This window comes from Silene latifolia, chromosome 6 (genome assembly GCF_048544455.1).
Source record: "Silene latifolia isolate original U9 population chromosome 6, ASM4854445v1, whole genome shotgun sequence".
In the NCBI taxonomy this organism is placed as follows: Eukaryota; Viridiplantae; Streptophyta; class Magnoliopsida; order Caryophyllales; family Caryophyllaceae; genus Silene; species Silene latifolia.
Genome location: NC_133531.1, coordinates 52,807,257 through 52,879,345, shown reverse-complemented (window position 1 = coordinate 52,879,345; position 72,089 = coordinate 52,807,257). Strand labels below are relative to the sequence as shown.

At 35.3% G+C, this 72,089-nt stretch overlaps 2 protein-coding genes across 2 annotated transcripts; one reads left to right on the top strand and one right to left on the bottom strand.

The window, feature by feature from the left end:
- Positions 1-31,037: 31,037 nt before the first annotated feature.
- Positions 31,038-41,292, bottom strand: LOC141588083 (protein FAR1-RELATED SEQUENCE 5-like). Its single transcript, XM_074409538.1, has 9 exons — positions 41,212-41,292; positions 41,110-41,127; positions 40,389-40,580; positions 40,230-40,295; positions 32,759-33,877; positions 32,272-32,597; positions 31,985-32,156; positions 31,586-31,876; positions 31,038-31,064 (listed from the first exon to the last, which is right to left on the bottom strand). Exons 1-9 carry the CDS (start codon positions 41,290-41,292, stop codon positions 31,038-31,040), a joined length of 2,292 nt encoding a protein of 763 aa, XP_074265639.1.
- A 7,997-nt stretch (positions 41,293-49,289) lies between these two features.
- LOC141588082 (protein NTM1-like 9) lies at positions 49,290-51,375 on the top strand. Its single transcript, XM_074409537.1, has 4 exons — positions 49,290-49,421; positions 49,911-50,183; positions 50,273-50,686; positions 51,019-51,375. Exons 1-4 carry the CDS (start codon positions 49,290-49,292, stop codon positions 51,373-51,375), a joined length of 1,176 nt encoding a protein of 391 aa, XP_074265638.1.
- The last annotated feature ends 20,714 nt before the right edge of the window (positions 51,376-72,089 follow it).

The following is a 72,089-nucleotide window of genomic DNA, read 5'->3' as shown; positions in this document are numbered from 1 at the left end:
GGAGCTAATGCAAAGACTTGGGAGACGTCCTAAAGTCGCGAACTCGCCCTACAATTTTGAACCGGTCACTATGGGATATGAGTCGGGATCGCTATGTGTTTACCTTGTGTATTGTGTACCTATGTAGTGATGTGTGGCATGAATCAGTGGATGTATGTATGTTGAGAATGGGGAATGTGTAGAAAAGATGGTGATGATGTGATTTCGTAAGTTATTGATTGAAAGTATGATAGTTGTTTTACGATATGGCATTATAGAAATACGGAAAGAAAATTTGTTTGATTGGAGTTATACATAGAGTTATGTATACATATATGTTGTTGGTAGTGTTGTACGAGTTTATATAGCTGAAAGTTTGAGTTAGAGCATGAATAATTGGTGGAAAAAGATGATAATTGTTGCATGATAATATGATATTTTTTTTTATAACGCATATTGTATGATGGAAGAGATTTTATAAGGTTGTTATGCTAGTAACATGTGAATATGATACTTGATGTCATATAATTGTGATTTTGTTTACGTAAAGTTATATAATAAAAACATGTGGGTAATATGTGATTGGTAAGTTGAATGATATATGTGCATCGAGTTATTTGTTGCTTGGCTTTTGAAGTTAGTAACATGTGGTTAGGGATACTGGTTTTATGAGCATCGAGTTGTTTTTGTTTACCATGTTGTCGTTTAAGTTGTTGGGAAGTAAAATCAAGTAGTTGTGTTTTCGATTATAGGGAGGTTGTCTTTAAACTATTATAACTTGGGATTCATAAATGATTTTAATGTGATTCCAATTGGAGGTGATAGCTTGTCCTTTTACGATTCTAACGATAGGTCACACGCCCAAAACGACCAAGAAATGAGTGAATTATGACTGTTTTACGAAAACTGGACAGTGCTGAGAAATGCGTAGGTACTCGATCGAGTAGCCTTGGTACTCGATCGAGTAGGGGGGACTCGATCGAGTACGTTACTTACTCGATCGAGTAGTCCTGGTAATTTGTTTTACGTGCTTCTGATCTTCACCTACTCGATCGAGTAAGTCACTTACTCGATCGAGTGTCCTGTACTCGATCTAGTGACCCCTGTTTTAGGTCATATGCTTATCTTTTGAATTCGTTGCATATTATGTTTAATTCAAAGTTGTTATTTTGCTTCTTTATGCATTGTTTTACATGTACGTTGGTCTTGACGCGTAAGTTACCCAGTCTTGTGGTGTAGTGAGTGGCACCTGTGGTGAGTATGAGTTCGGTGGGAGGACATGAGTTATACGTGGTTGTGATAGATAGTGGAAAAAGAAAAGGAAGATCGTTATGGTTTATTGAGACATAAAGCATGTTTTGTGAGATGAGATGAGCGATATGTTTGTACGTTGAGTAATGCAAAAGTAATTAAATGTGGGCAAGGGATGATGTGAGTTTATGGAACGTGAGAATGAAAAGATTGAAATGAGGGACGCAAATGGTGGCATCTTGAGATGTGTAAAGAATCATGGAGGGGGATGGTTAGGAGTCGTGTGGGTTAAGAATATACATAGTGAAAGTTCGTTTTAAAAGGGTTGAGAAGAGTAGTATATAGTGAACTTTGTGGAGACATGTCGCTAGGTGGATTTGTAGACAGTGAATGAGTTTGAGAGATTTGGTTTATTAAGAGATGAAACTACTGTGTGATTTCCTTGGGCAATTAGCGGTATGAAAGGAATTTTGATTTCTAGAGATGTAATTGTTGAACAGTAAACGTTGATTCTGTGGATGGATTAGTGGCAAGGGTGATTGATGACATAATAAGAGAATATTTGTGGTAAGAAAGAGTGAGATGATATCGATATGAAATAATTAGATGTGAGTTTTGGAGCAGTGAGAAAGTAACCGGAACACTAAAGAGTTAGGTAGAAGTGATAAGGAGTTGAATGGTTAATTGATTTTGTAGAGTCTAAAAGAAAAGAATGAGGGGAATAAAACTAAGAAAATGTTGACCGGAGTTATGTGATATAGAGGTAAGGAGTCGTCGAGATGTATGCTACCAATCATGAGGATGTTAGTTAATGGTTATAGAGGAGTTTCGGGACAACATGATTGGTCTTGAGTTTTGAGGAATTCAGGAAAGTAAGAAGTTGGTAGAATATCTGCATGATATGAGATTTTGGTGGAGATTTAGATGATGATACAGTTAAAAATGGTATTGGGAAGAATGTTGCAGTAATTTTGTTGATGGATTTGATGTTCGTTATTTGGGATGTTAACCAAAAATAGGAAAGAAATCGTGATATTTAAAGATGAGTGTAAGGATTTGATGTCCGGACAGTGGTAGTGTTATGGTTTGTGACTAGTGGTTAAGGGTGATGGTATATTAGAAAGGCAACAATTCTGGAGCGGTTGATTTCGCAGAGACCAGGTTGATATGTATGGTTGTGAGAGAGTGTAAGATGTGGTTATATGAGGCGGTTGTTAGTAGTTGAGTATTAATAGTATGGTTACATTTGGCAGGGGGTGATGGATATGTGAATGGGAGAATATGTTATGAGGGGCATATGAGTTAAGCTCGGGCGACAGGTAACCTTTGTTGAGTGGTAACTTACGTAATCAGGATTGACTAGGTGGATGTGATTACGGGTCTATGATACGTGTAAATGTTTGTGTGAGGTCCTGACCTCACAAGAAGTGGTATGGTGTGATAATTATAAAGTTGTTATATGATTGTTTTGTAATTTATGTTGGGTATGGTATACTAATGGAATGAGGTTCAAAAGGTAATAATGTGATTGATCTGGCATGGATAGTTAAAATTGTATGTGTATGGATAATACTTGTTTATTCCGTGAAATGGTAAGGATGATGTTCATGAGATTATTAATTGTTTAATTCATATAACATGTTGCATTGTGATTTAGTAAAGTGGATTTGAGTAAGTTTTTCTTGTCCGAGAAGTTATGTTGGGTCAGTGTTTATGGGGTTGTGTCTGTTGTGATGTCTATTGGTGTAGTTGTGGTGCCTCGGGTGATGATCCGGGCACGGTACCTAGTGTGGTGATGCGGGTATTTGCGCACTGCGGTGTGGCTGTTGGTGGTGGTGTTGCGATGTCGTCACCGGTTGTGGTGGAGTTGGCGGGATGATTATGATTTGAGTTTCGAAAGTACATACCAGTTACACATAAATTGTTGTTTTGTTTGATGTTGCTTCCTGTGAGTTTCAGTTTGTACAGATAGACAGTTGTTTTGTATATTGATGTTTCTTACCAGTTAAGTTTTGGTATGAGGGTAGAGTATGATATGAAAGAGAGTTGTATATGTTTTCGTTGTTGTCACGGTATAGTGACATTCTGTTGATGGGACACAGTTGTCAGAAGTTGTTACAGTACTTTTGATCTTGTTTTAAGATGAGGCTTTAGACATAGTCATGGTAAGTGATTGGTGGAACATGTGTTGTATTGATCTTGACGCTGCAGTGGTTCATAATCGATTTTGGGACAAAGTGAGTGTAGGGTGTTGGGAATTAGTGTCATGTTAAGTTTTGTATGAGTTTTGCGGTAATAAAGAAAAGAACTTGAGGATCTAGTGTGAGTGTACGTAACGAGTGTAGATCGTGAGTTATGCTTTTGGGAGATATGTGCCTTACATAGAGAGGTATGTTGTTTTGCAGTAAGAAGGGAGAGTTCGTATGGTGATTTTGCTACGAGTTTTACGGTATAGGTGAGGTGGTGTGCCGTATGAGTTGAGGTATGAAAACTGTTTAAGTAAGAGAGCCTTGGATATATGCATGGCGAGTGTTTAGGTTATAGGTGGTTATCTTTGACATGCGGTGGTGATGAGGATAATGAAAAGATATATCAAGGATTTAGTATTAGTGAGTTACGAGGACGTAACATTTATCTTAAGAGGAGAAGGATGCGATAAAAGAGATTTTGATGGTTGTTCATATGGTAGTATATTTGGAAGTAGAGTGTTGGTGTAGCATAAGATATGGATTTGTATATGTTGTGGTTGATAGTGTTAAAAGGTCATGGACGTGCTTGTAGTAGTTCGATGTTAGGAATGCGAGAATATTTCGATAGTGTTGACAGTTGGATGATGAGGTTATGAGTGTGAGTAAACTTCGAGGACGAAGTTCCTTTTAAGGGTGGTAGAATGTAACATTCCGTTTGATGTTTATGTAGTTGGTTATGTATGGAGTTAGTGTCGGGAGAGTTTATGATGTAGTTGATACGACATCGTGAGCGAGGTGTGGAGGTAGGAATAGTTGGTAGAGTTGGTGTTAAGAGTTCATGGTTTCATGTTTTGTAAGTTGGGGTTTTGTTTTGAGTTCTTAGTAGCTTGGTTGCGTCTTGACCGAGTTAGTATGTTGTTTTTATGTATAGGTTGAATTTCGGGGACGAAGTTCTTTTTAAAGAGGGAAGACTGTAATACTACGGTTTTATGAGTCTCTGGGTACTCTATCGAGTAGGCCTTACTCTGTCGAGTAAGGGTGTGTTGCGTTTTAAAATAGTTTCTGACCTGTTGGGTACTCGATCGAGTAACGTAGATACTCGATCGAGTAAGGGGGGCACTCGATCGAGTACCTTAGCTACTCGATCGAGTAGCCGGTTTACGGGGAATGATTTGACGGGTTTTGCTAATAACGCGAGTTTGATATAAAAGGTTTCCGTTAGTTTATTTAATCACTTTTAACCTTTCTAAACCCTTCAAAAGAAAAAGGAGTTACGTAGTTCTCTCTCGTCGCGTTGTTGGCAAATCCCCAAGGCTAGGAGTGTCGGATCATCTTGTTCTTTGCACCACAATGTTCCTTGTGTCAAGGGTAAGATCTACACACCAATTTTATTCTGTTTCTTTGAGTTTGTTTAAATCCCTAATTGGGTAGATTTGGGGGTTTTGGGAGGGTTATGTTGATTAGGTGATAATTGTATGATTATGTGTATAGGAGAAGGGTTCGTAGAGGAAAGGTTTTGAGACAATTTTGCTAGATCGTCGATGTTTGTGTTGCATTCCGGGTAGGGTTTCCCTACTCGCATTAATTACATAATGTGTGGTGATTGTCTTTGTAGTTAGTGATTGTTGATTGATTCAGACGGTTGTGATTGTATTTTGTTGATTGATTCAGACGGTTGTGATTGTATATTGTTGATTGATTCAGACGGTTGTTGATGTTATATTGTGATTGCTGATTGTTTGTCTCTGGTTCTCGAGATGCGTTCTCGGCTGAGTGGAGTCACTTGCGGGAGTGGCTTCACGCCCTAGTTTCGCCCTCCGTGGAACCCGCCACGGAAGGGGATGTGCACATTAATGGGACAGGGTTATCGCTCGGTATGATGAGCGGGGCTTAGGTGGGAACGGCTGCGGTCCCCCACTGGCAGGGCTGGTCCAGTGGACAATCGGTGACGGAGATTGATTGGAGTGGGTGTGATTATGTGTGTGACTGTTTGAGCTATGTTGTTTGTTGTGTTGTTGGATCATATAAATTGTGTGATTAGTACTGACCCCGTTTAAATGTTTTAAAAACTGTGGTGATCCATTCGGGGGTGGTGAGCAGTTATTGAGCAGGTATGAGACGATGCGTATGGGATAGCTGGGATGAGTCACCACGTTGCAGTTTAGAAGTCTTCCGCTGTGTCTGACGCTTGATAGTATTTTGATAGTAGATAGTTTTGAGAACTTGTATTTCCTTTTATCAGTTTTGGTTTTGAACATGTAATCACTTAAACTATAATTACTTTTAAAGTACGTTTCTTTATTGTCTTATGATTTTCATTGCCTCGGGCAACCGAGATGGTAGTATCCTTATACCTGAGTGGTCCTGGTAAGGCACTTGGACTATGGGGGTGTTACATAACATCTTGTGGACAATTATTGTGCAACTCAGATATATTTTCGTAATCCGAATAATATCTTCCTTTTAGTAAGCACTTGTGATCCCTCCATTTATGTCCTATTGACTTCAATATCCAATACTCAAGTATTTTCGGATAAAGAAACCTAGTCTGCATCATATTAAATTTATAAAATTAATTATCCAAAACAAGGTACGTACAAAATAGTGGTAGAAGAAGTAATAAACCCCTTCTATTTACCTGAACTTCTTTTAGTATCATAGTTTGATTGGTGCCCTTATTACCCTTCTTCAAGTAGTCCCATCTTGTATAACTTAATGAACAAAGACCTCCATTTCTAGCAACTGTCCCGCCAAAATGTCCTAGCACCCCACCTTCATCTCCAATAGGTTGGTTTGATTTATTAATCTCCACTATAATACGATGCCCTGCTGGTAAGTTCCATATATCTGCCAAAACAGTTTTCCCACGAGTTCTTTGTCCATTGGGATCTGTATTGTTGCGTTCACCTTAATATAAAATTGTAATAGAATCCACAACATCAAAATGTGTATTTCTGACATACCTTGTACAGCGCACTCATATACTCATACTAGTATGCGTCATATGTATACATCCTCTGTCATATATTATTACGTATTATTTAATTATTATTTCCCGTCTCATAATTACATGTATCAATAATTATTAATTAATTAATATAAAATATCAATTTTTATAAATCACATTTTAACAAAATGATGTTGACCATCCTCTAAAATACGGGGTATTACAGTCTTCGCTCCTTAAAAGAAACTTCGTCCCGAAGTTCACTCAACATATTGCAACAACTCCAACTCCCAACAAAACATCTAACATAAACCAACAAACTTAATAGATATCAAAATGTACTTAAAACACGTATCCAAATGTATTATTAATATACTCAAAATGTATCACCAAATTGTATCATAAATAACAAGAAATAACCATTAATAACAAGAAATAACGAAGTATTACATCCTACCATCCTAAAAGAAAGGGTTACGTCCCCGTAACCTACATACTTAATCAAACAACATCATTATTCTTAGCTCCTTCCTACCCTATCCCATTGGATCCAGCTATGCTCTTGCCTGCACTCTGGTGATTCCGACCATTTCTTTACCTCTGGTAAGACCCATTCCTAGAGCTCTGATTGGTATAGTTGTTGTAACGGTTTTGGTTAGTGTAGTTGTTGTAACTTCTCTGGTTACTCCAACCTTCGGACTGCTGGTTACTCCCTCGAATGGGTGCAGGTGTATGGAAACCTCCTCCCTACTCGGATCATCCATAACCACTCTACAAGTAAAGGATTTATGACCCAGTTTCCCACATTTAAAGCATTGAATGCCACTAGGCTCACTAAAGGCACCTCGACTCTCACTGCCCCCAAATGCTGCGCCACTACTAGTGTAAGCTCTAAACTAGTTAATATTTGCCTTTCTTACTTCCCCCAGCCCCCTTACTCACAGCCTAAGACTTTCTCTTCTTTTCTCCTTTTCTTTTTCTCCTCCATTACCATCTTCTTAATCCTCTCAGCACGACCTGCTCTCTGGTATACCTCCTCAACAGTTGTAGGTACACAAGCAGTAAGTCTCTTCTTAATAGCCAAAGTCAGCCCCTTCTCGAATCTCATTGCCAACACTTCATCATCATCTTATATATATATATATAAATAAATAGGATCATATGAGTTTGGTCATTATTGGTGAGTTACCCCTCTGAATCTGGACCATTGATCTCATCTAAGATGGATGGCTAAGATTAAATCTTACCCAACCTATAAAAACCCACTTTTCTCTCAATCTCCCTCATTATTAGAAAAAAATCACTCTCTCTCCTTCCACATCTAAAAATTCAGAACAAAAAAAAAAGAATACTTATAAATTATTAAATTCAATCTTCATGAAATTATCTCAAGCTGCAGGCTATAAATTGTTCAAATTCATCATCAATTAACGAGATTTCGTCGTCTCTTTCGCTTCATCCTTGTATTTCTCTTCAGTTTCACTATAGGTATGTACTAATTTTGTGTTTCTAAATCTGATTTGTGTGTTTTCATTATCGCTCTTATCTAATATCCGTTTCAGTTTCGTTAATTCGTGTATATCCGTTTGTACTTATGTCTTTGTTGTTAAATTACTTGTTCTCTCATTTTTTTTCAAATAATTTATAGAATTTTGAGTTTGATATGAGAATTCTAAATGATTTTGTACATATTCTGGTTGGTTGTAAGGTGTTTGAGTAGTTTTTTTAGTTCAATTGTGTTTTTGTATCTTTGATAATTTTTAGGGTTTTGTGGTTAATCTGTTAATAACAATTATTGTATTACTTTAACCGAGTTATTGTATTATTCAAACTCAGTTATTGTATTTTGTAGTTACTTCTTGTTTGCTATGTTAGAATATATTCTGTTAATAATAGTTATTGTATTGCTTTAACCGAGTTATTGTATTATTCAAACTTAGTTATTGTATTATTTTACTTAGTTGTTTCAAATAAGAATTGTTGTAAGATGGTGTCTTCTTATATAATCTGTTTCAGTTGATTATAATAATATTAAATCTCAATTATTATATTGTTTAACTTAGTTATTTCAATTTGGAGTTATTATTGTGGTCTTATATAATATGCTTGTAGTCGGTTATAATACTATGCTTTATTTCGGGATTTACTGCGTTTGTTCGTGCGTGCTCCTTCTTCATGCTCAGTAATTCTAATTCATCTTCAATTTCGTTTAATCCTTCATCTTCTTGTTCTTTTTTTCCAGTTTTTTCGTGCTTAGTAATCCTCTTTCATCATCATCTTTTTTTCCATTTTTTTCGTTGAATGTCTTTAATTTCGCTGACATCTTCTTGTTCTTTGTTTGAATTTAATGATTTGTGTGTGTGTAATCTTCAATTAGTCTGTTATGTTCATTATGTTGTTCAATTTTCTTGTGTTTGTGTTGTTAAATGACATTTTCTATCATTTTCTCATAATTTTAGGGTTTCGTAATTGTATTTTGCGCTTTTGCACCTGATTTTTGATTTTGATGTTGTTCTTTTCTGGTTTCTTGGGTGATGTCGTTGTGCGTCACTAGTGAAGATGATGTGTTTTTTGTGTTTGTGGTATCTATGTTGCTAACAATGCTGCGTCTTAATGTAGTAGCGTTTTTTTGGTACATTATTATTTCTCTGAAATAACCAGTTATTGTATTGTGTTGTTTCAGTTATTTAAATGAATTAGTTGGATTATTGTATTTCATTTTGCTTAGTTGCTTCATTCTGACAAAAATGCTTTTATTTCTCTAAACTATCTAATTATTTTATAGTGCTTTTATGGTTATTTTAATACTTATAAGTGGTTATTGTATTCAGTTGAATAGTTATTTTCAACTTACGCCCTTCTTTGTTTTCATTTCTTTCAGGGAGCTTTCACTTTTTGCTGGTTCAACCCTCATCAATAGTTTAGACAAGGTTCTCATTGGGAAGAATGGTGAAAACACCAGCAAGACAAACTTTTTGTTAATGTTTAACCTCAAAGATAAAGTATTAGACAAAGTACACAATAGTTCAATCCTGGTTATTGTAAAGTTCAATCACGGTTATTGTAAAGTTCAATCACGATTATTGTAATAATTATTATAGCTATACAATAGTTCACTCATGTTTATTGTTCAATCACTATTATTGTAATAATTTAAGGCAATTATTATACGACTCTGATTTAATTACTCTATTTTTATGTTGTAAATAAGTGTTGCTTCTGTCAAATTCAGATTCCAATTCATCTTCATCCTCTCTTTTACCATCTCTCATCAATAGGCAAGACATGGTTCTTGCCGGGAAGAAATACTGGTGGAAGAAACGCGAAAACAACAACAAGAGTTTCTACATTACAATAACTACAAATATCAAAATTTTACATTACAATAACTGAGTTTCTACATTGTAATAACTACAAATACTAGAGTTTCTACATTAAAATAACTGAGTTTTCTACATTAAAATAACGGAGTTTCTACATTACAATAAATGAGTTATTCAATAACACAAGATAAAAATTAACAACAAATGACCAAGTATATACATCAATTTTTCCATTAATTGTCAATTATCCGCGTCTATCGTGATTCAACCTACAAATCACCAAAAACTAGAACATAACTTAACAGAACACCCAAGAAGCTAAGTAAATGGATTGCAAAATAAATGGACTGTAAAATAACTAAACTGACTTTAAACAACTAACGACTGAATAACTGAATAACATATAGAATAACTGACTTTATTCATTACAATAACCGAGTTTCTACATTACAATAACAACAAATACCATAGTTTCTACATTACAATAACTGAGTTTATACATTACAATAATTGAGTTCCTACATCACAATAATTTGGTTTCCAAATTACAATAACTTAGTTTTTGCATTTGAATAACTATTAAATAATCACGTTTCTTCATTACAATAACTGAGTTTCTGTAATACATCAACTACAAATACTAGAGTTTTTACATTACAATAACTGAGTTCCTACATTACAATAACCGAGTTTTTAAATTAAAATAACTATACATAACAGAGAACATTATTCTCAATAAACAAGTTATTTTATTATAGTACCGTAATTATTCTATCATACAACATCAATTATTCTATTACACGACATCAATTATTCCATGGAGCATCAATTATCCCTGTTCAACGTCATCATTCAACCTGCAAATTACCAAAAATAATGAAAACTTATGAGAATTTGTTGTAATCAACAAATTTTCTGTTGAATTTGTTCTTTACTAATATTATTAATCATGAAATCGCAAAAAGACATAAATATGACGAGTGTTTGTTATTCTCATCCTACTTTTACTGCAATTCACGGAAAATTAAACACAAAAATCAGATTTGATTTGATATATTAGGGTTTTTTCGAAATTTCATCATTAATTGGAGGAAAAATTGATCGTATCAATTAAAATAATTATATTTGTGAATGAATTTGGTGTAGACGATTGAAATTACAAAAAAAATTGGGAAGAATTGATGAATTTGGAAGATTTTGATTGAATTTTTTTGATGTTTTTTTGTTTGTAAAGAGAGAGAAAGGAGAAAAAAGTAGAGAGGAAGTGCGACAGATTGTTTTGTGTGAGCATGTATATTTGTTACATCAATTGTTTATACATGCGGGTGTAACTCACGAAAAGTGGCAAACTCACCGGATCTTGCCTATATATATATATATATATATATATATATATATATATATATATATATATATATATATATATATATATATATATATATACTCCTCGAATTTTCTTTTATCTTCCCCTTTCTTTTGGACACAAAAATTAAGAAAGGGGAAGAAAGAAGGAATAAAGTAGAATAAAGTATTATAAGTTATGATTTATAGGGGAGAGAAAATAATAAAGAATGAATAATGAATAAAGAATAGATAAAGTAATGAGAGTTGTTGATTTTTTAGGAGAGAGAAATTAATAAAAAATGAATGAAACTTACCAAAAAAGGAAAGAGGGAAGATAATCAAACTTGTGTGAAAAAGGAAAGAGGGAAGATAATAGGAAATTGGAGGGGGTATATATATATATATATATATATATATATATATATATATATATATATATATATATATATATATATATATATATATATATATATATATATATAGAGTCAAGATCCGGTGAGAACGAACACTCGGTGAGAACGGTGAGAACGACTTTCCTCCCTTGGATAAGAGGGAATGAACGGCTGATATTGTGTTTTTAAATAAAACTTCGTAATTAAATAAATCAAGCATTGAAGCCCCTTCTCGACTGATGCAACTCCTATTTTTAATTAAATAAGACAAATTCAATTTAACTTCTTATTTGTCCTCGTCCAGTGATGAATCTGACACCTGCAAACCTGATTGCAAATTCATCCAATTCTCCCCTCCTATGTTTATCTCTTAATTATCGATGACACATTAATTTGTCTCATTAACAACTTTTTTTTCCCAATTTTCATCACAATAACATTCCAAAAAAACTTCAATTTCAATACCTAGAAGAAAATTCTAGCTACCCGTTTCAGATTTCACTAAAATCTAAGAAAGAAGGAAACTTCACCCGAGGCGAAAAAGTTAATGACATCAACATCAACAAAACCAACAAGATCTGTATTATCATACCAAACAAAAGCGGCAACATCGTCGGCCTCTGCTTTCTCCGTCACTCACCATTATCAAATTCATCACTGTAACACTGCTGAAGTTATACGAAATTAGTGTATGTGGTTTATATTTTAATGTATCTCGGGGCAATTTTGATGTACCTAATAAATAATTTTGTGTATCTAAGCTAAGATACATTAAAATAGTGATTAGATACATCAAAGATTAGTGTAGATACTTCAAAAAACTTAGTGTAGATTAATCAGTTCTGTTGCCGTTTAAGCATCACGCCGATGAGGTTCGATTGTTGAATGGTGTTTATGGAGTTGTGCTGAAATCAGAGAGCTCCACGGCGGATTGGTCGGAGATGCTGGTGATTGTCGGCGGTGACAACGCAGTTGACAGGGTGACGAAGGCAGGTGATTTGGGAATTTGAGGGGTTGTTAAGGTTTGAGGTGAGAGATGAATTTGGAGAAGATTATTTGGTTGTGACTTGCCGAAATCAGAGAACTACACTCTCCTGATGCCGGAGATCCGGCAATAACCTCACTGGACGCAATAACATTTCACTAGCACCATCACAGTCGACAATCCAATTGACGACAATTGGCGGCGTCGGACTACGTCATACCCCCAAGAGATCACCTCCCCGTCAACATCTTGGCTTTCTCCTTCACCATGATCAGATTCATCAATGTCGGAGCCAAATGAAATTAGTTTATCTAGTTTATGTATCGATGTATCTCAGATCAATTTTGTTGTACCTAATAACTAATTTTGTGCATCTCTGTCAAGATACATTAATGTAGTGGGTAGATACATCAAAACTTAATGTAGATACATTGCATAGATGTTGATGGTGGTTGTCGGAGGCTCTACATCAGACATCACTAGGTCGCAAATGATGGCTAATGAGCAACGCAACTTCTGGGCTAAATGACGATAGTGGTCGTCATCGATGTGTGGCTGGCTTTATCGTTAATATGTCAAGTTACGTCGGCGATGGGTGATGCTCACTGATTGTTCCGTGAAGTTTCTAGTGAATCACGACGGCGGCGACGACGGGCGATGGGTGGTGGTGGATGGGTATGATGTAAGTTTCTGGGAAAAGCTTAAAGATGACAGATGACTAGATGAGTATTTGGTGTTTGTGCTGAGTGGAAATGACACGAGAGAGAGACTCTGGTTGGGCTTTTTCTATTGAAATCTGGGCAGTCCATCTTGTATTATTCTATTGTTCTCACCGTTCTCACCGAGTGATCGTTCTCACCGGATCTTAGATATATATATATATATATATATATATATATATATATATATATATATATATATATATATATATATATATATATATATATATATATATAGAGAGAGAGAGAGAGAGAGAGAGAGAGGCAAGATCCGGTGAGTCCACCTATATTTTTGAGTCCATGAGTCCACTTATGTATCACACCTTGTACACATGAATATCATGATTTTTTGTCCTCCATCAACACCTTCTTCATGGCTGCCCGTGACACCGTTCATCACCAATCGACAATCACCGGAGACAAAACCTATTCTAATTGGTGCTAGAACAGTCACCGAAATCCAAATCCGATTCATTAAGAACCTTCTGGAGTTACCGGGGGTATTATCGTGTTTGTTAGTGGTAGCTTACAGCTTGGTGGTGAGTAACATCCTCTCGGATTTAGCCAGGTACTTCACTTACCCATATCTTGCTATTATTTCCTAGGATCATGGTCTCATTAACTTAATTAACGATATCTCCTAATATCAAAATGTTGTACAAAATAGTTGATAACTGACTCATGTAGGGCAAATACAACTAGTAGTAGAGTGTTGGACATTATATGACCGACTCATAAACGATAGTCTGTAATAACTCGTGTCATTGTATGTGCCATCTCGAAATTGCATGCTATCATGAATTGCGACTGTTACTTTGTGATTGAAACATTAAATAACTTCGAGCCTGAATCATATAACATCATGATGGTGCTGAAAAAAGCCACTGTAAGTCTGTAACTGAGATACAGAGTATGTCAATAGAAACCCATTAATAACTTTGTATCTGACTTGTGTCTGTCCCTTTGTATTGAGCTCAATTAGCTAGTTGTATGAAATGTTCTTACTAGCGTCAAACACGGGTATGTGATCTTAATTGCAACTAAATCCTGATTTTAAATCAACTAATCAAGCTTATATCGGTTATTGCTCAGTACCAATTACATAGGCCTTGCTTTAGCGAAGATGTTGGAAAGGCGTATCGTGGAGAGCGAAGATGGTGGCAGAAGCGGGCGTGGAGGGGGGAGAATTGAAGAAGAGTTGCCATTTTGGTGAAACCGTTGTTTCAGAGAATGGTTGTCGCGACAGTGAAGATCAGGTTCAGTGGTGTGATATTTTATAGTATAACCCGTGATATTGTTTAGTACAATCAGTGGTATTGTTTATCGTAAGGTGTGATATTGTTTTATATAACTTGTGATACTCCTTTACTAGACTCACAGACTAGATACAATATCACAGGTGATACTAAAAAATATCACAGCTTTGATTTTTTTTTTTTAAAAAAAAAAAAAAAAATTAATATTTTTTTTTTACTCATAAAAAAAATCGTGATATTTTTGTATAGAGTGTGTGATACATAAGTGGACTCACGGACTCAAAAAGATAGGGTGGACTCATGTGATCCTATATATATATATATATATATATATATATATATATATATATATATATATATATATATATATAGGATCACATGAGTCCACCCTATCTTTTTGAGTCTCGTGAGTCCATCGAAACAATATCATAAGTTATACTAAACAATATCACGCGTCATATTAAACAATATCACTCTTGCTGAACCAGATTCGCCCTCTGTTATTAACTTCTTTTCTCATACTTTTTCTTACACCCATCAGTGCTAGGGTCGGAGCTCCAACAAATACCATCATCCTCACGCACTTTCTCGCCGGTGAGTTAATTTTGGCGGCGTGTTCGTCGGAGTTATTACATATTACTTCTTTTATATTTTTTCCTCTCTTGTTCTCTTCTTTATATTCGCCTATTTCCTTCATCGCCGGCGATGAGACCCCTAATTTAACAGCGGCGGCGTTGTTCTTTGATGGATGTTAATGGAAGAAGGATCGTTGATTGTATGTTAGTGAGGGGTGGTAGCGATGGTCGTGAGACGGACTTGTGTGCCGTGGTGGTGGTTGTTGTGGTGGTGAACGTGTGGTGGTGGGTCGTGGGTGGTGGTTGTTGGGGAGGTGAAGGGGTGGTGGTGGGCCTTGGGTGGTTGCCGTCGACGATTAGTGTCACTGACTATAGTTTTAAGCCTTCTTTTTACTGTTTTCGTTGTATATTTTGCGTGATATTGTTCAGTATAAGCAGTGATAATGTTTCGTGTAGTGTTTGATATTCTTGTGTATAGGCTATGATACATAAGTGGACTCACGGGACTCAAATATTTAGGTGGACTCACCGGATCTTGCCTATATATATATATGTATATATATATAGAGCGGGGATCCTGAGTCCACCTAAATATTTGAGTCCATGAGTCCATCCACAATATCACGCGTAAGGCAAAAGAATATCACGCTACATATTGACAGGAAAATGGCGCTTAAACTTCTAAAAGAAAACAAAACCGTTCACTTTTTTTAAAACTGTTTCTCTCTCTAAAAATCACACAAAAACAAATACTCCCTCAAAAATCTCACTGAAAATCCGCAAAAACCTAAAAATTCAAAGACGATATCAACTTAATTTCAATAATATAGATTCAGTCGTTCAATCCTTTGCATAATATCAGTTGAATTTCAAAATTAGGTTGAAAAATCGTCGAGGTACGCTCTAATCAGTTTCTATTACATTTTTGCGATTTTTGTTCATCTTTTGCAGTTTTAATTTGATTGTACATATTGATTTTGTTCTTAATTACTGTAATTGAGTTCAATTATATGATAAAAATAGCATTAAAGCACTAATTTTCGACTTGTTAATGAGTTTAAACGCTTACTTTCAAGTTGTTGTTGTAAATTTATACAGTGTCTTAGTTGTTAATGAGTTTAAACAGTATTTTGTTGATAACATGGATACATTGAACAAAAAACTATGATCGATTGTAGTTGTAGATGATTATTAGTTGTTTTGTTTGTTTCAATCGCGAAAAATAGGGTTAGCTATTGTTCAATGTGAAATTTAGTGTTAACCAGTAAATTTGGACTTGTTAATGAGGAATGTCTCGTTTTCTGTTGATACTATTAAGAGTAGGTAGTGATACTATTTAAATTTGATAGTTGTAGATGATTATTAGTTGTAGATGATTATTAGTTGTTTTGTTTGTTTCAATCGCGAAAAATAGGGTTAGCTATTGTTCAATGTGAAATCTAGTGTTAACCAGTAAATTTGGACTTTTTAATGAGGAATGTCTCGTTTTCTGTTGATACTATTAAGTGTGATACTATTAAGAGTAGGTAGTGATACTATTTAAATTTGATAGTTTAGGTCAATTGAGAAACATTTCTTTAACCAGTGATACTGTTAAGCATAAGGTGTGACACTGTTAAGAATTGGTAGTGATACTATACTGTAACGTGATATTGTTGTTTATATGATCTAATACTATTAAGCACAGAATGTGATACTAATAAAATTTTAAATGCAGATAGTTACTAGCAAGAAAATGGAACTAGCAGTTACAGATGAACCTAACATAACCATTGGCGAAAAGAGGCCAATAGCAGCAATTCATAATGTTGAAGAAACAACATTAAAGAAGTATAAACGTAGGAAAACAAAGAATAACAAAGAAAAAAATACTATGGAGCTGGTAGAACAAAACGCCAACAAAGAAGTCGCAATTCAAGAAGTTGAGCAGCCTAAGGTACACAAAAAGAAGGGAACAGAATTTCAGACTAAGTGCAGGCCAAAAAAGTTGGTTGAGTTGGTTAAGAACTTAAATGAAGAACAACAGAAGGCTATAATGGATATTGGATTTGGAGGTTTGTTAAAGTTAAAGGTAACTCAACTACCACATGGAATCCTGAATCGGGTCTTGAAAGCATATGACTGTTCTAGCAATATGTTTAGAACAAAAAAGTTGGATTTTCTACTATCAAAGCATGATGTCCATGACATGTTTCTACTACCTAGGACAGGTGATAAAGTAACCACCACAAAAAGGGGGAATGCCACTACTCTGATTGACAACAAAATGAAAAATGATTGGAGGCTGAAGTTTGGTGTGAAAGGTACTTCTGCTCCAATTAATGTGAAGGATGTGCATGATAGATTGATGGCGTGTACTGAGGCTGGTGATGAGTTTAAGAGAATGTTTGTTCTGTATAGCATGTCCATTTTCCTAGCGCCCAATACAAATAAAACCCTAGATTTAAAACTTGTTAAGTCTGTTGGGGATGTGACTAAAATTAGAGACTATGATTGGTGTGATTATGTCTTTGAAGAGATGACTGCTAGTATTAAGGGATGGAAAGAAAAAAAGAAGTCGAATATCACCGGTTGCCTACTAGTGATTATGCTAGCCTACTTCCATAGGTTCAATTTTAAGGGCAAGGCTATGAAATACACTCTACCGCTAATCCAACATTGGGATGATCTGACTCTGACATCAAGAGTTGAAGATGAGAAACAAACAGCAATATTGGGGAATGCACCAATTTCGAAAATTGAGTACCCAATCTGTTTATCACTTCAAGGTCAGGAGAAAATACAACATTCCTATGTATATTTATCATTAAGTACTCAAGCTGTTACAGTATGTTTCTTTGAATCTTTGATAAAGATAAATTTTCAGTGGCTAACAAGAGATGATTAATTTTTCAGAAGAACCGGAGATGAGACTTACACAAACCTCTGAGAAAGATGATGATAAAGCTGAACCTGAAGCAAAAGAGGGCTACATCATGATTAAGTTGCCTAAAGGAGTTGAAACTGATAAAGAAATCAAAGCAAGAGCAATGGATGTAAGTACTAATGTCTTTTTGTTGTCCTTACAGTTACATCTATTCCTTTTCTTCTTACTTTGATATTGTTTTGAACACATTGTGATACTTTTGTTTACCCAAGTTGATATTGTTTTACCATTATTTAAAAACTGCCAGGGAGAATAAATTTTGTTAATGATAATGATATTTTATCAAACTGTGATATTGTTCATTACGAACTGTGATATTTATAGTGGCTATTTGTGATATTGTTTCATAATAGCAACCAATTGTAATGCTTATGATATTGATTCACAGTAAGACAAATAGAGTGATATTGTGTCACATGAAGTGTGATATTGTAAAACAATATCACACAAATAGGTAACGTCTACAAGCAAGTGTAATGTTGTGATATTATTAAAGAATAATGGTGATATTTTTTCAATAAATTATGATATTGCTGTGATTAAATATTTAATACTCTTGTTTAATATTTTTATTATGTCATTTGGCATAGTGCTCATGAAGCTTATCTGCATATAAAGAGGGACAATGAGTTGTTCTTTTCAAGATTTGTACATAACATGAAGAAGTTCATCAAGACGAAACCCAGCAATTCAATAGATGAAAGAACTATCTCTACCCAACCTGCTGCCACAAAAGACTGTACTAAAGATGTTGAAACTGAAAAAGAAGTCATGAAGAAAAAAACACCGATAATTGTGATACATCAGAGAAGCAAGAACAAGATACTCCCAATACACAAACTTTGCCTTTCATGAAAGATATTGGATATCATGCCTTTATGGATGGGTTGATAGCAAGGTCTTATGAAAGGGCAAAAGCAAGAGAAGGGCTTCCCTCGTTTGATGTATTGACTGACATGTTAAAAATTCAAGACGCGAATTGAACAAAAAATATGGAGGATGTACTGGATCAAGATCTTCAAATCAAAGCGGTGATCACGAGGAAGAAGGTGAAGAAATTATTGATATTACAAACTTGAATAGTGCTGATGATGAAAAAAAAGATGATGAGGATTATGATATGTATTCAAATTTGAATGATATAGTAGACAATATTGTTTTAGGAGGAGGAAGGGCAAGTGAGGATATGAATCGTGTTACAACTCCTAGAGCCAGCACGGAAACAGATAATGAAACCATTAATGAAGAGACAAATGTGTTGACTCAGTTGAATGAAAACATTAATTTGGAGACAAATGAAGGTTTGGGAGTTATGAAGACTGTCCAAGAGGGACACAATGAGGTGGGTAATAATGGTTCAACAAATCAGGAGGACATTGATAGAGAGGCTGGAAAAAATAACGAGGATGTTGAAGATGAGGTTATCAATAAGGAGGTTGATATTGCTATAGGGAAAAAAGCAGAGAAGGAGAAGGACAATCAGGTTACAAATGTGGTGACTCAATTGGAGGAGGTTCTTCCAAATGTTGATTTTGGAGTAACACAGCCTGTTGAAGACAAAACAAATGAAGACGTTAATCATGATACAACATATCAACATTGTGTTGAAAAAGAGGCAGAGAAAGAGAAGGCCAATGAGGTTCCCGAAGTGGCGACTCAATTGGACGAGGCTGTTAATCAGTTCAATTCAAGGAAGGGAGTTGAAAAAGATGTTGTGGTTGATAAGGAGCCTGTTGAAACAGAACTTGTGGTTGATAAAATGAATGACGATAGTAATGTGGTGACTACATTAAAAGAAATTGTAACAAATGCTTTGGTTTAGATACAAAGAGGAAAGGAAATATCGAGTGAATATTTGTTGCACTCGACAGAGTACCGCTTCAACCGATATGGTACCTCACAATTTGGGGTGTACTTTTCAATGTGGTTTGCCAGTCAAAGATGATATGCTTGTATCGAGAATCAATGTTCGGAGCGACAATTTATTTGAACCTGTCTTGAAGAATCGAAAGGACGTCATGGATTATTGCTTCCTTACAGACCATACATTCAGCAAGTTGTAAGTCACTCTTTAAACAATTTTTTAAATGTAAGACATGACTTAATTTGCACCATATTAGTACTTTTAAAAAATAACTAATATGCTAATATTTTTGCAACATGGATAGAGAAATTGTCTGCAACTTTGGAACTTACCATTGTATACAAAGGGAAGATATTGAGTCTTTGTTGCCTAACACGAAGATAGAAGCAGTGATAATTGAAGCATGGGCAATATTGCTCAATGAGTTCCAAATTGCTCAAAAGGGAAACGACAAATTGACAAGAATTTTCTATGGCATTGCCCACTCGGTATGGAAACACACACACATTTATCATCTTTTAAATTAGGTATTGTAGAATGTGTTTTATGGAGACTAATAAGATGCCCTTATGAAGAACAGGGTGATATAGAAAAAATCTTAAAATTCGATGAAGATAATATTGATGAATTGGCAAAACTTAAGCAAACAGTATATGACACATGGGACACGTGGTCAGCTCTTTTTAAGGAGCCACTGAATTTGAATTCAGATATGGTAAGACATTTCTACTTTTATCAGTGATATTGTTATGTATAATGTATGATATTGTTAGTAGTTACTGTTGATATTGTTCTTAAAAACAATTCTTAAATTCAACTGTGATATTGTGCATAATATTGTGTGATATTGTTACTTCTTAATTGTGATATTGTCTCCCAAAAATGAAAATGAATCACTTTTTTTTTCTAATATTTAACAAATGATATTATTATGTACAATGGTTGACATTGTTTTATAGCTTCTAAAAAATAACAACAGTGGTATATGGATTTAAAAGTCTTTTATCTTTGATATTGTTTTGGTACAGACTCTGATATTATTGAGTACACTGGTTGAGATTATTTTACAACATACCAAAAAAACTTCAGAGGGACAAAAAATATTATTAAGAATGATATTGTCTAGTATGTACTGTGATATTTTTATTCATATTTTTGTAATATTGTTTCCTAATATTATTGTTTCATCTAAAGGTTTTCATACCTTTGGTCTATGAAGAGCACTACGTCTGTATCTGTGTTGACTTGAAGAGGCAGAAAATGTTCTCTTTGGACAACAGAGAGTATGATGAATTCCAAGACGAGGAGCACGTACACATGGCTCATATGGCTGTAAGTACAAATATTGAAAACAAAGAACTAATGGGATAATGGTTTTGTTCGATAAGCTTGAAATTGAAAAGTTGTTTACATTAATCATATACAGGGGACTCTTTATGGTGAATACCTCAACACGAAAGGTACTGAAAGTGGGCTAAAGTTGAAGTACTACGAAATGAATAATGTGAAGTTTCATTGGCAATCAAAAGAGTTGAACCTGGACTGTGGCCTATTCATGATGTTTCACATGATGTTCTTTGTTGGTGAGCCTTTTGATTGTGAACTAAGCGATGCAAAGATGAGGCAGTTATACAGGGGAGAGATTGCAGCAACGCTCGTATTGAGTGATTTGAATAAAAATAGGAGTAAAGTCTGGAAGAGAGTTATAACCTTTAATGCCACAAAAGGTATACTGTTTCCTAAATTGCTGGCAAAAAGACAAAGAGGAAAACAACAAAGCAAGAGAGAAAAAGGTGGGAAAAACAAAGTTCAGACGCCACTGTCAAAAATAAAAGGTTATATTTTAAAACACTGACTTCTACATTGTAAAGTCCTAATTTTTTTTATTATTATAAATACAAAATATATATTAATACTGTAATATAAAATGTTTCTAGCTACTGTAGAAGATGGTTCTGCCAGTGTCGTTGGCAGCGGTAAAAGGGGAAATCAGATGGCCTTGGATGCACGTTGAACTGTGGTGTGGCTAATCCTAAATTGGAGTTCGTCTCAAGATTTATAAAGGCAAACAAGTCGCTGTGTGCAAACATGTTGACTACGAGGAAAGAAGTGATTGACTACTGCCTATTGGACGACCACATTCTCCCATTAGAGTATGGTTCTTTAAAACATATATCTTTGTGCAACTTTTTTATTAATGGTCTGATAATATTTGCAATGATATCTAAGTTTGACAAAAGAACTACAAAAGGTGATATTGTCGCTAGTGTCATGTGATATGGTACGTTAATGGGTTTGATATTGTTTTAGAGTAGAAACTGGTATAAAAGCCTGATATTGTATATAATCAAGTGTCACACAAAGAAAGATATTGTTCTGATTGTTGTTCACTTAATTTTGATATTGTTGTGGTACATAGTGTGATATTGTTACATACACAGGTTGATATTGTTAAATTGATTCTGAAAAATAAGTAGGGCTTTTAAATTTATAAATGTTCCCAGTGATATGTGATATTTTTTTTAAATGATTGTGATATTGTTTCAAATTAGACAACTTTTAAATAAGTGATATTTTTTAGTATTGGGATGATTTTGTCTACGATCAAGTATGATGTTCTGATAGTGGTTCAGAAAGGTACTGATATTATTTAGCATGGACTGTGATATTTTTTAGCATGGACTGTGATATTGTTTATCAGGATCACCTTTTAAATATGTGATATTGTTTAATTTTGATATTGGTTATCACTGTCACAGTTAATGTGACAATTTTTGAACATTAGTGTTAATGTTTTGAGCAGTGAGGTTGTTGCCAAGTTCAGTGATGATCAATACCTTGCAAGACAGGATATATTGTCCTTGCTTCCAAGTGTACATGTCAACAACAATGTGATTGAATGTTGATCACTAATTCTGAATCACATTGAGCACACAGAACCCTGTGAAACAAGTTTATTGTTTTTTGGAATTCGACACATGGTAAGCTGACATTCTGTTTTGATTTATACATATTCACGCTTTGATTAAAAATATCACTTATTTAAAATGTGATGTTGTTGGGGTACATAGTGTGATATTATTGCATACACAAATTGATATTGTTTAATTGATTCTGAAATTAGAGGGATTTAAAATTTATAAATGTTGCCACTGACAAGTGATATTGTTTTTAAATGATTGTGATATTGTTTCAAAGTAGACACCTTTAAATAAGTGATATTTTTTAGTACCGGGATGATATTGTCTACAATCAAGTATAATGTTCTGATATTGGTTCACACGGATACTGATATTATTTACTACGGATTGTGATATTTTTTGGCATGGACTGTGATATTGTTTATCAGGGTCACATTTCAGGAACTGTGATATAGCACACATAAAAGTGATATTGTTTACACATATTCACGTTTTGATTAAAATGTAGTAACTCTTAAATGTAAAGGATTTGTTAACTTATATATATACATATATATATATATACACTACAAGAATCGATAGTAGAAGTTACTGAAGGCAAAGAAGCGAACAGGGAAAAGATATTCGAAGAATGGGACAAATTCATAAGAAGTAACACAGTTCCATGTAACATGGAAGCAGATTTGGTTTTTATTCCGATGGTGTTGCAAGAACACTATTTATGTGTTTGTGTAAATTTCATAACCGAGACGATTGAACTGTTAGACAATACAGAGTACGACAACTGGGAGCAGACTGAAATATACAAGGTTGCAGATTCGATGGTATGATTTAATGATATTCTTCCTAGTGACATGTCATATGATTGTCTGATATTTTGGCTAGGATAGATTGAGTGTATACAGTAAATGCATATGATTGTTTGACAAAATAATGCCTAATAGTGTGACTAATTATTGTAGGCCTATCACATGAGTGATTTCCTAGCAGGGAAAAATGTTGATAGAGCGCATGAAATAATAGAATTTGATGTTGTCAACACGAGTTTCAATTGGCAAAAGAAGGAAGCAAACAATACTGAATCGGGAAACTTCTTAATGATGCACATGATTCGGTATGAGGGGCGATTGTTTGAAGTCGAGTTGCGATCGAAAGTGCATAGGCGCTACTATCGGTTAGAAATAGCAATGGCATTACTTTTAGTGACATAAATGACATGAGGACAACTGATTGGAAGAGTTGAAGAATTTACAATGGAAAAGGGAGAGCTTTTAAATAGATTGAAGGAAAAGAGGAAGAATAACGAAGATGCAAAAGACAAGGGCAATAAGATAAAAGCCAAGGATAATGTTGTTGAGAAGGACAAAACGTGGAACAGAAATAACAAAGGCAGAAGGTCCCCCAAAAGAGAAGCCCAATGTTCAAACAAAAGCCAAGGAGGATGCTACTAGAATGCCAACAATTAACACGAAATACCCATTCTTCGCAAATCTCCAATCGAAGGTAAAACCAAAAACCCGACTTTTACATTTCTGATATAGAATCATAGCATTACGTTTCTGCTTTTATTTGCAACAGACACAAAGGTAAAAATTTCACATAGAACCATAACATGCCATTTCTGTTTTACAAAGGCTACCCGAATCCAAACAAGATGGTGAAGATGATGCGAAACACCCACAATCCAAGACAAACGATCAAGACGATCGCAAATCCTAATAATAGAGGTAGGGGGAGAGGTAGAGGAAGAGGACAAAAGTAGGACTAGGAATGTAATGCTGGTAGGACAGACATGTGATATTGTTTCAGGAGTTGTATGATATTGTTTTAGGTACAATGGTAGGAAATATAACTTTTTTTTTATCAACTCTTAGTAAATTGTGATATTGTTTCCGGAGTTGGGTGATACTTTGCTTAAGTTGTTGTGATATTAGTTCTCAGTAATAATAATAACAATGACAAAAAGTTGTTAAAATCTTTTTCTTTGATATTGTTTTGGTACCCAGTGTGATATTGTTCCGTAAACATGATGATATTGTTGTATTTATTCTCTAAAATAAATCAACGGATAGGGATTTAAAATTCCCTTTTAAGTTGGATAACTTTTTTTGTACACATTGTGGTGACTCAATTGGAGGAGGTTCTTCCAAATGTTGATTTTGGAGTAACACAGCCTGTTGAAGACAAAACAAATGAAGACGTTAATCATGATACAACATATCAAAGATTGTGTTGAAAAAGAGGCGAGAAAAGAGAAGGCCAATGAGGTTCTCAAGTGGCGACTCAATTGGACGAGGCATTAATCGGTTCAATTCGGGGAAGGGAGTTGAAAAAGATGTTGTGGTTGATAAGGAGCCTGTTGAAACAGAACTTGTGGTTGATAAAATGAATGACGATAGTAATGTGGTGACTAAATTAAAAGAAATTGTAACAAATGCTGGTTTAGATACAGCAGGGAAGGGAAATATCAGTGAATATTTGTTGCACTCAGACAGAGTACCTGCTTCAACCGATAAGGTACCTCACAATTTGCGGTGTACTTTTCAATGTGGTTTGCCAGTCAAAGATGATATGCTTGTATCAGAATCAATGTTCAGGAGCAGCAATTTATTTGAATCTGTCTTGAAGAATCGAAAGGACGTCATGGATTATTGCTTCCTTACAGACCATACATTCAGCAAGTTGTAAGTCACTCTTTAAACAATTTTTTAAATGTAAGACATGACTTAATTTGCACCATATTAGTACTTTTAAAAAATAACTAATATGCTAATATTTTTGCAACATGGAATAGAGAAATTGTCTGCAACTTTGGAACTTACCATTGTATACAAAGGGAAGATATTGAGTCTTTGTTGCCTAACACGAAGATAGAAGCAGTGGTAATTGAAGCATGGGCAATATTGCTCAATGAGTTCCAAATTGCTCAAACGGGAAACGACAAATTGACAAGAATTTTCTATGGCATTGCCCACTCGGTATGGAAACACACACACATTTATCATCTTTTAAATTAGGTATTGTAGAATGTGTTTTATGGAGACTAATAAGATGCCCTTATGAAGAACAAGGTGATATAGAAAAAATCTTAAAATTCGATGAAGATAATATTGATGAATTGGCAAAACTTAAGCAAACAAAGATATGACACATTGGGACACGTGGTCGGCTCTTTTTAAGGAGCCACTGAATTTGAATTCAGATATGGTAAGACATTTCTACTTTTATCAGTGATATTGTTATGTATAATGTATGATATTGTTAGTAGTTACTGTTGATATTGTTCTTAAAAACAATTCTTAAATTCAACTGTGATATTGTGCATAATATTGTGTGATATTGTTACTTCTTAATTGTGATATTGTCTCCCAAAAATGAAAATGAATCACTTTTTTTTTTTCTAATATTTAACAGTGTGATATTATTATGTACAATGGTTAACATTGTTTTATAGCTTCTAAAAAATAACAACAGTGGTATATGGATTTAAAAGTCTTTTATCTTTGATATTGTTTTGGTACAGACTCTGATATTATTGAGTACACTGGTTGATATTATTTTACAACATACCAAAAAAACTTCAGAGGGACAAAAAATATTATTAAGAATGATATTGTCTAGTATGTACTGTGATATTTTTATTCATATTTTTGTAATATTGTTTCCTAATATTATTGTTTCATCTAAAGGTTTTCATACCTTTGGTCTATGAAGAGTACTACGTCTGTATCTGTGTTGACTTGAAGAGGCAGAAAATGTTCTATTTGGATAACAGAGAGTATGATGAATTCCAAGACGAGGAGCACGTACACATGGCTCATATGGCTGTAAGTACAAATATTGAAAACAAAGAACTAATGGGATAATGGTTTTGTTCGATAAGCTTGAAATCGAAAAGTTGTTTACATTAATCATATACAAGGGACTCTTTATGGTGAATACCTCAACACGAAAGGTACTGAAAGTGGGCTAAAGGTGAAGGACTACGAAATGAATAATGTGAAGTTTCATTGGCAATCGAAAGTGTTGAACCTGGACTGTGGCCTATTCATGATGTTTCACATGATGTTCTTTGTTGGTGAGCCTTTTGATTGTGAACTAAGCGATGCAAAGATGAGGCAGTTATACAGGGGAGAGATTGCAGCAACGCTCGTATTGAGTGATTTGAATAAAGATAGGAGTAAAGTCTGGAAGAGAGTTACAACCTTTAATGCCACAAAAGGTATACTGTTGCCTAAATTGCTGGCAAAAAGACAAAGAGGAAAAAAACAAAGCAAGAGAGAAAAAGGTGGGAAAAACAAAGTTCAGACGCCACTGTCAAAAATAAAAGGTTATATTTTAAACACTGACTTCTACATTGTAAAGTCCTAATTTTTTTTTATTATTATAAATACAAAATATATATTAAATACTGTAATATAAAATGTTTCTAGCTACTGTAGAAGATGGTTCTGCCAGTGTCGTTGGCAGCGGTAAAAGGGGGAAATCAGATGGCCTTGGATGCACGTTCAATTGTGGTGTGGCTGATCCTAAATTGGAGTTCGTCTCAAGATTTATGAAGGCAAACAAGTCGCTGTGTGCAAACATGTAGACTACGATGAAAGAAGTGATTGACTACTGCCTATTGGACGACCACATTCTCCCATTAGAGTATGGTTCTTTAAAACATATATCTTTGTGCAACTTTTTTTATTAATGGTCTGATAATATTTGCAATGATATCTAAGTTTGACAAAAGAACTACAAAAGGTGATATTGTTGCTAGTGTCATGTGATATTGTACGTTAATGGGTTTGATATTGTTTTAGAGTAGAAACTGGTATAAAAGCCTGATATTGTATATAATCAAGTGTCACACAAAGAAAGATATTGTTCTGATTGTTGTTCACTTAATTTTGATATTGTTGTGGTACATAGTGTGATATTGTTACATACACAGGTTGATATTGTTAAATTGATTCTGAAAAATAAGTAGGGCTTTTAAATTTGTAAATGTTCCCAGTGATATGTGATATTTTTTTTAAATGATTGTGATATTGTTTCAAATTAGACAACTTTTAAATAAGTGATATTTTTTAGTATTGGGATGATTTTGTCTACGATCAAGTATGATGTTCCGATAGTGGTTCAGAAAGGTACTGATATTATTTAGCATGGACTGTGATATTTTTTAGCATGGACTATGATATTGTTTATCAGGATCACCTTTTAAATATGTGATATTGTTTAATTTTGATATTGGTTATCACTGTCACAGTTAATGTGACAATTTTTGAACATTGGTGTTAATGTTTTGAGCAGTGAGGTTGTTGCCAAGTTCAGTGATGATCAATACCTTGCAAGACAAGATATATTGTCGTTGCTTCCAAGTGTACATGTCAACAACAATGTGATTGAATGTTGGTCACTAATTCTGAATCACATTGAGCATACAGAACCCTGTGAAACAAGTTTATTGTTTTTTGGAATTCGACACATGGAAAGCTGACATTCTGTTTTGATTTATACATATTCACGCTTTGATTAAAAATATCACTTATTTAAAATGTGATGTTGTTGGGGTACATAGTGTGATATTATTGCATACACAAATTGATATTGTTTAATTGATTCTGAAATTAGAGGGATTTAAAATTTATAAATGTTGCCACTGACAAGTGATATTGTTTTTAAATGATTGTGATATTGTTTCAAAGTAGACACCTTTAAAATAAGTGATATTTTTTAGTACTGGGATGATATTGTCTACAATCAAGTATAATGTTCTGATATTGGTTCACAAGGATACTGATTTTATTTACTATGGACTGTGATATTTTTTTGGCATGGACTGTGATATTGTTTATCAGGGTCACATTTCAGGAACTGTGATATAGCACACATAAAAGTGATATTGTTTACACATATTCACGTTTTGATTAAAATGTAGTAACTCTTAAATGTAAAGGATTTGTTAACTTATATATATACATATATATATACACTACAGCAATCAATAGTAGAAGTTACTGAAGGCAAAGAAGCGAACAGGGAAAACATATTCGAAGAATGGGACAAATTCATAAGAAGTAACACAGTTCCATGTAACATGGAAGCAGATTTGGTTTTTATTCCGATGGTGTTGCAAGAACACTATTTCTGTGTTTGTGTAAATTTCAAAACCGAGACTATTGAAGTGTTAGACAATACAGAGTACGACTACTGGGAGCAGACTGAAATATACAAGGCTGCAGATTCGGTGGTATGATTTAATGATATTCTTCCTAGTGACATGTCATATGATTGTCTGATATTTTGGCTAGGATAGATTGAGTGTATACAGTAAATGTATATGATTGTTTGACAAAATAATGACTAATAGTGTGACTAATTATTGTAGGTCTATCACATGAGTGATTTCCTAGCAGGAAAAAATGTTGATAGAGCGCATGAAATAATAGAATTTGATGTTGTCAACACGAGTTTCAATTGGCAAAAGAAGGAAGCAAACAATACTGAATCGGGAAACTTCTTAATGATGCACATGATTCGGTATGAGGGGCAGTTGTTTGAAGCTGAGTTGCAGTCGAAAGTGCATAGGCGCTACTACTGGTTAGAAATAGCAGCGGCATTACTTTTAGCTGACATAAATGACATGAGGACAGCGCTGATTGCAAGAGTTGAAGAATTTATAGCGGGAAAGGGAGAGCTTTTAAATAGATTGAAGGAAAAGAGGAAGAATAACGAAGATGCAAAAGACAAGGGCAATAAGATAAAAGCCAAGGATAATGTTGTTGAGAAGGACAAAACTGTGGAACAAGAAATAACAAAGGCAGAAGGTCCGCCAAAAGAGAAGCCCAATGTTCAAACAAAAGCCAAGGAGGATGCTACTAGAATGCCAACAATTAACACAGAAATACCCATTCTTCGCAAATCTCCAATCAGAAGGTAAAAACCAAAAACCCGACTTTTACATTTCTGATATAGAATCATAGCATTACGTTTCTGCTTTTATTTGCAACAGACACAAAGGTAAAAATTTCACATAGAACCATAACATGCCATTTCTGTTTTTACAGGCTACCTGAATCCAAACAAGATGGTGAAGATGATGCAGAAACACCCACAATCCAGTACAAACGACTGAAGACGACTGCAAATCCTAATAATAGAGGTAGAGGGAGAGGTAGAGGAAGAGGACAAAAGTAGGACTAGGAATGTAATGCTGGTAGGACAGACATGTGATATTGTTTCAGGAGTTGTGTGATATTGTTTTAGGTACAATGGTAGGAAATATAACTTTTTTGATCAACTCTTAGTAAACTGTGATATTGTTTCAAGAGTTGGGTGATACTTTGCTTAAGTTGTTGTGATATTAGTTCTCAGTAATAATAACAGCAGACAAAGTTGTTAAAATCTTTTTTCTTTGATATTGTTTTGGTACCCAGTGTGATATTGTTCCGTAAACATGATGATATTGTTGTATTTATTCTCTAAAATAAATCAACGGATAGGGATTTAAAATCCCCTTTTAAGTTGGATAACTTTTTTTGTACACATTGTGATATTATTAAGTACAATGGTTGATATTATTAAGGACATACATGTGATATTGTTTCAGGAGTTGTTTGATACTTTGCTTAAGTTGTTGTGATATTAGTTCTCAGAAATAATAACAGCAGACTAGGTTGTTTGAATCTTTTTTCTTTGATATTGTTTTGGTACCCAGTGTGATATTGTTCCGTAAACATGTTGATATTGTTGTATTTATTATCTAAAATAAAATCAGGGGGTAGGGATTGAAAATTCCTTTTTAGTTGGATAAGTTGTGATATTATTCAGCAGACAAAATTGTGATATTATTGCACTCACTGGTTGATATTGTCTAGTATGTACTGTGATATTTTAATCATATTTTTGTAATATTGTTTCCTAAAAACATCCAATTGTAGTGGTAATATTTATGAATACTGGTGATATTGTTTCACTTGAAATGTGATATTCCTTAGTAGTATTTTACAATATAATACAATATAATAAAATACGTATACAAGCAAGTGTAATGTTGTGATATTGTTTAGCTATTATGATGATATATTTTTTTGAATCAAGTGTGATAAACCTTCAAATGAGGTGGGATAGTATTTAATAATGGCAACAAAACAACATTAGTAATTATGCGGTTTTTATAACATTGATACCCAAAATGGAGAGAATACAAAATTGATGTCATTTGGAATGACGTACAAGGGAAAAAAATGGAGAGAATACAAAAATGATGCCATTTGGAATGACATACAAGAAAGAAATTGTATAGTATAAGCAATAAAAAGTCGATTGTGAAAAGTTGATGATGTAAAATAAACTTCCTCAGCATGCAGAAGCCCTTAATCACTATCAACAAGTGAAGAAATCTGCAAAACAAACAGACAAAACACAGTGACATAACGTCAGTAATAAGTTTGACAAAATATAACTTCTTTTTGATCAACTTCTGGAAAACTGTGATATTGTTTCAAGGGTTGTATGATATTATGTTTTAGTTGTTGTGATATTAATCCTCAGGAACAACAACAGTGGCTAGGGATATAAAAATCCTTTTTTTGTTTGATATTGTTGGGGTACATAGTGTGATATTTTTGAATACACGTGTTGATATTGTTTGGTTGATTCTGAAAATAGATAGGGATTTAAAATTGATAAATGTTGCCAGTGACAAGTGATATTGTTTTTAAATGATTGTGATATTGTTTCAAAGTAGACACCTTTTAAATAAGTGATATTTTTTAATAATAAGGTACTGATATTATTTACCATGGAATGTGATATTTTTTAGCATGGACTGTGATATTGTTTATCGTGGTCACACTTCAAAGAATCGTGGTATAGCACACGTAAAAGTGAAATAATAAAAGTTATAAGACAAATTACTTACATCGGATTCATGATCAAACGAGTGTTGTGATGTATCAACAGCTGGATTAGGGCAATTCCGCTTATCATGATGTGCCATTTGTTTACAATTATTGCAAAATCTTTTCGGCTTTTGTGCCTTTGCAACGGACTGATCTTTCTTGGACATCAACCTCTTGCCAGTACCCTTGTTTTTTGATTGAACAGGAGGTAGTATACGGACCTCAGATGAAGAGTTAACCCCAAGGAGCATCTCCAACTCTTGGTGTTTAGTCAATTTTTCAGCACCAGACTTGAAATTTTGTCTAAATGTCTTCAGTAATGAAGTCAGTTCATTTATGTGATTTTCAGGCAGAGATTTGAGCAGTGTTAATGTTGAGTATAATTCAGACCAGACAGTCGAAATCTAAAGCTTAGTGACATCCGACGAAGTAAAATCATCCAACAATTGACCGTGAACATCATACAAGGGCATTTTTTTAGTGTTCTTTGTCCACCTACTGAGAAGATACTTATCAGGTATCTTTTTGATCCCTTTACCAGATAAAATCCAGATGATGTGTTTACATATGTATCCCTTCCTCTCAAACATCCTGCATGAACATGTTGCATCAAACGTTGAAGGATTAAATGCGACAGTGTAAGTCTTATTGAAGATAGAATCTTCAACTTCTAGGAACCTTGTACTGCCCTCCCTTGAAGAATCACCAAAGACTACATGAGTTTAGAGAATCAACGCACTGCTGTTGGAATTCATAAAAGAGAGCGTGTGTATAAACAGTCGATGCATGAACCTCAAGGCTAAGAAGGGTTTTGGTTTGAGGTAGGGAGTGATCACTATCTCTGTCAAGAGATTTTTGGGTGTACCGTTGCTGATCCATAACACTTTGAAAGCGCATCCAAAACTCAACAAGTGTGCCATGAGGATTCTCAAACCGCTTAAAGAAGCTGTTTTCGCTCTCAGAGCGTTGCGTTGTTCTTAAAAGACAACCAAGAGGAATATCACGATAATACGCCGGAATCCAACATTGCCGCTTGGAAAACAGATATTGCAACCATGCATTATCTTCCAATTGAAACTCACTGATCAACGAACACCACCTCTCTTCGAAGTCAGAAGGCTCTAAGTCTGAATCCCAAACAACGAGAATTCGGACGAGTGACGAAGTCGATCTCTTTAGTCACACGTGCCTACCTTTTCGAGTAATTTCTTCATAATATGCCACATGCAATAGTGGTGGGCAGCAATCGTAAAGTAGCAGGGGACTGCAATTTTCATAGCAGGACATTGATCGGTAAAAAAGCAATGGGGTTCCTTCCCACCCATACAATCTAAGAATTTTGTGAAAATCCATTTAAAATTCTGGTCATTCTCCCTAGACATAAGCGTAGCGCCAAAAGTGACGGACTTCTTGTGATAATCAACACCAGTAAAGGGAGCAAAGATCATGTCGTACTTATTAGTTGAATAGGTTGGGTCAAAAGTCACCGCCTCACCGTATAGAGCGTAATTACGACGTGCTGCTGCATCAGCCCAAAAGACACGAAACAAACACTTATTCTGATCAATATCATAGGCATAATAAAAACCTTCCTGGGTTTCATGAAGGGTTTCCAACTGGTCTACAAACATTTGAGCATCCTTAAGACCTATAAAACACTTGATTTCCCTTCCAAAATTCTTAAACTCGGTCAAAGAAGCTCCAATATTTTCATAGCCATCAACATATTCCTTGACGGACCTGAAAGTAGAGGTTGGGCCAATATTGACCTTGCAATTATCAACGATGGTTTGTTTATGTTGCAAAGCAAGGTTTCTACATTTTTTTTGAAATTCTCTATACTTGAGTAGAGAAAGACGGTGGTTATGGGCAGCATGAAACTGATCAACAACAAAGAGTGGCACTTGAACTTGGTTAATTTCTTTAATAACAAATTTAAAGAAAATCCTAGCTTTACAACCAATCCTAGTAACCTTAGTCTTCTTCGGATTATAGGCCTTGACCATTGGCTCCTCCTCCTCACCAGTAATGGGTAATATTGTCGGCTTAGAATCCCTAAATCCTTCCCGGTGACACACAATCAATTTTGTCCTAATATCTCCACTACTACGAAACCTTTTCGTTGAAGATTTCCTTGGTTCAAAACCACATGCTATTGCATAAGTCTCATAAAACTGTATACCCTCGTCTAACGTAGCAAAAGTTTGTCCTATTGTAGGTGTAAATTCAGTTGCAATATTTCGACCCACTCTTCGAACCTCCAGGGTCACCATCAAAGAAAGACGATTCCCAAAGATGCACCTCATCAACGTCTATACATTGTGGAGTAGGAACAGGTACCACAGGGACAACAAAAGTATTTTCTACAGCAAGAGAAGTTGAATAAACAAATTATAACAAATATAACTAGATTATAACAAAACTATGATATTGTGAAGGAATGCATGTGATATTGTGCAACATAAAATGTGATACTGATGAATATAAAATAAATACGCAACCGTATTGCAGCCCATGATACTGTGAAGGAATACATGTGATATTCTGGAGCATAACATGTGAAACAAATTATAACAAATATAACTAGATTATAACAAAACTATGATATTGTGAAGGAATGCATGTGATAATGTGTAACATAAAATGTGATACTGATGAATATAAAATAAATACGCAACCGTATTGCAGCCTATGATACTGTGAAAGAATACATGTGATATTCGAGCATAACAAAGATACAAATATAACAAATATAACTAGATTATAACAAAACTATGATATTGTGAAGGAATGCATGTGGTATTGTGTAACATAAAATGTGATATCTTGATGAATATAAAATAAATACGCAACCGTATTGCACCTATGATACTTTGAAGGAATACATGTGATATTCGAGCATAACATGTGATACAAATGCACGAAACCGATTACAAGTCATGTATCGCAGCCTATGATACTGTAAAAGACTCAATGTGATATTTTGAAGCATAACATGTGATACTAATGCAAAGAGAGTAATTACGATCATGTATCATGCAGACTTATGATAATCTTGTAAAGGACTCAATGTGATATTCTGAAGCATAACATGTGATACTAATGCACAAAAAGTAGTTACGAGTCATGTACTCCATTCTATGATACTGTAAAGGACTCAATGTGATATTGTAAAAGGGAAACTGATTCTAATGAGCAGTAATCAGGCAAACAAAAACTATAAAATGTGATACTATTCAAATTAATTATGATACTCTCTTGAATTAAAAGTGATACAAAGGAAATGTTAAATAACGATCAAAACTTGAAGTAAACACAAGCAAAGAATGCAAAATAAACTTGATGATAAACAAAACAGACAATTAGTACATCATTTTTATACGTCAATTAGAAGATGAAGAAAACAGAGAATAAATTTGAACACATCAAATAGCAAAAACTACATGTTGAAGAAAGTAGATAATCGACATGATTTTAATACATAAAATAGCACGAATTGATGAATCCGTGACTGATGTTGATGAATTATAACATCAATTATAACAAAAAAACCAGTAATTACACAACGAATTCATCAAGATACAATAACAATAAAACATCATGCAATAAAACAGAAAACAGAATGAAAAATTAAAACATAAAATAAAAGAAGCAAAAAACGATCAAATACCTGACATTGAATATGTTAAAATTGAGGAAAAAAGAGATGAAGACGACGGATGATGAAAAAGCCAATGAGAATGAGCAAGCGAGACGAATGATGAAGAAAATCGCCGAAATCGATCACGGATGATGATGAACACAGGTGAAGATGACAACGAGAGCGAAGAAGACGACAACGCGCGAAAAATTGACGGCGTAAGAATGAAAAGCGTGATTGCGGAAGAGAGAGAGAAGAGAGAGAAAGTAAATGAATTCAAATGGTGAGGTTTGAGCTGATAATAGGGTTTATATAACAAGTTTAGGAAATGACGAAAATAACCTTACTAATAGCTTGATATAAAGCAGTATTGTTATGACTCATGTGTGATATTGTAGATGGACTCATGGACTCAAATAATTAGGTAGGACTCATGTGATCCTAATTCTATAGAGGTGGGATCCGGTGAGTCCACCTAAATATTTGAGTCCATGAGTCCATAAAACAATATCACGCACTATACAAAACAATATCACGAATTTTTTTTTTTCAAAATTATTTTTTTTTCAAAATAATTTTTTTTTTCGATTTTTTTTTTTTTCGAATTTTTTTTTTTTCGAAATTTTTTTTTTTTTCGAAAATTTTTTTTTTTCAATTTTTTTTTTCGAATTTTTTTTTTAACAATTTTTTTTTTTTCGTGTAAGCTGTGATATTGTTTAGTATAACGTGTGATATTGTTTAGCATAACTTATGATATTGTATTAAAAAACAATATCACGAATTTTTTTTTTCAAATTTTTTTTTTTTTCGAAATTTTTTTTTAACAAATTTTTTTTCGTGAAATATGTGATATTGTTTAGTATAACGTGTGATATTGTTTAGCATAACGTGTGATATTGTATTACAAAACAATATCACTATTTTTTTTTTCAATTTTTTTTTTTTGAAAAAGTTTTTTTTTTCCAGCTGTGATATTGTTTAGTATAACGTGTGATACTGTAAGCTGTGATATTATTTAATATAACGTGTGATATTTATCATGGACTCACGGATTCAAAAAGATAGGGTGGACTCATGTGATCCTAATATATATATATATATATATATATATATATATATATATATATATATATATATATATATATATATAGATTTAGGATCAGGTGAGAACGATCATTCGGTGCAAACGGTGAGAACGAAGTAGATACACAAAAATATATGCCAGATACACCTTTTTTTTTTTTTTTACAAAATCTCAGTTACATTAAAATTTAACGTAGATACACTTTTTTACGTAATTCTAGATACATCTTTCGACAATGTAGATACACTTTCTTTCATCCTAGGTATATTTTTCTCGAACGTATGACTCAAAAAATACGGACTATCTATATACACCAAATATTGTACTAGATACACAAATATGTGATCTAGATACACAAAATTCAACTCAAATTAAAATATTCAAATCAAATTACAATTTCCCAATTAAAAACTTAATTTCGAAAAACCCCCCAATTAGAAACCCTAACTTCCAAAATCACCCAAATTACAGACCCTAATTTCAAATCACCACCGTTACTACCATTGAACTACCACCACGTACCACCACCATCGTCGGAATCAACTCACTGGCCAACCCCGTGTCGCCAAAATCAACCATTGCCCAACTTACCTGAGTTACCACCGTCCACCACCACTCACCAACCACCACCACTCTTACGTCATTCCTCACGACACCACCGCAAACCCGCACCAACACCTTTAACCGCCGGTGAAAACACCGGACATCACCCTCACCACATAAAATACCACGCACAATATGTCGCCATCCACCTTACACCATCACCGAGAACCCCGTGACGCCGACGCACCACTAGAATGTCCTAAGACTACATACGTTTCCCCTTTATGTGGTTTTCGCCCCTCGTCGACCTCCGATATTTCCCAAGCCAGAGATTTCGCCGTAAAATTGAGGTATGATGAAGAACAATCGAGATCTGGAGTTCGAATGTTGCAGATTCGATTGTTCACCGGAGTTCGTGAAGCTGTACTGGAATTAGGAAAATAAAGGATGCGTGAAACTTGCTAGTAGTTGATATCGATGGCGATGGCTGATGTTGGGTGGTTATGGGGAAGATGAGGGGTGGTCGGGGTTTGAGGATGAAGGGAGAGGAACTTTGCGGCGGTTTGTCGAAGTTATTGATGATCGTCGTGGCAACGACGGCAAGTGATAGGTGGCGACGACGGCGAAGATAGGTGGCGACGACGGCGGGTGATGATTGGTTATGGGGGTATTTGAGGGGTCGTTGGTGTTCGGGGTGGAATGTAATTTGGGAGAAATGAGATTTGGCTGTGAGTTAGATGGCGCGTGAATTTTATATCTCTCGTTCTCACCGTTTGCACCGAGTGTTCGTTCTCACCGGATCCTGCCTCTATATATATATATATATATATATACATATATATATATAAGCAAGATCCGGTGAGTTTGCCACTTTTCGTGAGTTACCCCCGCATTTATATACCAATGGATCTAACAAGATCAAGGGCTGAGATTAGACCAAAAAAATATCCTAACCTACCAAAATAAATGACGCATTATTATAGAATAAGAGTTAGAGAAGGAATTGTAGATAGAACTTAGAGTAGAATGAGTAAAATAGATTGAGATAGGGGAGAGAGTTGTCTATTATTCATCTCATATGGGGTATATATAGTACATAGATGATGGTTTTATCAACACCCTAGTTACATGTATAATGGGTATAAGCCCAATGGACATCCATCTAACTAATGTTTCATAACACTCGCCCTTGGATGTACATTGCAGAAGAACATGCCTCGTTAAAACCTTACTAAGAAAAACCATGTGGGAAAAACATTAGTAAAGAAAAAGAGTACAATATTCCTCTAGCACGCAAAGGAATAAGCTGCCTCATTAAACCTTTCTATGGAAAACCCAGTGGGACAAAACCATAGATAAGGAAAAAGAGTACAGCACGTGCACACTCCCCCCCCGATGATTACATCAGTTGTAGAACGTCAATACAACTCATGATGTGACAAACTTTCTCGATCTTGAAAATAACTGTCATCGTACTTAATCAACTTGATAGATGTCTTCAATTAATAGCAGCCGTTGATTGCTTTAAATTTCATAATATGAAGATAGTAATTCATAACGATTTTTGCGTCTTCGCTTCAAATAATCTTGTCACTTTTGAAGATGAAGAAAACAGAGAATAAATTTTAACACATCAAATAGCAAAAACTACATGTTGAAGAAAGTAGATAATCAGTACATGATTTTAATACATAAAATAGCACGAATTATTGAATCCGTGATTGATGTTGATGAATTATAACATCAATTATAACAAAAAACCAGTAATTACACAACGAATTCAGTCGAAGATACAATAACAATAAAACATCATGCAATAAAACAGGAAAACAGAATGAAAAAATTAAAACATAAAATAAAAGAAGCAAAAAACGATCAAATACCTGACATTGAATATGTTAAAATTGAGGAAAAAAGAGATGAAGACGACGGATGATGAAAAAGTCAATGAGAATGAGCAACTGAGACGAATGATGAAGAAAATCGCTGGAAATCGATCACGGATGATAATGAACACAGGTGAAGATGACAACGAGAGCGAAGAAGACGACAACGCGCGAAAAATTGACGGCGTAAGAATGAAAAGCGTGATTGCGGAAGAGAGAGAGAAGAGAGAGAAAGTAAATGAATTCAAATGGTGAGGGTTGAGCTGATAATAGGGTTTATATAACAAGTTTAGGAAATGACGAAAATAACCTTACTAATAGCTTGATATAAAGCAGTATTGTTATGACTCATGGACTCAAATAATTAGGTAGGACTCATGTGATCCTAATTCTATATATATATATATATATATATATATATATATATATATAGAGAGAGAGAGAGAGAGAGAGAGAGAGAGAGAGAGAGAGGTGGGATCCGGTGAGTCCACCTAAATATTTGAGTCCATGAGTCCATAAAACAATATCACGCACTATACAAAATAATATCACGAAATTTTTTTTTTTCAAAATAAAAAAAAATTTTCGAAAATTTTTTATTCCGAAATTTTTTTTTTTCGAAATTTTTTTTTTTTCGAAAATTTTTTTTTTCAAATTTTTTTTTTCGATTTATTTTTTTCCGAATTTTTTTTTTCGAATTTTTTTTTTTCAAAAATATTTTTTAACAATTTTTTTTTTTGTGTAAGCTGTGATATTGTTTAGTATTAAGAAACCGGAGAAATGTGATCTACCACTACATCCTTCTTTGCTACCACATCCCCAACCGTCGAAGTTAATAATAAAATTCTAAAATCTAAATTATAATGCAACATTTTAAAAGTTCACTTGAGATTACTTTAAGATTTGACCTTGGACACATGAGTTACATATTTCATGCATGCACACTGTTATTTCATGCATGTGGAACAGTTTCTAATGCATTTACGATGTTTTTAATTTCATTACAGCCTTTTCGTTATCCAATTTTGAAAATTGTCTCTCGTTTTCGTTGCCTCGTGACATGTTCGTTATCCAATTTTGAAAATTGTTTCTCGTTTTCGTTGCCTCGTGACATGTTTCTAGAATTAGTCCAGAAACATGACTTCATGTCTTACACGCCTTACATATTCCAAAATCTAATATGTACTCTCAAGACTTAGTGTACTAAATATTCCAGAATAAACTCCACAAGAATCTAATATTCCAGGGTCTACTCCCTTTGTACATCCCTCGACTCAAGGAATCAGATCAAAAAATGGCAGTGTTTCGAATTTTGGATTAGGTCATCTGCCACTCCCTTTGCACATCCCTCGACTCAAGTGTTTAGAAAATATCACCTAGTGATAATCCTACAAAAAAACGGGGGGGGGGGAATACTGTTACGTAAAAGTCACTCCGAGACAGAATCTAATGAAAAGAAGATTAAAATTAGGCAAAATTTAAATTAGGCATTCAAGGTTCTCTATATTTACCTTTCTCTTGTTTCGCTTCCATTTGATGAGACGTGCAATCATACTCGTACCATATTCATCCAAATCCTACATAAAAAATTTATTTGACAACAAATATTGAAATGCTTGAAATAAAATATACTGAATAATGTTTACAAAAGTTTGTTGAAAAATTTTTACCTCGTAAGAACGCTCATCACTCCATGATGCTTGATCACACAAATTTTCTAGCCACTTTAACAAATAAACTCCACAAGAATACCCATTCTTTTGTTGAGGCACTTGCACAACCACCCAGTGAAAAGTCTTGATCTCCAACAACCTTGTGTATCTTGGAGAGTCTCTTGCGATGATCTCCAAAGCAGGCAGGAGCTATACAAAAACAAGACAGTGAGTGATTGTGATTGTGGTATAAGGCTATTTAATGCACATTCATGGATATGTCATGCACATACAAGGGTATTTCATGTACATAAAGATCACCAACAGTATTTTCATTCGACAATGCATTTTGGCGATCAAAAAGCTGATTGAGCGACCTTCCGGATATAATAAGTGAGGGGTAACATGTTTTTGTGCAAAAACTAATAAATCATACCTGTTCAACTAAAACTTTTTGCCTGACTTCACGGCGCCTGGGCAGGTTGGAGTCGAGTATGAAGTTCATCCTTTTCCCAAAGTAAACAACGCATGCAAACCAATGTGATCTCTCCACACAATAAGGAAAGAAATCCTAAAATATTACCAACTAGTCAAGTAGGATTTATCGACTTCAAATGAAAAAAAAATGCATTGGAAAAAAATTGCATGGAAAAAAAAAGTAAGAGAATATTTATTTACCAGTTGGGTTGTGTTTAGATTGAGGGGCAAGTAGTCAAGTAGGACGTATTGACTTCGAAACCTTTTTACCGACAACTCCCTGAAATTTGAGAACATTTGTCAAAAGTCTTTGTCATTTCAAAAACCAAAAACAAGCATTTGACACAATAAGGAATATGAATACCTTTATGATTGTCGGAAAATACACAACACTTGGGTTTTCGATTGTAGTACGAATACCAACAGCATCAATAACCATATCCATTACCTAATTTCCTGGCAGCAAGGTCTGCAGCGCGTCTTGGGTAACTTGCAACCAATCGGTTTCTACAACGACCTCACTAATGATGCACATGTTGCAATTAGATTAGAAAACACGGAACAACAGAGAGTGGACAAAAACTAAAGTTTTTAAAAAGCTGTATGGTCAACTCCTTCTCCACTGCCACCTCCTCCTTTCTCTCCTTCAATTCATTCTCATCTTTCTCATTGTCCTTTTCCACTTCATCCTCCTCCATCTTCTCCATGGTAGCACCCTCCCTTTCACAATCAGCACCTTCCCTTTCACCTTCTTCTGTACTCTGCTGTGAAAGGGAAAATCCTTCAAATAAACAATCTGCCAACTTTGACATTTGCGTGACAGTAGGAAAGCGGAGCCTTACACTTAGCATTTCTAACTGCTTTGGTAAAGTCACCATAAATGTCTGCAAGTCGAATGGTTGTGCTTGCCAAAACCTTGATGGATTCTTTCCTCTCATCAACCGGTTCAGCTTCAAGTTCAGGTTCAGGTTGAGGTTCAGGTTGAGGTTGAGGTTCAATTTGAGGTTGAGGTTGAGGTTCAATTAAACGTACAGGTACAGGTTCACGTTCATGTTGGGGTGCAACATAAGCAAATATGGGTTCAACATAGCCCTTGCCAAAGCCACCCCCCTTCTGCTTCTCCAACTTAACCCTTTCTCTAATTTTCTCATCCGTCCAATTCGCTAATAAGGGAAATGATCGACGCACCGTTCTCGTCATGAAAACACATCTATCCAAGTAGATAATCTGGAAAATCAGAATCGGTCCCTTAAAATAAGTTTTAGGGGAATTAGCTATAGCCGCCTTCCACGACATGACGTTGTTGATCATATGGGACCGTGCAAATTTGCACCAATTCATGTTAGGGACATCAGTGAGATTTGAAAGGGAGCTTAATATCCGAGGGCTAGGATGATCACCTACTACCCCCATCAAGAGAACATTGATTATATAGATGAGGAAATTCCTCTTGAAATCGTCTCCACCATCCCGTTGCTCCATCATCTTATCTAAGAGAACCTTTTTCGTAATATCTGTGGTGGTAAACTGGGCCTTATACCTCTTGACAGCCTCTGTGTACTCCTTTTCCTTATACAATATTCCAGCTGCAACAATGTCAATCGGTCCCATAGGAAGTCCAGTTGCAACGTGGACATCCTCATCAGAGATAACAAGATCGCGGTTCATCAATGAACAATTGAACGGATTAAATATCTCGACAATCCATCTGGCCAAATGGCCATTGATTTCTTCTGACTTAAGTTGTAACAACCCTCTGAACCCCATACTGTGTATAGCTTCAATTTGCTTATCGGATGGCCCCAACTTGATGAAATTAGTGATCAAGGAAGGACTCATCCGAGTGAGGAGAGGCTTATACTAGTCAGAACGCTTTCTTCTTTTTATACTTTGCGTTGGCTCTTTGCTTGTTCTTTCTTTGCCTTCCTCTTGTTCTTGTTAGGAGACAACTCTGTGCGACTTAAGTAAGTGAACTTTGGCTTTAACACGCGGACTCCGTTGCCGTGGTGAAATTTGTTGTGCCTCTGCTGCTGTAGTGTTTGGTTTGAGAGAATTATCTGTCAAAGTAGTCAGCATTAGTAAGGTAGCTTATTTCATGTATATACAAAATTGTTTAATGCACATAGATAGTTATTTGATGCATATACAAGGTTGGTCCATGAATTCATAAGACTATTGTACGCCAAACCAAACAGTGATTAGCTTCAGGAAGACAGCTTATTTCATGAAAGTACAAAGTTGTTTAATGCACATAAACAGTTATTTGATGCATATACAAGGTTAGTCCATTAATTCATAAGACTAGTGTACACCAAACCAAACACCGATTAGCTTCAGGAAGACAGCTTATTTCATGCATATACAAGCTTATTTCAGGAAACAGGATTTTAAAAAGGGGCCCGGGTGTCCTAAAACGGGACGGGAAAGGGTTTAGGGCTGGATTAGGCGGACCGCTACCGCGGGTCCGCCTAATCTAACCCTAAACCCTTTCCGTTGCTATTGTCATTCGAACAGGAAAACCTAAAGACACCCTAGAAGGGGACGAGTGAACCCTTTTTTGGGGACGGAATTTTAAAAAGGGGCCCGGGTGTCCTAAAACGGGACGGGAAAGGGTTTCAGGAAAACAGGATTTTAAAAAGGGGCCCGGGTGTCCTAAAACGGGACGGGAAAGGGTTTAGGGTTGGATTAGGCAACCCTAAACCCTTTCCTTTGCTATTGTCATTCGAACAAGAAAACCTAAAGACACCCTAGAAGGGGACGAGTGAACCCTTTTTTGGGGACGGGATTTTGAAAAGGGGCCCGGGTGTCCTAAAACGGGACGGGAAAGGGTTTAGGGTTGGATTAGGCGGACTCCTACCGCGGGTCCGCCTAATCCAACCCTAAACCCTTTCCCTTGCTATTGTCATTCGAACAAGAAAACCTAAAGACACCCTAGAAGAGGACAAGTGAACCCTTTTTTGGGGACGGGATTTTTAAAAGGGGCCCGGGTGTCCTAAAACGGGACGGGAAAGGGTTTAGGGTTGGATTAGGTGGACCGCTACCGCGGGTCCGCCTAATCCAACCCTAAACCTTTTCCCTTGCTATTGTCATTCGAACAGGAAAACCTAAAGACACCCTAGAAGGGGACGAGTGAACCCTTTTTTGGGGACGGGATTTTAAAAAGGTGCCCGGGTGTCCTATAACGGGACGGGAAAGGGTTTTAGGAAAACAGGATTTTAAAAAGGGGCCCAGGTGTCCTAAAACGGGACGGGAAAGGGTTTAGGGTTGTATTAGGCGGACCGCTACCGCGGGTCCGCCTAATCCAACCCTAAACTCTTTCCCTTGCTATTGTCATTCGAACAAGAAGAAAACCACAAGGCATGGTTGGTTAATGCATATGGATTGCTTTTTGATGCATCTACAAGGCTACTTGATGCATTCATAAGGGTATTGCACCTTAAACCATCACCATTAATATTCGAACAAACGACATGTACTGGAAATCTTTAAAAGGGACAAGAAAAGGCAAACCCTCACCATTATTGTTACCAGAAAGCATATCTGGTGTTACTTGCTCAGTAACTTTTGGTTGGATACGTGGACTCTGTCGACGTGGAGGAGGAATTTGTTAAACTTTGCAGTAAACGTAGTACTTGGGTTGGGAGGATTATCTGTCAAAGTAAGTAGGTTAAGAAGGCAGCTTATTTCATGCATATACATGGGTAATTTAATGCACTGAGATTGTTTTTTGATGCATCTACAAGGCTGTTCCATAGATCCAGAAACTTCATGTAATTATGAAACAATGAAAGCTCGATGATTAACAAAATAAGGAAAAGAAACTTCATTAATAAAACATATCATCCATACATGACAAAGTTTTACAACATCCAAAATGGAAAAACCCGACTACATAATTATACAAAGGTGGCTTAATACATGGAATTATACAAGAGTACCACAAAAGACTGAAAATAGGGCAACTTTAACACCTGAACCGTTAAAGGCCTAAATACACAGACATCAAAATGCCAAAAACTGTCAAACTTGAGCAGTTGGGTTATATATAGAGGAAAAAACCGAAAAAAGGTAAAGTGGCCCTAGTTGCTAACTCTGTTGAAATGGCAACTGCTATGTCACGTGCAGGAGATGGCGTGGCTAAAGCATGAAGCAACTCTTTCACATGTGCGCGTTCAGCATCATCAAGAGCGTTAAGATGTTCTCTTTGAAAAGTATTTTTCTCTTGTTGATGATGCAGGAGCAATTTAGCTGCCAAATCTTCAGTCATAAAGCATTTGCATCTTTTATAAATTATTTTAGGACCCCTACGAACAATTCTTACACCATTGATATCATTGGTCCGTAGAGAAATGCCATATGCATATTCAATGCGAGGTGCACTTGGGTGTATGAGGAAAAGCTGAGACCAATTCCTACAGACCAACGCCATATTTGCCTTATCTTCGTAACACTCTAGTTGGTTAAATATGTTAGTCACTAGATCTTGATTATTGAAAACATCATCAAGTTGGGCTTGATAACAGTTGTCGGTAAGCTGAACTTTGACTAAGGGAGCAAATGACAAACTCATAGCCTCTTTTTTTTCTCTTACGTAATTCACGGCAAAAAGTGCTTTATCTTCTGCAAAAATATTGACTACCCACCCCTTGCACCAATTGGCCATACTTGGCTATGTATAAGTAATTGACCAGTAAGAGAATGACCTACAAGCATCACAAATTGAACTCTCGAATGAAAAAACTAGAAATAGGAACTAGTAAGGAAAAGAGTACAAGCAGTCCGTCATTTGAAATATCACATTAAGCATGCAGAAAAACACTAAGATAAATTCAGGAAATATCACATTAAGCAAGCAATACAGGTATTGCATCCAAGTTTAGAGAGAGCGTTAAAATGTAGTCTATCATTATTTTGGGGTAAGGAAGGGATGAAACATAAAAACAGACAAAGCTATGCAGATTTTCTTACAACATACTTTGGTCAACAGCATCATTTATAGTTGAATTTGTTGGGTTTGGTGGGAAATAATCTTTCACTGATCTACCTCCTTTTATTTGTGTAATTTTTTCTGGTGTGTTTTTCTTCCTTGCAACGTCTTTTCGCCTCATATCTCAGAATGTATTGACTGATGTTAACACAATGAAAATAGAAATTTCGGCCAATGCACAACCGAGAGCATTTAGATTTTGGAAAATATGCATATTTTCCGAGTCAAGGGCCCTCTACTAATTAAGCATTGGCACCTTATCGACAATGAACCTACTGCTAATTTTAAATTGACGCCTTGTTTGATGCGGACATGACGTTATTTGATGCACATTGAACCCTATTTTATGCACGCTGGACCTTATTTCATGCACGGACAGAGGACGGGTATCCTAAATCCTAAGTTTACTTGGCTAAAAAATACTGAAAACAACAAGCAACTACCAGCTCGACTATTCTTTCAGATCCAAACAATATAGATCATTTAAAACCAAAAGACCCTCACAAAATACGCAAATTCAATTATTTAAAAGTACTTGAACATGCAATCAGAATAAAAACTCACAAATCCGCAAATTCAATTATTAAAAATTACTTGAACATGCAATCAGAACAAAATCGCTAAACTATAAGCAACGTATAAACTCTGATTTTCTATGCAAATGTGTTCAATACATTAAAACTCTGAATTTCTATCCCGAATCTAAGAATTCATTATAGAATAACAATAAAAAGACCTTAATTAGGGAAATTATTGCAAATTAGGGTTAATAGTTGAATATGAATTGATGAATGTTGGGGGAATTGATGAATGTCGAAAGAAAAAATACATGCATGATAAAATTACAGTACAATCGCCATTATCCGAAGTATAGTACCTGAATTTGTAGGAATGAGATTGATAAATCTCGCGAAAATGCTGCTGATGAATGGATTGAACCGTAATATGAGAAGCAGATGATCGGATACGATGAAGGTAGGATTGAGATGAGCAGCGACGATGATCGGAGAAGACGATCGGAAATGGCGACGATCGGAAACGGGGATGATGAGGGTCGAAGAGAGAGAAGAAGATGAGTGAGAAAGGGAAAATTGGGAAATGAATGAAGTTGAAGGGTTTGGGGAGTTGAGCGCGTCAAATTGTAATATTATTAGTATTATTAATTAGTAATGTTAATATTAGTAGTATTATTAATTAGTAATGTTAATATTAGTAGTATTATTAGTGGTTCTCATGGTTCTCATCATCCTAGTGGTTCTCATATGATCCCGAATATATATATATATATATATATATATATATATATATATATATATATATATATATATATATATATATATTAGGATCACATGAGTCCACCCTATCTTTTTGAGTCCGTGAGTCCATGATATAATATCACACGTTATATTAAATAATATCACAGTTTACAGTATCACACGTTATACTAAACAATATCACAGCTGGAAAAAAAAACTTTTTGAAAAAAAAAAATTGAAAAAAAAAATCGTGATATTGTTTTGTAATATAATATCACACGTTATGCTAAACAATATCACACGTTATACCAAACAATATCACAGCTTTCACGAAAAAAAAAAAAAATTTATAAATTTTCGAAAAAAAAATTTTGAAAAAAAAAATTTCGTGATATTGTTTTGTAATACAATATCACAAGTTATGCTAAACAATATCACACGTTATACTAAACAATATCACAGCTTACACGAAAAAAAATTGTTTAAAAAATTTTTCGAAAAAAAAAAATTCGAAAAAAAAAGTTAAAAAAAAAAATTTTGAAAAAAAATATTCGAAAAAAGAAATTTTCGAAAAAAATTTTTTATTTCGAAAAAAAATAATTTTGAAAAAAAAAATTTCGTGATATTGTTTTGTATAGTGCGTGATATTGTTTTATGGACTCATGGACTCAACTATTTAGGTGGACTCACCGGATCCCACCTCTATAGAATTAGGATCACATGAGTCCACCCTATCTTTTTGAGTCCGTGAGTCCATGATACAATATCACACGTTATATTAAACAATATCACAGTTATACTCCAAAAAAAAAAAAAAATTCGTGATATTGTTTTTTATTATAATATCACCCGTTATGCTACACAATATCACAGCTTACAGTATCACACGTTATACTAAACAATATCATAGTTGAAAAAAAAAATCGTGATATTATTTTGTAATACAATATCACACGTTATACTAAACAATATCACAGCTTATATTAAAAAAAAAAAAAAAAAAAAAAAACTCTTTCGAAAAAAAAAATAAAAAAAAAATTTTGAAAAAAAAAAATTTCGAAAAAAAAAAAATTTCGGAAAAAAAAAAATTTTCGAAAAAAATTTTTTTTTTGAAAAAAAAAGATTCGAAAAAAAAAAAATTCGTGATATTGTTTTTTATAGTGCGTGATATTGTTTTATGGACTCATGGACTCAAATATATAGGTGGACTCACCGGATCTTGTATATATATATATATATATATATATATATATATATATATATATATATATATATATATATATATATATATATATATATATATATATATATATATATATATATATATAGGGGCGGGGACAGGTGCGAACTAAAGTACGGTGCGAACCGTACGAACTAACCAATTAAAGTCATTCTCAGGCGCGCTTTCTTATTTCTCTGCCCAACTAAAACAATTCAACACCCTCACACCACAAACCCACCATAAATACTCTACTTCCATCGCCTCTCACACATCCACCGTCAGCGCCACTTCCACCGTCGACCACCATTTCCACCGTCGCTTCTACCACCAGTTCCAAGGACGCATTTCAGTGTATTATAGAAGAAAGGTTAGTTTCATTTCTTATTTTAATCTCTGAAGATTTATTTAGTATTTTGAATCTATTCCATTGTGAAGATTTAAGAAGTGTTTTTATGAGAAAACATAAGATTATAATCAAAAAATTGATTTGTAGTATGGATTCTAATTAAAAATTAGGCTTTATAAAAATTGGTCAAATTTCGTGGGGTTGTGGGGTTAGTTCGGGGATGTCGCTGGTGGTGGTGCTGGCAGTAGGGGTGGTAGTGGTGGTGCTGGCAGTAGGTGTGGTGGTGGCCGGTTTGGTTGTCGTAGTTGATCTTTAGATCGTGGATACACGAAATACTAGCCCGGATACACATGGTATTACTACTGGATACACACATCGATTTTTGTATCTAGTAGTAATACTATTTGTATCCGGTAGTAATACCATGGGTATCTATTGTATCTGGTACTTTTTAAGACGACTTCCATGGTTTATTTTCCAAATTGCTATATGTTTCAGTTAAGTTCTATACGTCTATCTATGTGCTGGAGATGTGTTTCTAATTGTCAGTTTGTAGTTGGTAATTACAGGGAGAATTTCAGGAAGACTCTAGTTTGTAACTGGGAAGGACAGGACTATTAAGTCAAGGAAAATGGGTCTGATTGGGATGAAGAAGACTCTAGTCTTTTATACAGGCCGAGCTCCTAAGGGGCAGCGTACTCATTGGGTCATCCACGAGTATCGCCCTACTCTTCAGGAGCTCGATGACACGAATCCTGGGCAGGTATATCTCTAATCTACCTTGCTTCCAAGTTCCATATAGTTAAAGACTCAGCATTTGTTTGAATTTTTATGTCTATTTTTCCTGCTTGCTATGTTATATACCTTTGATGTAAGGTTTGCTATGCTTATCTCCGCTTTTGTAGACACTCGCTTTGATATCGGAAATATTATTCCTAGGAGGACTCGTGTGTTTTATGCACCTTCACCGACGTGAATATTACTCATAGGGAGGCAAATATAATGATAGACATGGTTGTTATTCACCATTATCGATTGCTCACGTGTATTTTACGAATAATGATAGAAATAGTTTTCAAAGATCTTCTCTCGGCGTATATGGCTATATGCTAATAATAGTTACCCTTGGTTGTTTTAGGTAGTCAAATTTAGTTGAACTCCTACTGGTGTAAAATTTTCTTATCATTTTTTTTTTTTTTTTGCGGGGGAGCTTTTGTTCTCGTCGCTTGTTCAAAAAAGTCGATGATCCAAGCATGAGGAAAACGATGACGGTTCCAACATTGAGGATCTGGAAACAAATGTATTCTCTCCGAATCCAACTAATATCTCTCAAGAGGATGCACGATCTGAACTCGCGGTTGTGCAGGCTTCTCCATGTTCTGTTGAGCAACATATGCTGTTGGAGAACGACATTGTCAAAACATCTGATAGTATGACATCTGAGGCTACAATGCTTGATCATCATAGCTATAGCAATGGTAATTTTCGTCATGGATCTCAGGTGAATGAAGAAACGGCTCGTGAGGTGAGTCTTTAGCAATTGGTTTATGGAATGTATAAATTCAGCTTCTATTTCAGGATTTATCGCTGACCTTTTTTTCTAATGTTTTTCAGGCAGATTCAAATATAAATGGAACTACCTATATCCGTTCTCCCTGTGAGAGAGACGTGCGTGTGAATGAAGCAATGAAATATTATCATGATGATCATCTAAAGCCACAACCCTTGCAGATGATGGATGTGAACCAGGAAATGGTTGGTATGGAACCCCTATACCCTACAGATTTTGGTAATGGTTTTACCGAGTTCGAGTTTCAGGACATCAATGGAAGAGATCCTATTTCTAATTTCTTTGAATCTACTATTGTATATCACGATGACCCTCGCTTCTTCGAAGTTAATACTCAAGGCCCTGCTTTGACTGAAAGAGATAAGCATGAGAACGTTGATCTAATGGGCTGGAAGAAAGCATCTATCAATGAAAGTGAATTCTGTAGTGGATCTGACATCAAAGTAGCTCAATCGCAGGTACTCAATACATCTGTAAATGCTGTCAATTGTAGTTCTATATCTCAGTGGTGGCCGTTTGTGTCAGGAGACTTGTCGCCGGATCATTGGTTTGATCACTGGTTCATTAACTAATCGGAAAAAATAACTACACAATTAACAACAGTTTACCTTGAAGTACTTGACGAATTGATAGGTTCTGAATTTTGTATTTTTGTTATCCTAGTAAATAAAGGTAAATATTGAGCTCTGAATGCAAAGATCAATGGAAATTTCTAGTTAATGAATATGATTGCTGAAAAGTTCTCAAACATGATTGTGAATGAACTCTGATGGTTTGTTTTATTGTACAGTATGACATTGGCTCTATGGGCGGCTTAACTTCGTATGAAAATGAGCCGAAATTCGGTGGTGATGATGAGTTCTTTTTTTATGCTGCTCTGGACCGATTCTGCAACTTACCTGACGAAGGAGAGCAGTTCATCACTCAACGAAGCTTTGTAAAGCCTGAAAATGATAAATACGATGTTGACAGCAAAATCCAGATAAAAACTAAACCCCGCCAAAGGATGCTACAGACAACGGAGTATGTGCTCCAGGGATCTTCACCAAGGAGAGTCCGATTATTAGCAATAGATTCCAAGGATTCTCACAAGGTTGTAAAAGAGGAGTCGAGTCAAACCTCACAGAGGGAAGCTGTGTGTATCTAACAAGGTAAAAGAAGTGTATCTAGCTTGCTATAGATGTGTATCTAGCAAGGTAAAAAAGTGTATCAAGAAGGTAAAAGAGTGTATCTAGCTTGTTTGACATGTGTATCTAGCAATGTAAATGAGTGTATTTAGGAAGGTAAAATAATGTATGTAGCTTGTTAGAGGAGTGTATCTAGGAAGGTAAAAGAGTGTATCTAGCTTGACTACAACGAAAACTCAACGATTCATATAAAGAGGGACAATTATTTAAAGGGGGTCGAAAAGGGGTTCAGGGTAGGATTAGTCAACCTTACTACCGCAAACCAGAGGAGTGTATCTACGAAGATTTGTAAATGTATCTACACAGCTAGAGAAGCGTATCTAGACTACCGTAAGTTTGACCCTATTTGCACATTATAGAGGACCCAGACCTTTAGCACCACCGAAAATTAATCAAATAATGCCCTTCAACAACACAACTATTCAAAATTTCATCTTCATAAAATGATTAATATTCAATTATTTGGATTACAAACAACGACTTACAATGCCAAAATATCCACAATATACTCATCAATATCCACGAAATCCATAATACTAGAATTCTCAATTCATCAATTTTACCTGTATAGGAAAACAAGAATATGTGAAATTAAATGCTCTGTAATTTTGACTATGCAACAATAACTACAAAATATTGTTTATAGAGCAATCTAAATATGTGTATCTACCGTCACAGACATGTGTATCTAAAAAGCTAAAGTTCTGTATCTAGTAAGGTAAAAAAGTGTATCTAGCTCTGAAGACATTTATTTCGTAAGCTAAATAAATCTAATTAGCTAGAGGTGCGTACTGACGCTGATGATTAGTCTGGCATACTTAGACGACACCGACAATTTCTTCAAGGTACTCAATAACCACCGCCACTACCACCATCACCACCACAACCACAACCACAACCACAAACACAATGACCATGCACCCCTAACTAATACTACACAACTACCTCCGCCACCACCCAACACTACCACCGTCGGCCACAACTACTGCCAACACCACACCCACAACCACTGCCACCACCACAACCACCGCTATACTACCAACAATGCCGTCACCACTTACCGAAAGAACACCACCAACACAATTCATCACCAAAGAGACCCCACCATGACCACTCATCTCACAGCTCACCACCACCACTACCCCACCCACTACCACCACTGCACCACCACCACCTGCACCCACTGCTACCATCACCACAACCTCTGTCACGTTTGCAACACCGCAGTCACCCCACAAGACCCATTTATTACCATACTAAATCCCACAAATCAACATAACACCATGAACCACTGACCCAAAAACCAACCCCAAGCTGCTCCCGGTCGAACACCACATAATCAACCACCAACCTTCCTAACACAAACGCAACAACCATCTCTATCCTTCATCATTTTTTAGTTGTTCAGATCTACTAACCTCAAGTACAAATGCTAAGATACATGGAATAACGCGTGCGATCAGACGACTATCGACTATCGTCGTCAACTCAACCATCATCAAAATTTCCCAAGGATTACAATTATATGATTAGTTTTTCGAAATTACTTGTATTTGTTAGTAGATCTGACATTTTGAAAAAGAAAATTGGGATTTGTGGATGAGGTTCTGCCGGAGATAGGGATCCGGCGAAGTTGTCGGAAATCTTAGAGCCAATAATGGTCTTTTTGTAGTCACTGGAGTCTAGGAGTGTGGACGCCGAATTCGGGGTTGTTCACCAACGAGATAAGGACGGCGTTAGTGTGGTCGGCGGAGTCTAGGACTGTCACGGTGATTTGTCGACATGGATGGTGCTCGCTGGCGATGACAACTGGTGGGGAAGTGCCGACGAGTTTTTGTGGTTGATGATCGGAGGTTGTGGGCCTGTGTATGGATGAGAGGGTATGTGGATGAGATTGACAGTCAGAGTAAATGGTGGAGTGCATGAGTTTTTATTAGCGCGTGAGTTTTTGTTTGAGGTATTTTAAATCAGTTCGTAAGTTCGCACCGAACTTTCAGTTCGCACGAGATGCTATTTCTATATATATATATATATATATAGAATTAGGATCACATGAGTCCACCTTATCTTTTTGAGTCTCGTGAGTCCACTTATGTATCACACACTCTATACAAAAATATCACGATTTTTTTTCTGAGTAAAAAAAATATTATTAAATTTTTTTTTTTTAAAAAAAAAATCAAAGCTGTGGTATTTTTTATTATAACCTGTGATATTGTATCTAGTCTGTGAGTCCAGTAAAAGAGTATCACAAGTTATACAAAACAATATCACACCTTACAATAAACAATACCACTGATTGTACTAAACAATATCACGGGTTATACTATACAATATCACACCACTGAACCTGATCTTCACTGTCGCCACAACCATTCTCTGAAACAACGGTTTCACCAAAATGGCAACTCTTCTTCAATTCTCCCCCATCCGCGCCCGCTTCTGCCACCATCTTCGCTCTCCACGATACGCCTTTCCAACATCTTCGTTAAAGCAAGGCCTATGTAATTGGTACTGAGCAATAACCGATATAAGCTTGATTAGTTGATTTAAAATTAGGATTTAGTTGCAATTAAGATCACATACCCGTGTTTGACGCTAGTAAGAACATTTCATACAACTAGCTAATTGAGCTCGATACATAGGGACAGACACAAGTCAGATACAAAGTTATTAATGGGTTTCTATTGACATACTTTGTATCTCAGTTACAGACTTACAGTGGATTTTTCAGCACCATCATGATGTTATATGATTCAGGCTCGAAGTTATTTAATGTTTCAATCACAAAGTAACAGTCGCAATTCATGATAGCATGCAATTTCGAGAGGGCACATACAATGACACGAGTTATTACAGACTATCATTTATGAGTCGGTCATATAATGTCCAGTACTCTACTACTAGTTGTATTTGCCCTACATGAGTCAGTTATCAACTATTTTGTACAGCATTTTGATATTAGGAGATATCGTTAATTAAGTTAATGAGACCATGATCCTAGCAAATAATAGCAAGATATGGGTAAGTGGAGTACTTGGCTAAATCTGACAGGATGTTCCTCACCACCAAGTTGTAAGCTACCACTAACAAACACGATAATACCCCCGGTAACTCCAGAAGGTTCTTAATGAATCGGATTTGGATTTCGGTGACTGTTCTAGCACCAATCAGAATAGGTTTTGCCTCCCGTGATTGTCGATTGGTGATGAACGGTGTCACGGGCAGCCATGATGAAGGTGTTGATGGAGGATAAAAAATCGTGATATTCATGTGTACAACGTGTGATACATAAGTGGACTCATGGGACTCAAAAATATAGGTGGACTCACCGGATCTTGCCTATATATATATATATATATATATATATATATATATATATATATATATATATATATATATATATATATATATATATATATATATATATATATATATATATATATATATATATATAGGATCCGAGAACGGTGAGAACGCACTAGATATATATATTAGGTACACTCTTTTTAACCAAATCTCAGATACACTTTGTACTATATTAGGTACGTTTTTTTGCTGAATTCTATATACATATTTTACGAATGTAGATACACTTTATTTTATCCTAGATACACTTTTTACCTAAATTCTATATACACTTTTTTCTATCCTAGGTACACTTTTTACCTAAATTCTATATACAATTTTTCTATTCTAGGTACATCTTCTACCCGATATGATTAATGTACCTGATAGTACAATTAACATATCATTGTAATTTTAATGTTTCCGAATGCAATTTTTTTTTGCAATCAAATTTGGCTAACCCGCTCTCGTTCCTTCACCACAAGCTTTACGAAACCTTAATAGAATCACATCATTATAATTAAATCAAATTACAATAAAATGCAACACATATATAATCACAAGCACTGCCTGTATGGCCTGTATCGTTCCAAAGCTTATTCATTGATGAAAATGCAAGCTTGTATGTATAATAAAGTTAATTACGGAATATAATTCATGTAGTTTGAGATATACATCATATGATCATTTATAGAATCAAATTACACCTCAATAAGAGAACAACAAAACGACAAACCATCTAAACTTGAATGAAGCGTCGGAGAACAACGAGCTCTGATTATAATAGACGCGCATAATCGAATCGGAGAGAGTAGAATAAGCATCATGAACTCAGATGAAGCGTCACTAAGGGCGACGCCGACAGCATCAAGGTGGCAATACCAAGCGAGACATCAATACGCCGCCTTCATTTCATCTGAGGATGCAGCGGCGGAGTCATATAGAAATGAAAACATCACTGTTAGCAATAGATGGAGTAGGGCCAGGTGGTGGCGGATCAGGAGGCGCGCCGATGAGCGGCAATGCATGTTGTTCGAGACGTTGCGGTGGTCGATGTTGTGGTGGTTAGTGGCATTTGGTTTTAAAGGGAGATGAATGACGAAGAGTTTTTGTTTGAGTAATTTATGATTGTGTTTATGGGAGGGTTTAGTTTGGATCGTGGATTTATTTAATCCTATGGTCATTGTTCGTTCTCACCGGATCTCTACTATATATATATATATATATATATATATATATATATATATATATATATATATATATATATATATATATATATATATATATATATATATACATATACACATGGGCGAGATCCCGTACGAACTAGAGTTTAGTACGAACTGTATTTAACTAACTCAAAAACAATTCTATCAGTTAAAAACCAACCCAACTAACTCTCTCATCCTCTTCTCATCCCATATATTCATATATTGGCTTCTGCTACCGCCAGGGATCCCCGACGACGATGGACCGACGGTCAGTGCTCAAATTCAGCCCACTACTGCCGGCCGCCGGCCAACTCCGTGAACCACCAGTCACATAACAATCCACTTTCTTCTAATAATTTCTTATCCCCATCCACCACCACCTAATGACAGCCACCATAGCCTGATGCCGGCATCACCCTCAACCAACCAAACGCCTGAGAAGGACGACCACCTGCGTCACTACTCTTGTTGGCAACCATTGGATAAGATCAATTGTGATTTTAACTATAGATGTACTGGAGACGAAGTAAAAAATCGCGAAAAAGTTGTAATTATGGGGCAAAAGCAGAGCAGCAGATGATGGGGCAACCACTTTTAATCAAAGCTTTGTTGTTGCTGATGCTACTGCTACTTCTTCTGATTTTCCTGTTTGGGAAAAGATTGGTGCTGTTGTTCGCCTTAGTTATGGAATTGGTACTCTTCTTTTACGTCTTCCGTCGTTTTTCAAAATAAACTACTCCGTATCATTTATTCTTGCTTTTAATTTAATGGTTTCGATTTATTATTTACTCTACCTGTCCCGATCATTTATTCACCTTTGATTTTGGATTATGATAGCCCGTCTGTGTTTTGATAATACGACTATTGAATAGATATACTTTTACTCCCTCCGATTGAATCATTTGTTTACCTTGATCAAAATACGAGAACAAAAAAATTAAAGGAAGTAATTAGTTATACGATGGGTTTGGGTGGTGTTTATTGTAGTTTAATTAGGAAGGATGAAGTTTTGATGTTTCTTTTGGTAGTTGAAAATAAAGGAATGAAATTACTATTTATGGTATAAGGCAAGAGTTAGGTATTCGATTTATTCTTTGGTGCTTTTCGAATTATGGTATTTGTAGTGGTGCTCCTGTGGATATTGGGAACTTAGGAGAGTGGGTTCAGATATTTAAGGATTAGTATCACACCGAATATTTGGAGTGACTCGTAACCATTTAATCAATGATAAAGTGTTAGTTTCAAAGTAATTTTGGGGTAACAAACTAGTAAGAAATAGCGTTCCTTCTTTTTATTTGGAGGAGTATTCATATTCAAGTCATCCTGTTACTTGTCAAGAGATATTCAAGCCATCTCGGTTAGGTAGTGTATTAATATTGTTTATCGACTTCGATTTCCTGCGGCTAAACGAGTAAAAATAAAGTTTAAAATGATGAGAACTTGACATTTTCATCCATGATCATGCCTAAAGACTTGCAGGGGTGTACTTAGATTGTCAGAGGTATAGATTGCAAAAGCATTAGGTTGCAGCCATTCTCTTCTTTGTAGGTATAGATTGCACCAACATTATTTTACCAAATCATGTGAAGTTGGATTGCGAAAACATGTCCTACATGAAGCGTGATTGGTTGTCGGATGTGGATAATATATTGATTTACGAAGGTGAACTTATTTGTGGTGGGTGTTTTGCAGTGACGTCTATCAAGTGCAAATGCTTGGCAAAAGCCGGCCAGGTATCAAGATTCCAATGGGGTGGATACATGAAGTACTGTTACTAGATACATGTATGAATAATACTAGATACATGTATGATTTATGTACCTCACAATACTGATATGTGTATCTAGACTAAGTAATATGTGTATCTAGGTAATGCAGACTTCAAATCTAGCTCATTTCATTTCAGATTGTCAAAATAGTTAGCTGCAATACATTTTGTGCACAATGTCGTGATTAAGGAGACCTGTGCTGTTCATTTTTGAGTAGTAATTCGACCTTGATGTATAATAAAGCCTTAATGACCATTTTCTCCGGTAGTATTGTGCTATCAAACTGAACTTAATCTTAACTGCATTTCCACATGCAGAACAAGGTCGCTCCTCAAGTTACTCACAGAAAAACTAGAAGTAGAGGGGCTGAAGGCTGTGAGATTACAAAAACTAATTATTGAAGAGTGAATGATCTGCATACACCACACTTCGAGCAAATGATCGAGACTCATGCCAAGGATTAGTTGAATGTGGTTGAGTACGATGTAATGGTGACTCCTGTAATACTTTCAGGCACCGACTCCCTCAAGTCACCCCAAACTCTGGTGAGAAGTCGGTCTGCTAGACGATCTCGAGACTTTGACATCAATGTTGATGCTTTGTTAACACCAACTCCAGCTCCAGCAGGCAGCAACAAACTACACCTCATTGCTCCTGTAAGACATTCAAAATTTCCACCTGAAAAAAAACTCAAACGAGAATTCCAATACAAAAACCGATATTGTAACTCCTAATAACAGTGCTACCACAAACTTTACACTTCCAGCTTCTATTAGCAAAGACGATTCCATTCTTGAAGCCGTGGCCGACCTCAACTCCACCACGAGGTCAAATTCATCTTTTACCTTCTCCGAGTCTAGTAAGAAGAGGCCAGACCCGTTTGTCGAGTCTGATGTCAAAGTAGGGGATGATTTTATTGAGCCAACCCTTTATAAGTATGTGAGAGTGAGGAAGTGGAGCGGTGACATGGACAATGAAGAATTACCAGGGAGTAATAGCATTGTGGGACACCAGAATTGGGTTCCTTCTGCAAGCTGGGAAACTAACTTCGCTGAATCTATTGATTGTTGGACATCAGAGAGTTACTCCCGAGAAGACGATGTTAGCCCAGCTAGATTTCAGAAACATGCGATATATGATCTGGGTTGTCGTACCCTTGAAGATTCCGGAATGAAATACAATAGGAATGCAAGAGATTTTCAGTTTGTTTGCTGGGTTAACTTCTTGACCGAAAACAAGTGTCTTTGTTCACATCATTATTATTACTCCTTGTGCTCAATTTTCTAGTGTATAAATTATAAGATGGTCTAGTGATTGAAACTTCCTCCAATAATATCATGTTAAAAGGTATGTGTATGCAAACGCTTTAAGAAAGTTCTATGCTTCACCTATGATAGAGTTACGCCAGTGTACAAATGATTCAAGATGCTCATAATTTTGTAAACATAGGCTTGCTTTAGTAGAAGTTTCCTATATCCTAATATCATTATGTATTAATTGCAGAAAACCAAAAAGAAGTTATTGAATTTGAAAAGAATGGTAATAAAAAAGGACTAATTTCTTTGATAAAATGGTTTCGGAAAACAATTTTAGCTGCATAAATACAAGAATGATGATCATTTTTTTATTATTTTTTTTTTATAAAATGGTGATATTTTAATTAAAACCTTCTTTAAAAAAACTTATTAATACTTACTAGTAGTGTATCTAGCAAAGTAAAGACATGTATCTAACAATCTAAAGGTGTGTATCTAGTAAGGTGAAAACATGTATCTAACAATTTAAAGGTGTGTATCTAGCTTGCCAGAGATGTGTATCTAGAAAGGTAGAGGAGTGTATTTAGGAAGGTAAACAAGTGTATCTTTCTTGCCAGAGATGTGTATCTAGCAAGGTAAATGTATGTATCTAGCAAGGTAAAGAGGTGCATCTAGCTTGCAAGGTGAAGGTCGGCTAGCAATTGTGTTTTGGATCCTTCAAAATGTTACCTTTACGTTGTTGTTATCCTATTTTACAAGTAGGATCATAATATACTCTCGATAGAGGGTATATATATTTGGAAAATAAAATAAAAGTAATTAATTTCACTTTCACTTTAATATATACTCTTTCATTTAAAAAAGAATAAAATAAAGGTGTAGATCAAAGACAAAACTAGTATGACATACATTACCATGCTAGCTAGATACATTAATATATTAGTTTTGATACATTTTTCACATTAACTTGCTTGAATAAACTTTTTTCCTACACATGCACACTTTTTTATCTAGCAAGGTAAAAGATTGTATCTATTCACTTAAATAAGTGTATCTAGCTATCTAAAGTATGTTTCTAGTAACTTAAACGAGTGTACCTAACAAGTTAAAGGTATGTAGCTAGTAATTGAAAGGAGTGTATTTAGCTAACTAAAGGTATGTATCTAGCAAGCTAAAGATATGTATCTAGTAGCTTAATGGAGTGTATCTAGCAAGCTAAAGGTTTTGTATATTGCCCCAATAAAAAGCGCAAATATCTCAAAATATCACCATTACTTCACCAATATTTACCCTTGCGTCGTAAAAAATTAACATGTGTGCAAGTAGTCAATATATTGGTAAAAAATAAGATCATGACAAGAAGAAAATATACTAGTATACTACAAACATATAAAATCAACTAATATTCATATCTTACGAAATGAAGAGTAAACTCATCTAACAAAGTACTGGTATATACACATATCAGTACTCCGACATACACAAATCATACATGTATCTAATAGTGTATTTATACATGTATCCAATAACAGTACTTCATGTATGTATCCCAAAACTATAAACTACCACCACTACCATAAACCACCAATCACCCTACTACTGCGCACCACCCGACCATTGCCCAAAACCACAACCACAACCACCACCCTACCACTTTCCACAGTCACAACCACGACACCACCACGGCTACCCAACCCATGAACTACCACTTATCAGAGCCACATTAGCACCGCCCAATCCACCAGTCACTCCTATCAGTCGCATTAACATTTACCCTTGCCTTCTCTCCTATGCCCGTTTGAGTTAAAAACCGACAATAATCAATCAACAATCCTCAATTCCTCGCAACAAAACAACACCAGTTACAGTTAAGGTAAATAATCTAAAGGTAAAAATCTCTGGAACATTTTAATATCGTCAAAACTGCAAATAAGCATTCTCCAAGTAAACTCAATATTGACAGGGGCTAGAATGTCTAATTGAGCTCCAAGTTTCTCTTCTGCAATCTTCTCTACTTTGACCTTAAGTCTAGTAATCTGCTTCTTCCTTTCATATGCAACCGTTCACCTCAGTCCACCACCACCACAAATCACCACGAGTCGCTCTCACACGCATGACATCACCAACAACCGTCACTAGACTACTAAAAAAATGTCGACGATATCAATGTCCATTCATAAATTGTCGACGGTGAACCGATAAGTCGGAAACCACTGCCAATTAACGCCGTGTGACACCCCATACTCCCAGTGCCTTATCAGGACCACTTAAGGTATGAGAACGTCACCATCTCGGTTACCTGAGGCAATGATACTCAAATAGACAATAACGAAACGTATTTAAATGATAATAAAGTTTAGGTGATACAACATGGTTCCAAAGACTGTCAAAAGGAAATACAATTGTTCTCCAAAACCAAAGTACTCAAACAACTAAATAAAACACAGCGGAAGACTCTAAGACTGGTGGTGACTCCATCCTAGCTATCCCTCGCATAAGTCACCATACCTTCTCAACAACTGCTCACCATCCCCAAATGGATCACCACAGTTTTTAAAACAATTAACGGGGTCAGTATTGATTCCATAAAACAAATACCATAAAGGAACAATATCACAAACAGCTCAAACAAATCTCCAGTCTCCATCTCCAATCTCCACACAACTGACTACACACTAAAGTGTGTAGCCCTGCCAGAGTACCCATCGCAACAAGTACAACACGCCGCCAGTGGGGGACCGCAGCCGTACCCACCAAATCCCCGCTCATCTCCATCGAGCGATAAATCCAAGTTCATTAATGTGCACATCCCCCTTGTGACGGGAACCACAAGAGGCGAATCAAGGGCGTGAAGCCACTCCCGCAAGTGACTCCACTCAGCCAGGGACGTACCCTGAATATCACAGACAGTTACACAATCAATCAACAATATACTATCAATATCACCAAAACCAATCCAACATTATAATTATTCAACAATCACAACAACAATCACCAACAATTATGTAGCCAATACTGAGTAGGGAAACCCTACCTGGAAAGCAAACACCAACAGACGATCAAGCAGCTAAATCAGAATCTTTCCTCAACGAAACCTCCTCCTATAACATACATACATGCAATTACTACCATATTCATATAAATCACCCAAAACCCCCCAACAATACCCAATTAGGGTTTTAAAGAAACTCAACGAAACCCAACATAAATTATACAAGGAACTTACCCTCGACACGACGATCACAACGATGTAAAGAACAAGATGATCCGACGAACGCAGCTTAGGGATTTGCCAATGATGCGAGAGAAGCAAGATACGTAACTTGTAATCGTCACTTGAAAAGTTTAAGATGTTGAAAAGTGTTTAGGAAACTAATAATAAACCTTTTTATATTAATCTCGCATCATTAACAAAACCCGTCAAACTCAGCCCGTAAAACTCACTTACTCGATCGAGTAAGTCACTTACTCGATCGAGTGACCCTTACTCGATCGAGTGCCAAGCTCACTCGATCGAGTACCCTACATGCAGTCTACTGTTTTGCGTCAAAAACTACTTACTCGACAGAGTAAGCCCTACTCGATAGAGTACCCTTAGACACATAAAACCGTAGTATTACACGCCGTTCCAGCCACCATCACTAGCAGATTCAAATTTCGCCAAGAAGGATGTTTTCAGACTCCAAAATTAACCGTCAGATCTACAAATGTGACACTCGGAGTTAAATATTACTGTCAGAGAACGGCAGTGGAGCACACAAGTGGTCAATGCATCGCCGGATCAGATGTGGTAACTTCGCGAGCATCGTCGACAGTGACGAGATCCCTGATGATTTTGAATTTATGATGGTGTGCGAAAGATGTCGAGGAGGAAATTTGTATGCAGGTTCGCCGGCGTTAATGGTGCTCGTCAGTGGCTTGACGGTGTCACCGGGGTGAGAGAAGGAGGAGGAGAAGGTTGGGTTGGGACATGGCTACTAGTTTAAGGAAGGAGGGTCTTGTGTGAGGGATTTAGAGTAGTAATTGTCTTTATAACGTGGTGGACCGTAGATATATTTAATCTATTGACTATTGATGAGTTCTACGATTCGCACCATAATTTAATTCGCACGGATCCACGATTATATATATATATATATATATATATATATATATATATATATATATATATATATATATATATATATATATATATATATATATATATATATATATATATATATATATATATATATATATATATATATAGGAATGAGATCATGTGAGGATACACTATCTTTTTGAGGATTGGGGATTTCGTTACAATATCAGAGGTTCTTCAATACAATATCACAGGTTATTTGATAAAATATCACAAAAAAAAAACACCTGTGCAAAAAAATATATATATATAATTTTTTTTTTGAAAAAAAAAAATTTTTCTTGGAAAAGTTCAAATTTTCCGTGATATTGTATTGAAGAACCTGTGATATTGTATTCATTAATCCTCAATCCTCAAATATTTAGGAGTTCTCACCGGATCCCGACTCTATATATATATATATATATATATATATAGAGAGAGAGAGAGAGAGAGAGAGAGAGAGAGAGAGAGAGAGATGGGATCAAATGAGTCCCTTAGATCTTAGTAGTTGGATGGTTGAGATTAAAAAGCAAAAAACACACCCATCACTAATTAAAGCACCAATGCACTAATTAAAGCACCAATGCACTAATTAATTACTGATTCACTAATTAATTGCCTTTCTTTCTCACAGCCAAGTTTATGGCATTTTAAAATTTTTAGAGTGTAACTGTTTTTTTTACGAGTGTAACTTTAGTTTTGTACGAGTGTAACTTTAATTCTGAATATTTTAACTTTATACTTAAAAGTGATTTGAACTTATATTATATTGATTTTTTGTAATTTTAAGACAAGTTTGTGACATTTTAGTATTTTTAAGAGTGTAACTTTAGTTTTTTACGAGTGTAACTTTAATTCTAAATAATGTAACTTAATACTAAAAATTGATTTTAACTTATAATATTTTGATTTTTTTGTAATTTTAAGACAACTTTATGACATTTTAGTATTTTTAGAGTGTAACTTTAGTCTTTAACGAGTCTAATTTTAATTCTGAATAGTGTAACTTTATACTAAAAAGTGATTTTAACTTACATTATTTTGATTTTTTTGTAATTTTAAGACAAGTTTATAACAATTTAGTATTTTTAGAGTGTCACTTTTGTCTTTTACGAGTGTAAATTTAATTCTGAATAGTGTTACTTTATACTAAAAAGTGATTTTAACTTATATTATTTTGATTTTTTGGAATTTTAAGACAATTTTATGAAATTTTAGTATTTTTAGAGTTTAACTTTTGTCTTTTACAAGTGTAACTTTAATCCTGAAATGTGTAACTTTATACTAAAAAATGATTTTGACTTAAATGATTTTGATTTTTTTGAATTTTAGGATACGTTTATGACTTTATAATATTTTAAAAGTGTAACTTTAATCCTTAAAAGTATAATTTTGTTTCTACAAAGTAATTTTAACACATCTTATTTTGAATTTTATTAATTTAACTGATTTACAAGTGTAATTTTAGTCTATTAAGAGTGTAACTTTAGACCATTAAGATTATAACTTTAGTCCATATTGATAGTGTAACTTAAGTCCATATTAGTAGTGTAACTTTAGCCTTTTGAGAGTGTAACTTTAGACCATTAAGGTTGTAACTTTAGTCCATATTGATAGTGTAACTTTAGCGTATTGAAAGTGTAACTTTTGTCCATATTGAGAGAGTAACCTTAATCCATTCAGAGTATAACTTTAGTTCATTAAAAGTAAAACTTTAATCCTTTATGATATACTTTCGAGTCTACGAAGACCCAACAACTTCCGAAGCCGTCAACAATAAAATCAACTCAACAACCAACAATAACAATCAAAACTTTAGTTCATTGAGAGTGGAACTTTAGTTCATTGATGGAGTAACTGAAGTCCTTTATAGTATAATTTCAGTCCACCACCACTGTCAAACAATAATACCAACTCAGCAACCAACAATAACGACTGTTTTTTCACCAAAAAATATGAAATCTATAACAAGTATATGAAATCTATTTAATACTAAGATTAAAATGATCTCACAAAATAAAAACGAGATCTGAAAAAAAAAATATAACAAGACGAATTTACAAAATGAGATTTGAGAAAATATATAACAAGACGAGACTTTAAATATGAAATTTGAAATATTTGAACTATATGAAATATACGAAAAATATACGAAATTTTATATACGAAAAATATTTAAACAAGACGAGATTTGAAAAAATGATAACGCACCATCATTACCACCACTGTTAGGCTACCACACCACCACGTCACTCAACCACCGCGCACGCCACAACCACCCACGAGCCGCCAACCACAAGCACCCCACGCCAGCAGGCCCCCCTCCCCCCTAACACACAACTACGACCACCTAAACAAATCCCAACGAAAATGTAGATCTGAAAAGGAAAATAAAAAAAATTGAAAAGTAAATTTGAAAAAAAAACCCACCACAACCATCTATCCACCAGCCCCACCTCGTCCTAAACAACCCCCACTAACCCACGGACACCAACCCCCCAGACCCACACCCCAAGACGTCACCAGACCCACGCCCACGATCCACGACAACCACCTCGGCCGCCTTCCCAACAACCGCAGCCCCGCACTATTTTTTTTTTGTAGATTTTGTTCGTTTTTCTTATAAATCTAGGTTTTTTTTTTGTGGATTTTGGTTTTTTTTTGTAGATCTAGTTTTTTGTGGGTAGATCTAGCAATTCAAGGCAAAAAGAAAAAAAATGAAGGTGTGGTGGCCGTGGCAAGTGGGGCTGGTGTAGTGAGGTTTGGTGGGATTAGTATGTGGGTGGGAGAGTGTTGGCCGACGTAATGTATGTAGTGGTGGTGGTGGCCAACGTGATGTATGTAGTGGTGGTCGTGGCAGGTGGGGCTAGTGTAGTGAGGAGTGGTGGCCGTGATGAGTGTTGACATGATGTTGTATGTAGAGGTGGTGGTGGTGGTGGTGGCCGGCGTGATGTATGTGGTGGTGGTGGTTGGGTGGTGTGTGGTGATGAGGAAGAAGAGAGAAATGGAGGGAGGTGGTGGGATTTAGAGAGAAGAAAGGAGAAAATATTAGAGAGATGGGGGATTATTTATGAGGGAATGTATAAATGAAATGGGTCAGAAGTGAAATAGAAAGAGAGGGTATTAGTGATTAATTAGTGTGTTGGTGGGAGAGTGTGTTAAAACACATTACTAATGACCATTATTTTGTTTCAATCTTAGCCATTCATTGTCAAGATCCAAGGGCCTCTAAGAGAACTGATGGACTCAACATTAAAGGATGGACTTTCTTGATCTCATGCACACTCGCGTTTGAATGGGATTAAATGTAGGGGACAGGAATCCTAAACTCTTAAGAAAACGAGTCCAAGCATTTAGTCTAGGTTTCACAATATCAACTTCTAGTTTAACAATATCACCTCCCAGTTTCACAATATAAGGTTTAGGATTCACAAAAGCAGGAATAAATACTCTTAAGAACGATTATAAGCATTTTGTCCATGTTTCAGGATATCACCTTCTACTTTCATAATATCACCATCTAGTTTCACAATAGAAGTTCTAGGGTTCACAAAAGCAGAATGAAACTCTTAAGAAAGACAACCTTTAAACTGGTTAGCATGATAAACTGGTTAGCATGCGAGTGTGCATTGAATACAAGAGCTAAACACTATAACTTGGGTATTGTTGACAGTCGTAGGTGGTATTTGTGCCATACTACAGATTGAGAGAATATAAGGACCAATAAATAGAAACCGTCCTAAATAGACGATCTCACACATTGATGGCCAAGTTTCACAATATAATCTTCTAATTTCACAATATAAGCTTATGATTCACAAAATAAGAAAATGAAACTCCATGAATAAAATATAGCACTCCTACAGACCAAGATTTACAATATCAGTCATACATGACCAGGGTTCCCTTATTTTGCCATTTTTCTTATTTTGTGAATCCTAGAGCTTATATTATGAATTCTAGAAGGCAATTTTATGAAACTTGGTCATAAATGGTCAAATCACCTATTTACTCTTTTTCTTATTTTGTGAATCTTATACTTTGTTTTGTGAATCCTAGAGCTTATATTGTGAAATTAGAAGGTAATATTATGAAACATGGTCATTAATAGTTGAAATCACCTAATTTAATCTTTTTCTTATTACGTGAATCTACCGAAAGCCACTCTAACACATAATAAGCACATAAATTTTGCTTTATGTAATATGTTGCAGAATAAATAAGGATGGTGGCTATATGTATAATTTAATTTAGCATAGGTTAAACAATCATTTCAGTTCAAGAATGATGGCTCTAGCACAAACAAATAATATAAGGGTGATTAGAAGTGATCTACGTAGCACAAACGTCCACATGACCTCTTTTCACAGGCAACACCAATTATTTAACTTTCTGAACTCTATTTTCCCTCTAGTACCTGAGTACAGAACAAAAACTCTAGCTAAAAAAAATAGAAAAATAGATTTGAAAAGAAAGGATATCAGCACAAATTACACTGCTGAATGAAAGGTCAACCATCATGTTAGAATAGGTCTATATTAATGCCATTAGCATCACAGTAATCTATTGATTTACTATTAAACAATAAACAAATATGTACTATAATTCATCAGCAACATTCTATCCAATCAAAATATCAAGCAGCAAATGGAAAAAATAGTTGGGCCATTATCCTTGGATGATCATTATTACATGCTATAGACTACAAGAGTATAAATATAAAATCATATTCCATGATATAATTTTAGCTCTAACTAGAGCATCCCGAGGATCAAACTGTTATATACAAAACATTGAGTAGATAGTGACTCAAAAAGTTAACTACTACTCTTGCACATAGAAAAGCTAACATCCGAATACATGAAAGAGAAATGACGGTGAAATTACTCGGAAAAAATAAGACACTACATGACCACGCCCCTAAGTGTTTCCTAGGATGACATGAGTTCTTAAAACAATCCGCCAACAAGGAAATATTTATTAAAATCAAACCAAAATATAAGCCATAGTACATCTACAAATGTCCACCCGCAAGTCACAGTATCACATTATCTGTTGTGTACTAAGAAATACTAATAGAATGCAAATAGAGGAAGTAATAGTATTTGTCAGGACTCTCATTCAACAAAGAACTTAACCTTAAACACACAACATTTTCAGGATTATCGTTTAATTGCAGTCAAGGTAATGGATTCATTTAATTAGAATTCAAATTAACCTAATTTTCACAATTGAGTACCTGATTACAACAAAGAATGAAGAACACAAAACAACAATGGAAAAATAAATGAAAATTGGGAAAACGGACATAGTAATGTAATACACACCTAAACAAAGCTACAATAACGTAATTAACCTCTAAAATGACGAAAAATCAAGTATATTAACTCTAGAAAACACAAAGCAATATCAATAACAAAACTAGACCATGATAATGAGCAAAAACCACATAAAAGTAGGATTTCATGTTAAATATGCACAATTAAGAAAAAAACAAATTAATTACAAAAAACAAAAAGAATTCTTACAATAATATGCAAGAACACAGTGTAAGATCCAAAAATGCACAAGCGCAAGAGAATTGAAAAAATCGTAACTTGATTATGACGAATAAGACGGGATAGAAGGAACAAACGATAGAGGCGAAGATACGCAAAAAATCTGCAATAGGTGAATGAGAATTATTAATTTTGCAAATTAATTATAACAGAAAGGCAAAACGTAAGCTCATTTCGAAAATATTATATTCAAATTAATTGTACAAACGAAATCTAGAAAGGTGAATGAAAATCGTTAAAAATTACTTAAATTAGCACGAAATTGATGACGATGTTTATAGTAGTGAAGAACAGAATCGTTGCAGGCATTGAAGATGACCAAAATGCGACGAAAATGGTGATTAAAAGCACAAAATTGAAGAAGTTGTAGACTTAAGATAAATGACAAAGAGAGAGAAAGAGGAGAGTGGAAGGAGAGTTGAATAAATGATTGTAAAATGACGAGAAATGAGCAACATACCTGAAGTTTTAATTAGCGAGACGTGGCACAATCTGGACCATTCATTTGCTTTTGAACAGATGGTGGAGATGGGTCCAAGAAAATCATCCTAACATGGGTGCAACATACCTTGTGTATATATATATATATATATATATATATATATATATATATATATATATATATATATATATATATATATATATATATATATATATATATATATATATATATCTTGTCACTGTTTAATACCCTCTCTAATGTCCTCATAAACTCCATTAAAGAAAATTTCAGACTTGGAGTTATTCATGGCCAATCCAGATGCCTTAGAAAAGGAAGAGAAGGCTCTCATGAGAAGCCAAATGGATCGTGGTTTACCCTTGCGAGAGAGAAGTAAGTCATCGGAAACATGAGGTGTGTGAGCTTCAAGTTCTTGCATAGGGGATGATATTGGAATGGCCATCTTTCGATTGCAAATTTAATCAATCTTGTTAAGTACTCCATGCATATGGTAAATAGAAGAGGAGAAATTGGGTCTCCCTCCCTCAGACCCCTTTGTCCTTGAAAATAGCCAAAATTATTCCCATTCAATGACGAGAAATGAGCAACATACCTGAAGTTTTAATTAGCGAGACGTGGCACAATCTGGACCATTCATTTGCTTTTGAACAGATGGTGGAGATGGGTCCAACAGCCTCATCCTAACATGGGTGCAACATACCTTGTGTATATATATATATATATATATATATATATATATATATATATATATATATATATATATATATATATATATATATATATAGGGTCAGGATCCGGTGAGAACCATTAGTATATTGAGAACTGTGAAAACCTCTCACAGCCCTTAGAGCATAAACAAATCGATGGCTGACATAATACCACATTTTTTCGTCCAACGATCATTCATTATTTAACCAAAATACTATTTGTCTCATACTTTTGGTCTCCAATTTTTTTTTTTTTTCTCTCTCTCTCTCTCTCCCCCCCCCCCCCCCGATCACCAAACAACTTCTTGGATTTGAAGAACAAGCTTCGATATCTGCTACATCCTTCATCAATGGAGACGTAAATCGAACCTCGCCGTTCTTCAAAATCCGATGAAGTTTGTTTAATTCCTTTATCAATTTGCTTGAATTTCGACTTCATGTGTCTCGAATTTGTTAATTAGTCAACAAATTAGGGTCGATGAATTATTGATTCGGGTTTATATACATGTAATTGGTGTATAAATTGAAACTAGGGTTGGCGTATTGTGAAATTACCTCAATTGTTTCGAAAGACGCCACTGGTTTAGTAGTTCAAGGAGATGTGGATGTCCATTCTGTTTATGTGACCGTACTGCCAACAACTCATCCAAGCTTTTCTCCCCAAAGAGTACTTGAAATGTCATCTCGGTGGAAAGTGTATGCTTTGGCCGGAAAACCTATCCCACTCTTTGTTGGTGTACTCTTTGCCACAAATCATTTTGCGGAACGTATGGCAGTCAGGAAATCATGGATGCAGTCCCCGGAAATCAGGTCTTAAAATGTAGATGTCCGTTTCTTTGTTGCCTTGGTAACCACATTAGCATGCTTCAGTTTTGTAAATCGAACCATCTTTCACAGGTCATCAAAATTTGATGAGGTTTGTTTAATTTCTCTATTAATTCCCCTTAATTTCAACTTTACGTGTTTCGAATTTGTTAATTCGTCAACAAATTAGGGTTGACGAATTGTTGATTCGAGTTTATATACATATAATTGGTCAAAACATAGACTTTTTGGGTTCTGAATCAAGGGGTGCTCCCTTATTCAGCAGAAAGTGTGAATATGGTAGTATGATACCTTGTTTTGTTGTCAGCGCTCTATTATTATTGATGTGGTCGTGATTGATTATGCAGCGGGAAGATCATAATGGGAATCTTAGGCAATATGATTTTGATATACAAATTCTGAGTCACCTTAGCATTCCTATAACTGTATTCTTGATGTTGATCCACTTCAACAATTATTTGCCATTGGAAATGCCGACTGAACGTGCGAAAGTTCATCTCCATCTAGGGCATTAATTTCAACGACAATGGCTCGTTCTTCTACATCAAATTCACCAAAAAAACATAATAAAAGTAGTAGTAGTAATGGATCTGTGAAGGGGAGTGATAGGAGGACTGATGGTGAGAAGAAGCAGGGGCCAGACGAAGAAGATGTTTTACGTACCAAACCCATGCATGAAGTCCATACAGTGCCTGGTCTGTCTTTTGAGGATGAGGAGAATCCTGATAGCATACAATGGGTGACACAGAGGAGCAAGAAGCAGGGTTCACGCAGCCATATAGTGGTGACAGAAGAGAATATTGAATCAGATGAGACGGCTTTGTTGCAATTCACCCCTGAGGATGTCAGTGCTGAAATTACGTATTGGAATCGGGCGCGGTTCTTGCTTTGTTTTAGGTGCAAATCCTCCTTGGGGGGTCTTGCAGGGATATGTGCATAGAATATGGGGTAAACATGGTATTGATAAGATCTCCTTCTTGCCAAATGGGATTTTTTTGGTAAGATTTAAGGAGATGAAGGATAAAGAGGAAGTGCTCAATGCAGGATATCATATGTTTGATAATAAACCGTTGATAGTTAAGCCATGGCAAGAGGATATTGATCTCCTGAAGGAAGAAGTGAAAGTTGTGCCAGCATGGATTCGAATCCATGGATTACCCCTCAAATTTTGGGGTACATGTTTACCCTCCATTGCTGGATTGGTAGGTCCCTATGTGAAGTCTGATGCTGCAACCGCAAACAAAACGAGACTGGGCTTTGCTAGAACAATGGTTGAGCTGAAGGTGGGGCAAGGTTTTCCTTCAACTGTCAAATTTCGTGATGAAAATGGCAAGATTGTGATATTAAATGTTGAATATGAATGGAAGCCTTTATTATGTGATAAATGTAAGGGCTTAGGGCATGAAGCCAAAAATTG

Bases quoted from the DNA above. Each gene is read 5' to 3' on its own strand.
- LOC141588083 (XM_074409538.1), bottom strand. From the start codon at position 41,292: ATGGATATGGTTATTGATGCTGTTGGTATTCGTACTACAATCGAAAAC. The intron at 32,157-32,271 runs GTGATTCTTCAA...ATGTTCATGCAG, and splicing joins CTAAACTCATGTAGTCTTTG to GATGTTTGAGAGGAAGGGAT. The intron at 31,877-31,984 runs GTCACTAAGCTT...TCATTACTGAAG, and splicing joins ATGATTTTACTTCGTCGGAT to ACATTTAGACAAAATTTCAA.
- LOC141588082 (XM_074409537.1), top strand. From the start codon at position 49,290: ATGGGTCTGATTGGGATGAAGAAGACTCTAGTCTTTTATACAGGCCGA. The intron at 49,422-49,910 runs GTATATCTCTAA...CGATGATCCAAG, and splicing joins ATGACACGAATCCTGGGCAG to CATGAGGAAAACGATGACGG. The intron at 50,184-50,272 runs GTGAGTCTTTAG...AATGTTTTTCAG, and splicing joins ATGAAGAAACGGCTCGTGAG to GCAGATTCAAATATAAATGG.